Here is a 72,089-nt window from a genome sequence, read left to right on the forward strand (position 1 = left end):
AAAGGTATATAACACATACGGAGAGTTTAAGAAAGTCCAAAAGAATTTTTATGCAAAGTCAACTTTATCAAACTGGTTTTTAAATCGTCTTTTGCAAATTTGGTGAAAGCATTCTTTTCTGTTTTATTTGCAAAGTTTATTTCAAAAGCCGTGAGTTTTGGATTGTTCTTGAGTACACAAGTTCTTATATTCATAAGGATAGTTTGTTCTCCATTGTTCCAATTGTTGAACCATATAAGGAGACAATTTGTGTTGTAATTTTCACTTTTTGTGAGAGAGTGTTTTTGGGGTACGGGGTTGTACTCGAGTCGCACGATCGGAGTTGATCGTGGGGGTTTTCTTTGTAATCGAGTTTGGTTATAAAGGACATAATAATAAGAGAGAGGGTGGACGTAGACCTTTAGACAGTAGGTCGAACCACGTTAAAAATAGTGTGTCTCTTGCTTTCATTTATTTCGTTTGCCTTTGATTTTATTTGTTTTTCCTTTTTGATTCACGTATTCACACGAACGAACAATACAGCACAATTCTGATTGTTTGAACAGTCATCGAGACTATTCAATTAGCCTGTGTAATGTTTCAGAAGAAAATTCATGAACGACCTAGTGTGGGGTAATATCCGTATAAAACCCATAAATTTTAGGACTATAACGTAAATTTAACATGCGATATATGGTCATAAACGAAAAACAATAGAGAAACGATAAAGAACAAGAATCAACCTCGGGTCCTTTGAAATGCGGCCTAAGAACAGAAATCAAAGTAGATTTCCTCCTAATCTTCGCACCCAAGACCGTCTGAGACTATGCCCCTTGTGCTAGAAATACTCTCTAATTGACTTGCAATATTGAGAGAGTTTTGTGTGAATTTTTCTAGATGTGAGATCTAGGTTTTTCAGAGAAGAATGCTCTCAAAAACCTAATTTTGTTTCAAATGAAAATGAGTTAGGGCAAAAGGAGAGAAAACTCTCCTTTTGTTCTCTTGTGTTCGGTCCGTGGGTTCTCAAGGGGAGGGAGTGGGCTTTCCACTTTCTCCTCATTTAACTCGTGGTCCGACTCGTCTCGCTAATAAGTCGTCATCGGTTATCGGTTATCGGTTATTAAAATATCAACTAGTAACATGACTTAGTCGAAATATTAATACATGTGATGTGACCATTATTTGCGCACATTTAGTCCCCTAATTGAGCCTATTTTGCATACTATTATAGCATTTCATGGCCATTTTATCCGTCAAAACCTTCCTATTTGCTTTTCTATCGCATTTCATATGTTTTGTAGAAAAGGAGATAATAAGGCGGAAATTCCCGTCTTTCATGCATATTTGGAAGCTTATTGATGATATTAGATGGACTAGTATGAAGAGGAGGCAAGAATGATGACCAAAGATGTAGGAATAAAGTGTATGTAGAAGGATCAAAGGGTTAAAAGTAAGAATGACGAGAGGGAAGGCACTTCATGAAGAAAATGGCTCGGAACGCAAACCAAGAGTTGCTCCTTTGGCTCTGAAAATATGCTAGATGGAACGGAGTCGAAAAAACAAGCGATCTAGGCTTTTGAATCACTCCAATAGGAGTCCGATGAGAAAATGACGCGTCCGTTTTACAATCCGAGGTCAAACAAAGAAGGCTGTTCAGGAATCCGCCCGTCTTCGCAGAATCCGCCCGTCTTCCCTAATCCGCCCGGATTGTCCCCAATCCGCCCGTCTTCCCCTAATCCGCCCGGATTGTCCCCAATCCGCCCGTCTTCTGGCTGGGAAAAACAAGAAATTTCACTGGAAGAGAATCCGCCCGGATTCCCTACAATCCGCTCGGATTCCCCCTCGCCAATCCGAGCGTCTTGCCCAAGGATCCGCTCGGATTCCTTAGCCCAGATCCGGCCGTCCCGACTCCCATCCGCACGGATTTCAGCACAAAGACGTTTTCATTCTTCTAGCAACGATAAGAGGAGCCCTTCTCTCGGAGAATCCCGGAGTCTCCTTGCCCAACTTAAAAAGTGTAATTACTAGTTTAGCCCTTAGTTAACCTAATGCATCCCACCTAATTTCTACTATAAATACCCCATTTGTAAATAATCAAAGGGGCATCCTTTTATGTGGTTTTTGGGTAGAAAATCCTTCCTTAGATTAGATTAGGAGTAGATTAGAATAAGATTACTCTTTAATCTTTCCACAAATTACACATTAATCTCTCCTTAATTATTATTCAAGTTTATTATTCAAGTTTATTATTGGGTAATTGAAGATTATTGGGTTATTATTGGGAGATTGACAACCTTCCATCAATCATCAAGTTTCTTCTATTATTCTTTGCATTATTATTTGGATCACCTCAAGTTGGTATAATTCCTTTACTCTTTAATCTTTATTGTTTATTTCTTCATTCTATTATCATGTTTATACTTGTTATGATGATTGACACCATTAATGACATGTTTCCCATGATAATGAGTGAGTAGTTTCTTTAGCTAGGATTAATGGGTAATTAGGGGAAACCAACATGGGATTGATTCATGCTTAATCTAATATGTTCACATGATTAAATTGCTTGCTTGTTGTGATGTCAACTTTATGCACATGTTATGTTTGATGAAATGCTAAGCCTATGAATCCTTGCATTTATTATCATCTACTATCTCTTCAACTTGACTTGTAAGACATAACCCAACTCGAGTCTTGTTAGACCATGCATAGAAGTTGATTAGGAGGAAAGTAAGTCGACTTGTAGGTGTTGTACAATCTAATCGATTCGGCTCCGGGACCCAACCCTTCCTAAGAACCGTAAGATATAACCCAACTCGGTCCCTCCACAACATTAATTGCTTGCAACCTTGTAAACATGTTTGTATGATCAACATCATGAATCCCCCATGACCCCATGATATCCTAGCACTTTTAACCATTTGTTTACATCCTTCCTTTTATTGTTTGTTTTACTATATTGCTTTTATTAGTTTAGACACAACTACAAACCCAAACAAATTGTGACACTAGCATAAATTGAGATAGATAGACTTAGAACCCAAAGCACACCGTCCCATGGATCGACCTCGACTTACCGCTAACTAGTTGTTTGTTGAGTATTATAAATTGTGTTTGATTGAGAGCCCGACGACACTCTTCATCAAAATGGCGCCGTTGTTAGGGGATGGTGCTATGTGATTAAGTTCTTACTTGTTTGTCTATTTTAATTGTGCTTTCACCTTGAGGAACTTGTTCCTCAAGGATTGTTCTTACCATTTTTGGGTAGTTTCCATTGTTTGTAGTTATCTCTTTGTCTTAAGTAATGATGACTCAAGACTTTACATATGGAGTATGTGGTGGATCTTTTGAGTATGACTATGGGTATGGGGAGTTTGAGGAGCAAGTCAACACAAACCTACCTTATTATTTGTACAATGAAAATCCTAACCACTACCCCAATTTTTCCCACCAAAATTACCACACCCAATATCAACAACAACCACCCACCCAATACCCATTTCACAATGAACTTCGATCACCACAATACAACCACTTTCACACCTACCCACAACAAGAAGATGAACCCATTGAAAATGTGATTCTCCAAATGATGGGAGATCAACAAAACTTCTTCAAACAAATGCTAGAGGAGAGCCAAAAGTGGGACAATGTTTTTCAAGGCATTGTTGCCCAATGTGAGGAGTTGGAGATTCAATTTGCCCAAGTGAAAGAATCCCAAGAAACCACCCCCCACCACTCCTTAGACATTGACCATGAGTGTGAGTTTGAAGGAGTTACCTTTGATGAGAAGTGGGAAGAGCCAACCTCTTTGGGCTCTTGTGAGTATGAAAGTGTGGTGTTTGATGAAGAAGACATGAGGTTGAGTAAGCCAAATACTCTTAGCCTTTGTGAGTATGAGAGTGTATCATTTGAAGTGGATGTTGAGGTGTTGGTGAAGAGGAGTGAAGCCCCCATTTATGATTCTTATGGAGATAGCGATGATGACGTACCTATGGATGAAGCTTATGCGGGATATGTGTCTTGCAATGAAGAAGAGGAATGGAGTTGTGAGATTGCCTTACTTGAGGAGCCCATCCTTGAGAAGTTTGAGGTATGCTTCCATGAAGAAGATGAATTCCTTTTCCCCATTTCTCATGAAGACTACTTGGCCCCTACCATGGAGCCAATGATTATTGGAGAGGATATGGTGGACCTTCTTCAAAAGGTCAAGGCATCATACAAAAGCTACTTGGTGGCAAAGCTCAAAGAGAAACTTGCACATGAAGCTACTTGTGGGAATTTGGCATCCACAATGTCAACTTCTAAGGAACTTGATCATCAAAGCCATGACAATTCTCCTTCCACCTTGGAAGGATTGAAAAATCAAAATGCTATCACCGTCACCGAAATTGAAAAAGAAGGTGGTGAGTTGAAGTCTCCGGACAAATATGAACCATACTTCATATCTAGTGTTGACGAGAATCATGGGCTTATTGGTTTGAAGCATCGGGAAAGCTCTAGTGCCAAGGACAAGGTGAAAAAAAGGATATATGACAAACTTCCTTGGCTAAATTTCATGTTCAAGTGGAGCAACCCATACATATGCTTATTTGGAGCTTGTTCACAAGCTTTTGATCTTCTACTAAGAGCCTTGAGCTCTATGGACAAGAACCTTTACAAATTGAACTAGTTTGGTGGAGTCCTATCTCAAACCACCATTTGTAAGATATGCTTTCCTTTCACTTTGCATTACATTTCCACTTGCATTTAGTTATATACATATACATTTAGCTTGCATTTTTATTATATTTCATATTGCATTTACATTAGTTAGTTCATAGTATAGTTGCATTGTAATATAATTCATGTAGATAGTTGCATATAGACTAGAATTCATGCATTGTCACTAATGGCCAAACCTATTCATTTCTACACTAGAAATAGTGTTTAAATCGGTTTGGGGAGGTTTGATCATAGGTGACCATAATTTACTAGAAATCATGCAGTATAGTTTAGATTGCATTCATTTGTTATATATGTCATATAGAATTGCATTTAGTTAGAGCATGCATTCATTCATACCATATCATTGCATTTGTACTTTATTTCATCAAAAAAAAAAAATGTATTTCTTTTTTATTCCTACTCCTACATGTACATTGAGGACAATGTCCAAAATAAAGTGGGGGATGGGAATTTATATTCCAAAATGCATAAAAATTGAAAAATTTCGAAAAATCCCAAAAATATGTCTTTTAATTTCATAAAAACAAAAGCCATAAAAATTTGAAAAATTGAAAAATCCAAAAACAAGTTCATTTCCTTTGTAGTGTAGACTTGTATATATTGTTTTGTATATATTGTGTTTGTTCATCCTTTTTCACATTGATTGACTACGCCACATCCGAGACATGAGGATATTGAAGACCGCATGGTATGATCTTTCCAATCTCCTTTTTCCTCTTTATGTTAATGACTATGTGGCTTTATTTTGATTGATGCGGTAAAAACAATGTGAACTTAGGACTTGCATTTAGTTTATATGGCATATTAGTTGGTAGAATCATTTGCATTAGGATGTGTATATGTTAGTTGCATCATGGCATGTAGTTTGCATGTTAGAAAATTTTGCGAAACCGTCTACTTGGGAAGCTTGACAAGTGTATATAGGCCCTAGTAGATGCTTTTTGTTCTTAAGACTTTGCTTGTAGAATACTTGTAAAACACCCTAGGATGTGTCATGCTAGTATCCTTTGACCCATGGTTTAAGGCCGAGTCAAGAGTACCTTGTGGTGTGATAACTCCTTGGCTACCGTTTATTCCAAGGTGACCCTTGAAACCATGCATACTTCAATCAATCATCCATGTTCTACCACATTTTTGTCATCAAAGGGAATGGGCACAAAAAGAAATCAATTTGAGTTCAAAGAAATGAAAAATGAAAGAAAGTTTGCAAAATTGCATCAAATGAAAAGAGGAGCAAAAATAGAACTCCTAAGCTTCAAATACAAGGCACCCTCGTTACTAATTGGGGTGACTTTGAAAATGTTCAAAAAGAAATGCAAAAAGTTGTCAAGTGTTGAAATTGCCAAGAATCAAAAAGAAATGGCAAAGAAAGTGTTCTCGAATGTTATATGCCACAAGAAATTGGGGGGAAAAAGAACAAAAACAAAAGCAAACTCCCAAAATGAAACTCAAATTCTATCGATCCCTTTATCCATTGTATCCATTTTTGTGCATGGTAGAGAGGGGACGACCCTTCTTCTTGTCTAGGCAAGAGGGGGAATTCCGCGATCCTCCAGTGTTTCTAACACCATAGGGAGTCTACTCTTGACAAAAGCATTTAACGATTGAGGACAAAGGTACCCTAGCTTGACACAACTTGGAGGTGATTTATTGGTATCCTTCTAGGCTTAGTAGTTTGAACAAATTGCATCTATGAAGGATTGTGTACCCTTGAATTGCTTCCCTTGTAGATAATTTCCGCCACTTAGATGAGGAAAGTGGCTATATCCTTTTGTAGATGCATCCATTACTTGATTTTGTTGTGCTTTAATGCTTGGATGTGTCGCCATTTTGGCAAGACCCACCTTGCCTTGCAAGAAGGCATCCTACCTCATGGTTGTCTTGTTGTGAGTTGAAGGGGCGGAGTGAGACCCGCTAATTGTCTCATATTGGCTATGTTATTAGGTTAGTTTAAATAAAGGTCTAGTTTTAGTCACCTCTTTACTCGGGACGAGTAAAGGTTCGGTTTGGGGATATTTGATGTGACCATTATTTGCGCACATTTAGTCCCCTAATTGAGCCTATTTTGCATACTATTATAGCATTTCATGGCCATTTTATCCGTCAAAACCTTCCTATTTGCTTTTCTATCGCATTTCATATGTTTTGTAGAAAAGGAGATAATAAGGCGGAAATTCCCGTCTTTCATGCATATTTGGAAGCTTATTGATGATATTAGATGGACTAGTATGAAGAGGAGGCAAGAATGATGACCAAAGATGTAGGAATAAAGTGTATGTAGAAGGATCAAAGGGTTAAAAGTAAGAATGACGAGAGGGAAGGCACTTCATGAAGAAAATGGCTCGGAACGCAAACCAAGAGTTGCTCCTTTGGCTCTGAAAATATGTTAGATGGAACGGCGTCGAAAAAACAAGCGATCTAGGCTTTTGAATCACTCCAATAGGAGTCCGGATGAGAAAATGACGTCCGTTTTACAATCCAAGGTCAAACAAAGAAGCTGTTCAGGAATCCGCCCGTCTTCGCAGGAATCCGCCCGTCTTCCCCTAATCCGCCCGGATTGTCCCCAATCCGCCCGTCTTCCCCTAATCCGCCCGGATTGTCCCCAATCCGCCCGTCTTCTGGCTGGGAAAAACAAGAAATTTCACTGGAAGAGAATCCGCCCGGATTCCCTACAATCCGCTCGGATTCCCCCTCGCCAATCCGAGCGTCTTGCCCAAGGATCCGCTCGGATTCCTTAGCCCAGATCCGGCCGTCCCGACTCCCATCCGCACGGATTTCAGCACAGCACGTTTTCATTCTTCTAGCAACGATAAGAGAAGCCCTTCTCTCGGAGAATCCCGGAGTCTCCTTGCCCAACTTAAAAAGTGTAATTACTAGTTTAGCCCTTAGTTAACCTAATGCATCCCACCTAATTTCTACTATAAATACCCCATTTGTAAATAATCAAAGGGGCATCCTTTTATGTGGTTTTTGGGTAGAAAATCCTTCCTTAGATTAGATTAGGAGTAGATTAGAATAAGATTACTCTTTAATCTTTCCACAAATTACACATTAATCTCTCCTTAATTATTATTCAAGTTTATTATTCAAGTTTATTATTGGGTAATTGAAGATTATTGGGTTATTATTGGGAGATTGACAACCTTCCATCAATCATCAAGTTTCTTCTATTATTCTTTGCATTATTATTTGGATCACCTCAAGTTGGTATAATTCCTTTACTCTTTAATCTTTATTGTTTATTTCTTCATTCTATTATCATGTTTATACTTGTTATGATGATTGACACCATTAATGACATGTTTCCCATGATAATGAGTGAGTAGTTTCTTTAGCTAGGATTAATGGGTAATTAGGGGAAACCAACATGGGATTGATTCATGCTTAATCTAATATGTTCACATGATTAAATTGCTTGCTTGTTGTGATGTCAACTTTATGCACATGTTATGTTTGATGAAATGCTAAGCCTATGAATCCTTGCATTTATTATCATCTACTATCTCTTCAACTTGACTTGTAAGACATAACCCAACTCGAGTCTTGTTAGACCATGCATAGAAGTTGATTAGGAGGAAAGTAAGTCGACTTGTAGGTGTTGTACAATCTAATCGATTCGGCTCCGGGACCCAACCCTTCCTAAGAACCGTAAGATATAACCCAACTCGGTCCCTCCACAACATTAATTGCTTGCAACCTTGTAAACATGTTTGTATGATCAACATCATGAATCCCCCATGACCCCATGATATCCTAGCACTTTTAACCATTTGTTTACATCCTTCCTTTTATTGTTTGTTTTACTATATTGCTTTTATTAGTTTAGACACAACTACAAACCCAAACAAATTGTGACACTAGCATAAATTGAGATAGATAGACTTAGAACCCAAAGCACACCGTCCCATGGATCGACCTCGACTTACCGCTAACTAGTTGTTTGTTGAGTATTATAAATTGTGTTTGATTGAGAGCCCCGACGACACTCTTCATCAACATGTCCGACAAAGACAATATTGTATAATTAATTCAATATACATCAATTAAATATAATCGTTTATATTTAAATTACGAATTAACCGTTTAATTCGTTTTAGCCATTATTATTTAATCCGTATTAAATAATTATCTCAACATCGCGTTTGACTAATTATTAGTCAATAACTCCGACTAACTGCTTAGTCATATTAGGCATCAACATGACTGTATTTTCATACCGTCACATCTCTCAAACGTATCCTATAGGTGTGACTTTTAGGGACCAGTTGATCACCGCCATCTGTATGACAATAACGTCAAACTTATCTAGCAAGCCAACCGTTATTGATAAACGTGGACCAACTGATAATAATACAAAAGTATACCCTTTGATCCTTTTAGAGATTTAAATGTTATTGCACTAACTGTAGAGGACACCATCCCCAACAAGCGCCCACTTGTCCGTACAAGTGTATGTGTAATAACGTTATCCGCACTAACTGGAGGACACAGCTCCAACAAACTCCCACTTGTCCGTACAAGTGTATGTGCGATAACCGATTCTCATATTCATTTAAAATTTCTCCCACTCAATGTAAAACAATTTGCAGATCCGGATCCGCAAAGGTCGTATTTTACAATCGATCTGTATCAAGAGTGGTTTCCCCGACTAGAGAGTAACTTAACTGATAAAACGAATTCGTATTCGAGCATGGCCATGCATTTCAGTTACAGCTCCTCGAGTGGCCCTGAGAAATATCGAGTACCTGATAAAGGCTGAATATTTCCTTCAACTCGACTCCTTCCGATCTAAGCACGATGAAATGACCCGAAAAAAAATCTACTTGGCCCCCTGTTACGGATGACCGTGAAAAAGAAACCAAAGTCACCCAAAATCTGCCTTAGTCTCAAGAGACAGTCGATAGTCTAAAGAATCGACTCATAGGATCACCATGGAGGTCCTATCCACGACCTGGCACCGAATGTTATAAAACATTTAGGACTCCACGTCGATGTCACAATTGTGTCCTACGAGATATCCGTATAAATCGCCTCTGTGATTGGTCAGTCAACCTTTTGACTTATGGCTCGTTGAACCCACCATCAACCAACGTCACAAAATAATTGCCAGAGTTATCAGCTCACGTGGGCAATTAAGGACCAAAAATATAATGTTTGTTCAGTTCCCTTTGTGGTGTTCAAAATTGTCGTACAAATCCACATGAAAAACACAATATATGAATATCAAAACGATGATGTCGTATAGAGTACAAAAAAGAATGAATCTAATCCATAAACGAGTACTACAACTCAGGAACACGTTTAATTCCCATGGAATTAACATGCCCTTCATGCTTATCTTGTCGTAATGATTTAGTGAGATGATCTGCTATATTATCATCTGTAGCAATCTTTTCTATCACTAATTCCTTTTGCTCCACGTAATCTCGGATTAGATGAGCTTTCCGTTGTACATGTCTAGACTTGTTGCTAGACTTTGGCTCCTTAGCTTGGAAGATGGCACCTCTATTGTCGCAATAGATGGTGATCGGGTCATTCGAACTAGGCACTACAGATAGTCCTTGTAAGAATTGACGCATCCATATCGCTTCCTTTGCGCTTCGACGCGGCATAGTACTCGGACTCAGTCGTAGAATATGCTGTAACACTTTATTTGGAACTCTTCCAGCTAACTGCAGCGCCATTAAGAGTAAAAACGAATCCAGACTGAGATTTCGAGTCATCTCGATCCGTTTGGAAGCTAGCATCTGCGTAACCGGTTGCGCATAGCTTTTGATCGCCTCCATAAGTCAATGCCCAATCTTTAGTCCTCCGTAGGTACTTAAGAATGTTCTTGACAGCCATCCAATGTGATTCACCTGGATGCTGTTGGAATCGACTTTTCATACTCAATGCATATGCCACGTCCGGACGTGTGCATATCATGTCATACATGATTGATCCTATAGCCGAGGTATAAGGAATCCGTGTCATGCGCTCTTTCTCTTCTGGTGTCTCTGGTGCCTGAGACTTGCTCAAATGCACCCCTGGAGCCATAGGAAGAAACCCCTTTTTGGAGTTAGTCATGCTGAATCTCTCTAGTGTCTTGTCTATATAAGACTCCTGACTGAGAGATAACATCCGACGTGATCTATCTCGATAGATACGGATGCCCAAAATTCTTTGTGCCTCGCCCAGATCTTTCATTTGGAAATGGTTCTTCAACCATACTTTTACCGAAGTTAAGAGAGGTATATCATTCCCAATCAGGAGTATGTCATCGACATACAATATTAGGAAGACAATCTTGCTCCCACTCGACTTGATATATAGACATGGTTCCTCGACCGATCGAGTAAATCCATTTTCTTTTATCACTTGGTCGAAACGATGATTCCAACTCCTAGAAGCTTGCTTAAGTCCATAAATGGAACGCTTAAGCTTGCATACTTTCTTAGGATGTTCAGGATCGATGAAACCTTCGGGTTGTACCATGTACAACTCTTCCTCCAAAAAACCGTTTAAGAAGGCGGTTTTCACATCCATCTGCCAAATTTCATAGTCATGAAAAGCGGCAATCGCTAAGATAATCCGAATGGAAAGCAGCATGACTACGGGTGCAAATATTTCATCGTAGTGCAAACCTGGCACTTGGGTGAAACCTTTAGCAACTAGTCGTGCTTTATAGATATCTTGTTGACCGTCCACAGAATGCTTTATCTTGTAAAGCCATTTGCATTGATGGGGACGAACCTTAGCAGGTAAGTCAACAAGATCCCATACGTTGTTCTCATACATGGAGTCCATCTCGGATTGCATGGCCTCAAGCCATAGCTTTGAGTCGGAACTAGTCATAGCACCTTTATAGGTTGCGGGTTCACTACTCGTTAAGAGTAGAATGTCATCTATGTCATGTTCCTCGACCATACCAATGTATCTGTCCGGAGGAATAGAGACTCTTCCCGACCTCCTAGGTTCCTCAGGAATATTAACCGCAGCCGGGATCGAAGGAACTGGTTCCTCCAATGGTTGCTCGGTATTTGGTTCTGGAATCTCCGACAGTTTGAAGGTTCTATTACTCTTTGCATTCTCGAGAAATTCCTTCTCTAAGAATGTCGCACTAGCCGCAACAAATACACGTCGTTCGGTTGGCGAATAAAAGTAATGACCAAGCGTTCCTTTAGGATAACCTATAAAGTATGTCTTGACCGATCGTGGGCCGAGCTTATCCTCGTGTCTCCACTTGACATAAGCCTCGCAGCCCCAAACCCGTAAAAAGGACAAGTTAGGGACCGTTCCCTTCCATAGTTCATATGGAGTCTTGTCTACAGCTTTAGACGGACTTCGGTTAAGTATTAGAGCAGCTGACAAAAGAGCACAACCCCACAATGAGTCAGGCAACACGGTGTGACTCATCATGGATCGAACCATATCAAGTAGTGTTCGATTTCTCCGTTCGGACACACCATTCAACTAAGGTGTTCCAGGTGGAGTTAACTGCAAGGCAATCCCACAGTCTTTGAGGTGTTGATCAAACTCGTGAGAAAGATACTCGCCACCACGGTCTGAGCGCAGTGTTTTAACCTTTCTACCCAGTAGGTTCTGTACCCGATTCTGGTATTCCTTGAATTTCTCAAAGGATTCACTTTTGTGCTTCATTAAGTAGACATAGCCATATCTACTTAAATCATCCGTGAAAGTGATAAAATACCTATAGCCTTCTCGTGCGGTGATTGACATAGGTCCACACACATCCGTATGTATGAGTCCTAATAGGTCAGCAGCGCGCATTCCAACACCTTTGAAGGAAATTCGAGTCATCTTACCAATGAGACATGATTCACATATGCCAAATGATTGAAAATCAAAGGCCGAGATAGCTCAATTCTTTATGAGCTGTTTTACGCGTTTCTCATTAATGTGTCCCATACGGCAGTGCCATAGATACGTTTGATCTTTGTCACCAACCTTTAACTTCTTATTCATTACGTGTAATATTTCGTTGGTCTGATCTAAAACATAAATTCCATTCATGGAGACTGCCTTGCCATAAATCATATCGTGTAATGAGAAAATGCTAGTATTATTCTCTATTACAAATGAAAAACCAAGTTTGTCAAGTGCAGAAACTGAAATAATGTTTTTAGAAAGACTGGGTACATAATAGCAGTTATATAAAAATAACTCAAATCATTTGGGAAAGCTGGATCACGTATGTTCCCCTCGAGACGGCAGCCACTCGTGCTCCATTCCCGACACGCAGGTCCACCTCACCCTTTACGAGGGGTTCGATGTTTCGGAGCCCCTGCACATGATTACACAGATGAGAACCACAACCAGTATCTAGTACCCAAGTTCCATAACTTGCGTGGTTAATCTCAATCATATGAATAAAAGTAGAAGTGGAAGAAGACATACCAACAGATTTAACGCAACCTGCTTTTATGTCCTCATGGTAAACAGGACATGTACGCCTCCAATGCCCAGTCTTGTGGCAGTGATGGCATTCCATGTTTTCGGTCTTGCTCTTTGTCGCGCCCGATGAGTTGCTCGACTCACCAGGCCCACTCTTACCTGACCACGACTTCTTGAACTTCGGTTTACCTCTGCTAGGTCTCCGCTGAGCTTTGCCCTTACCCTTGCCCTTGTTTGATACAACGAGAACATCCTGTTTCAAGCTCCCACTAAACTTCATATCCTTCTCGGTGCATGCGAGAAGGGAGTGTAGTTCATGAGGACTTTTCTTCAAATCATTCATATAGTAATTTGCTCTAAAGAGCGCAAAACCATCGTGGAGTGAATGAAGCATGCGGTCAATCACGATGTTCTCGCTGATTTTACAATCAAGCGCCTCCAGTCTCTCGACATTCTCAATCATGATGAGAATGTGTGGGCTAACCGGTTGGCCCTTCTGGAGTCTCGCATCAAAGAAGCGAGTGGTATGCTCATAGGTCACGATTCTCGGTGCTTTCGAGAATTCCTTAGTGAGCGTGGTGAAAATCTTGTTTGCACCTTGGGCTATGAAGCGTTTCTGCAAATTGGATTCCATTGCAAAAATGAGTACGTTTTTAATCCCACCCGCTTCCATGACGAAATCGTTATACTTGGCGATCTCGTTAGCTCCAGCCGTGGGGCCTGGGTTTGACGGGATGGGCTATGTCAGATATTTGAGCTTCCGTCGCGGCGGCGGCATTCCGTAATCTTTGCCTCCCGATCCGCGAAGTTTGATCCATCATTCTTCAGTCGAGTAGACTGATTCATCTGATTCATGAAGATCCGAAGCCAGGACTCACGGTACAATGTGGCACTTGGCATTGGGTCGTCAGCACGGCCAGCCATTTTGTTATTAGCAGTTTAAGTGATCGTGATCTACACTGAAAAAGAAAGGAAAAACAAAACGAAATAAGCAACTCATCGAGGTGATTTAAGTCTATTTAAAATTCATTTTAATCGTGTAGACTCATTGCACTTGCATAATTGATCTCCCTCAAGAATGATGCAGGTGATCCCAAGACTCAATTTCCGTAAATTGATAAGCCAACTGTTTAGCTAGTTCTATCGTTAGAACTCTTGGTCGATAGATTTCCGTAAATCCTATCTATAGTCCACCATAATCACAGGATCGTACGAGTGACCATAGTGTTGAGATAAAATAGGTCAATCAGTTACAACTTACCCGACGTAGAAAGGGTCATATTATGCCTACCGACGAAGAAGGGATTCATTGGAGTTTGACCTATAAAGACTATTCTCAATTTTTTGTTATACGAGGAAGATCCCATCAACTTAGTTTTAATTCATTTTAAGTGAACGAAAAACTAGCATTGCGTGAATGAATTAATTTAGGTGATGGCTTATATAAAAACGTGTGATATCTGTATATCAAAGAAAACTAACGCGTGAACTCTATATGAGTCAGTTTTCATGCAATTATTAGGTGGTTTGGTTTTAGGCGGAATACGATGCAATTTATCGTTACGATAAAATAAATAAAAGAATGCAAAACGTAAATAAAAATTCCTAGTGTGGCCTATCCTAGTAAAAAGAACATAATACAACTTTGGAATCCACCGTTGGACCCGAGAAGCTTGTCTTGATGTTTCATCTTGATCCATGCAGCGGGAGTGAGCATCCGGTCTCCATCTTTGGTCTTCTCAAAATTACAATTAAAATTTACAAAATATAAACTTATTTACATTCTAAATAAAAACTGTAATTACAAGGAAAAAAAACAAAACGGAGATACAAGATCTCAAAATACAACCAAGACCGTGTTCCATCATTACGGTAACACGTTCTACTAAGGCCACACTAAGTTACAACCGTTTGTAAAAATTAAATACGTAATTTAAACATTCAAGGCATTCAACAGTAACGATAAATAAAAATGCATCAACTAAAATAAAATTTATTCGTGACATAATTCCGTAATTATGTTAAATTTATCCAAACCACCTTTAATGATTAAAATTATGTGACAAAACCGCTTTAATCAACTTAATTTTAATCCATGATAATCCGTTACTTTAAATCGCTTTAAAATAACTAAATGGTACGTGAGTGAACCGTTTCACTATCAAGCGAATGCACAAAATCCGTATTATGCATAAATCATGGCCGAAAAAAATAAAACCGAATTTTTTTTTTTTCCTTCACGGCAGAACCGTGAACAGTACAGCAAAACAAAAAAAAAAAAAAATTCCAACAGCTCAAAACCGTGAGCCTCAACAAACCAAAACAAAATCGATTTGTTAAAAACCAATTGCAATTTAACCTAATCCGTATAGAATTGAAACTACAATTGATAATACTTCAACATATTGCTATGATTATCGTTTAAAATAACAATATGCAAAGAACAAATTGAAAACAAAACATCGTCTGATCAGCATAAAGCCGTGTGGCACGATTACCAATGCAAAAAGTGTCACGGTTTGCTCAAAAAAAAAAAACAAAACAGCCGAGACAAAAAAAAAAATCTGCCGCACGGAATTTTATGCAAAAAAATATCGATTCAATTCGTTTAATGAAAATCACAAAGAAAAATTTACGTGCCCTCGCTCAGATACCACTTGTGGGGTAATATCCGTATAAAACCCTTAAATTTTAGGACTATAACGTAAATTTAACATGCGATATATGGTCATAAACGAAAAACAATAGAGAAACGATAAAGAATAAGAATCAACCTCGGGTCCTTTGAAATGCGGCCTAAGAACAGAAATCAAAGTAGATTTCCCCCTAATCGTTGCACCCAAGACCGTCTGAGACTATGCCCCTTGTGCTAGAAATACTCTCTAATTGACTTGCAATATTGACAGAGTTTGGTGTGAATTTTGCTAGATGTGATATCTAGGTTTTTCAGAGAAGAATGCTCTCAAAAACCTAATTTTGTTTCAAATGAAAATGAGTTAGGGCAAAAGGAGAGAAAACTGTCCTTTTGTTCTCTTCTGTTCGGTCCGTGGGTTCTCAAGGGGAGGGAGTGGGCTTTCCACTTTCTCCTCATTTAACTCGTGATCCGACTCGTCTCGCTAATATGTATACGACGGGTTTTTAATTATAAATCGTCATCGGTTATCGGTTACTAAAATATCAACTAGTAACATGACTTAGTCGAAATATTAATACATGTCCGACAAAGACAATATTGTATAATTAATTCAATATACATCAATTAAATATAATCGTTTATATTTAAATTACGAATTAACCGTTTAATTCGTTTTAGCCATTATTACTTAATCCGTATTAAATAATTATCTCAACATCGCGTTTGACTAATTATTAGTCAATAACTCCGACTAACTGCTTAGTCATATTAGGCATCAACATGACTGTATTTTCATACCGTCACATCTCTTAAACGTATCCTATAGGTGTGACTTTTAGGGACCAGTTGATCACCGCCATCAGTATGACAATAACGTCAAACTTATCTAGCAAGCCAACCGTTATTGATAAACGTGGACCAACTGATAATAATACAAAAGTATACCCTTTGATCCTTTTAGAGATTTAAATGTTATTGCACTAACTGTAGAGGACACCAGCCCCAACAAGCTCCCACTTGTCCGTAAAAGTGTATGTGTAATAACGTTATCCGCACTAACTGGAGGACACAGCTCCAACACCTAGTGCTTTAATTTCGCTTTAATTTTTAAAAGGGTACTTAATTCACCCCCTCCCCCTCTTAAGTACCGGATCGTTAAACTCAACAATTGGTATCAGAGCCTCGTGCTCTTGATTGCCTTATCGCAAATTGTTTGATCCTTCTGATTTTATTAGTTTTTTTTCCCAATGAATTCCAAATCTGTCAGATGTCCTGTCTTCGATGGCATGGACTATGGCTGGTGGAAAAATCGTATGATGCATTTATACAAGGAACAGATTACAAATTTTGGGTAATCATCGAAAATGGTCCCCTGACTATCACTACCACCGATGCCAATGGTGCGTCTAGTGTAAAAGAGCCGAAGGACTACACATCTGATGATTACAAAAAAGCGGAGAAGAATGCTAGGGCTATATCACTCCTGCAGTCCGGAATTGGTGAATCAGAAACAAGTCGAATTGCAGGATGTAAAACGGCTAAAAAAATTTGGGACAGTTTATCACTAGCCTATGAGGGGACCGTGCAAGTAAAGAAACAACGTATTGATCTCTTAATGCAACAATATAAAAACTTTAAAATGCACGAGGTTGAACCCATAAAAAGCATGTCTTCAGGTTTTTCAAGTATAACTAACGAACTTTCAAATCTTGGTAGACAATTTGAGACTGAAGACATTGTCCATAAAATTTTATGAAGTCTTACCAGGAAATGGCGACAAAAAGTCACGGCCATTGAAGAGTGTAGAGATTTAGCCACTCTTACCTATGAAGCTTTAATGGGATCTCTTATAGCACACGAAATAACACTTGAAAATGATGCCGAACAGAAACCCATAGCTAAGGGTCTGGCCTTGAATGCCATCTCAAGTGATAATGAAAGTGATCTTGAGGAGGAAGTTGCCTTGCTGTCTAAAAGAATTGCCAAAATAATTAGAAAACAAAATCAAGGAAAGTTCGAAAGTTATAAACCAAAGAAATTTGTTTCTTCGTCTTCCTCATCTCGTTCTATATCTAGAATGGGATGTTTGAAATGCGGTGAACGGGATCATCAGATTCGAAATTGCCCTAAATGGGAAGAAGAAAAAGCTAAGGATAAATGTGGAAAGTCTAAGCAGGAGTACAAACGTGCAATGATAGCTGCTGTATGGGGTGAGTCCGATTCAGAGGACGAGGAACCTTCTGAAAATGAGAAAGATGAGAAATTCTGCCTACGGTCTACCTACAACTCTAGATCTCAACGAAAAAGAAATGACGACTCTCTAAGGTGTCTCATGGCTTACTCTGATGCATCGGATAGCAAATCCGAAGACGAGGTAAATCTCTCAAATCTCAAAATTAAGATTAGATTTTTTTCTAAAGAAAACTTGTAAGACTGCTTGATGAGACCTTGGATACTAGTTTCGAACAAAACAAGCGTCTTGAGGCTATGCAATCTGAAATTGAAAGTATTGCGGAGGAGAATATAGAGTTAAGACGAAATCTGAAGCACATACAGAAACAAACAGCCGGCCAGAATGTTCAATCTGAACTCACTGCTGAAAACGAGTCTCTTGTTAATAAAATCCACGTCTTAACAAATGAACTAGATGAGATTAAAAAATTGTATCTTACTAGTTCAACCTCTTATTCTGAAATTTGTTCCAAGTTTGATAGACTTAATAATGACTATAATTCTCTCCTTGCTAAGAATAAAAAGTTGCTCGTAGTAGTCAACAATCTTGAAACTGATTTAAGTAATGCGAGAAATGTAGTTGCTAAATGGGAAGGTAGTACTACAGTCCTTGATTTTCTAGTCAATCAATCTAAGAACAATAATAAACTTGGATTAGGCTATGACTCACGTTCTGATTTCAGGCAAAACGGTTCTCAGTATCGTACTCTCTGGATCCCTGAACTGAAAGTAAACACCCCTCCCGACTGTTCAATTCAGACTGACGCCAGTACTGTCGAGATTAAAAGACCTAAACCCATTGAGAGAGATTTTCGCAAGCATAAGTTCGTGGGTCTACCTGAATACATTCTTTGAAAATTTTGTGCATACATGCCACGTATTTAATGCTTATAAAAAACGCTTAGGTCATTTGGAACGTAACATAAGAGTTGTTAAGAAAATGTGGATTAGAAAAGATGTTTTAGATACCGTTCGTCATAAGAAGGGACCCAAAATTGTTTGGGTTCCTAAATCATCTAACTAATTCTCTTTTACGGGGCCATATGAGAGGAGGCAGCCGTTGGTATCTTGATAGCGAATGTTCACAACACATGACAGGTAATAGAAACCAATTCCTCTCATTATCGGCCTACGATGGTGGAAATGTGACATTTGGAGACAACAAAAAAGGGGAAGTAATTGGTATTGGCAAAGTCGGTAAGTCTCTTTCACATTCCATTGATGATGTGCTGCTTGTAAAGGGTCTCAAACACAATTTGATTAGTATTTCTCGAATATGTGACAAAGGAAATAAAGTCGAGTTTCATGAAATCTTTGTTATGTAATCAAAGAAAGTACTAATGAAATTGTTCTTCAAGGTAAGAGAGTTAATAACATCTATGTGGCTGACTTAGGAAGCATTCCTAGGGAAACCATTAAATGTTTATCCGTTATACAAAACGATCCTAATCTATGGCATAAGAGGTTTGGACATGTTGGATTTTCATATCTAAACAAACTTTACAAACTCGATTTAGTGGAAGGCCTACCTTCTATGAAGTTTGAAATTGACGGAGTTTGTGATGTTTGTGCTCGATGCAAACATGTCCGAAGTTCTTTTAAATCTAAAAGGTCCGTTAGCACCACCAAGCTTCTAGAACTCATTCACATGGATTTGTGTGGACCGATGAGGATTAGAAGCCGAGGTGGAAGTCTTTATGTATGTGGTCTAGTGGACGATTATTCACGGTTTTTTTGGACTTTATTTTTACATTCTAAAAGTGAAACCTTTGAAGAATTCCACGTTTTGATTAAGAAACTCCAAAACAAACTTGGTCACAAATTGATCTCCATTAGAACCGACCATGGAAGAGAATTTGAGAATGATTCGTTTATATCCTTTTGCAGGGAACATGTTATTGATCATAACTTTTCTGCTCCTAGGACACCACAACAAAATGGTGTAGTGGAAAGAATGAATAGAACTTTGGAGGACATGACCAGATCCATGTTAGTTTGTAGCGAGTTACCTAGAAACTTTTGGGCCGAAGCTGTGAACACAGCTTGTTATATTCGTAACCGTGTTGCTATTAGATCTATCCATAAGAAAACGCATTATGAGCTTCTATATGGGCGAAAGCCAAACATTTCACATTTCCGCTGCTTTGGTCAAAATGCTATGTTCATAACAATGGCAAAAATAATTTGGGAAAATTTGATCCAAGAAGCGATGAGGCCGTTTTCATTGGATATTCAAACAAAAGCAAGGCCTATAAAGTTTACAACAAAAGAACTATGTGTTTTGAGGAAAGTGTACATGTAATTTTCGATGAAACTAATGTGCTTAACGCTGAATTGCAGGATGATGATGACTTTGAGATTGGATTTGTAAGAGATGATCCACCTGAATTAGAGGAGGAGCATTCATCGTTGGAAGGAACAGGTGCAGAACAGTCCACGAATTCAGGGGAAATGAATAGAACACAGAACTGTCTAGTCGTGAAAAATCACCAAGTTCAGGCATCTCTGAACAGACAGCTGCACCATCTAATGAGACAAATCAGGCCTCCAGTAGCTCAGATACGTCGAGAAAGACGAATACAGATGTTAAGCAGAATTAAACAGAATCCAGTGATGTTCAGTTTACAGATGCGTATGTCGAGCAGAATTCAGTACTGTTCAATCTACACCAGAAACAGAAACATTTGTTCCTCGACGTTGGAAGCATCAAAGTTCACATCCAATGGATAACATTCTGACTGACATCCATGAGGGAGTCAAAACTAGATCATCATTAAGAAATTTTTGTGCTCATTATTCATTCTTATCAGAATTAGAACCTTCTAATATTAATGATGCTATATCTAATCCTAATTGGGTTATTGCTATGCAGGAGGAGTTTAATCAATTATAACGAAGCAAGGTGTGGCAATTGGAACCACGTCCAAGAGATCGTTCCGTCATAGGAACGAAATGGGTATTTTGAAACAAATTGGATGATGCAGGTGTGATTGTGAGAAACAAGGCTAGACTTGTAGTGAAAGGATACAATCAACAGGAAGGGATCGATTACGATGAAACCTTTGCACCAGTGGCAAGACTAGAAGCCATTCGTCTCCTTATTGCTTTTGCCGCTCATATAGGTTTCAAACTCTTTCAAATGGATGTTAAGACCGCGTTTTTTAATGGCTATTTGCAAGAGGAAGTATATGTTGAACAACCTCCCGGTTTTTTAGATAGTAATTTTCCTAATCATGTTTATAAATTAGATAAGGCACTTTATGGTCTTCAACAATCACCTAGGTCTTGGTATGATAGACTATCAAAGTTCCTTATTAACAAACCAATTAAGAAAAATTGTCCTAACAAAACACAGCGGAAGATTAAAGACTATGATATGTGATGACTCCATTCCCAGCTAGATCCCGCGCGTACTCCAAAGAAATACTTGCTAATCAACTGCTCACCATCCCCGAATGGATCACCACAGTTTTTAAAACATTTAAATGGGGTCAGTTAATGCATAAAAAAAATAAGAAATCAACGACAACAAATGACAAAATCACATTCCTCCAACTCCATCTCATCACCAATCCTCTGACTACACACTAAAGTGTGTAGCCCACCCAAAATACCCATCGCAACAAATATTCCTCGCCGCCGGTGGGGACCACAACCGTATAACCTAAGCCCCGCTCAACACCATACAGCAAATATCTCATGTTCATTATTGTGCACATCCCTCTTGTGATGGGAACCACAAGGGGCGAATCAAGCGCGTGAAGCCACTCCCGCAAGTGACTCCACTCAGCGGAGGGCGCACCTCGTAAACCATAGACAAACAAACAACCAATCCACAATACCAATGTAAACATGCCTATTCCAATTAACGATAACAATAATCATGCCAATCAAACAGTCATGCCATCCTATATTATTTACACAGTCAATTGAGTCGGGAAAACCAACCTGAGACGAAATCACTAATAATCAACGTAGCAGATCAAAAACCTTCCTCTACGAAATCACCTCCTATAATCAAAATCACAAAATCACAAATCTATCACATAATACTCCCAAAAAACCCAAATCATCCAATTAGGGTTTAAATAATTTTAACTATAAGACATACAACAATATAGAAATCTTACCCACAATACGATGATCACAAAGGTATGACGATCTCAGAAATCCGACAACCCTAGCCTTGATTTGATAGCAAAGAGAGAAGAGGATTGAAGGCCGCTTTGTTTTTCTTTTGTAAAAGGTTTAGAAAATAAGAGTAAAAGTAAAAGAAATTGGCGAAATCACTTCAAATACCTCTTCATGCATTACTATCAAACCCGACATAAAAACCATAAAACATGACTTACTCGATCGAGTAACTAACGTACTCGAACGAGTAGGGGCAACTCGATCGAGTACGTTAGTTACTCGATCGAGTAACTACGAAACAGAATGCACTCCAGAATGCTTTAAAGACTTACTCGACAGAGTAAGGCCTACTCGACAGAGTACCCAACCGCTCGAATATCTGAGGTATTATAGTCTTCCCTCCTTAAAAACGAACTTCGTCCCCGAAGTTCAAACCCAACCTATAAAACATATACACCTAACACTAACTCCACCAACTATGCCTACCCCCACAAGGCGGCTCACGATATCGTATCAACTATAGCATAGTCTCTAGACACTAACTACATAATACTACCTCCACAACTGCCGCTAACTCCATCTCACTAACATATTATCCACTAGCAAATCCTATATTAAGATAATCCACTAAGCGAGATCAACCACCGAACGGAATGTTATATTCTACCACCATTAAAATGAACTTCGTCCTCAAAGTTGACTAACACTCATAAACATCATACTACTGCAAGCACTGCCATGACCTTTAATAATATCAACCACAACATAAATCCATCCTTTATTCTACACTAAAGCTCAAACTTCCAAATATACCGCAACATGTACAACCATCAAACTCTCTTTGTCGCATCCTACTCCTCTTAAGATAAATGTTACGTCCTCGTAACCCACTAATACTAGATCCTTTGCTATACTTCCCATAATCTTCATCACCACCGCATGTCAACGATAACCGACTATAACCTCAACACCTACAACCATTTCTATATCCAGGGTTCTCTTTCTCTAACAGTTCTCATATCTAAAATAATTCTGCACTCCATCTAACCTATACCATGAAATCCTCAGCATAACCACTACTCCAACTCTTCAACATTACGGCAAAATGACATACTTCTTCATATATGCACTTATCTCCATGATCATAACTCACGATCCACAATTGTTACACACACTCACATTAGCTTCTCAAGTTCTTTTCTTTTATTATCGCAAATCTCACCCATAACTTAACATTAAACTTAGTCCCAACACTCCGTACTTAGAGTCCCAAAAAAAAGGTTATAAACTACCTGTAGTTTCCAGTCCAGCACAACACATGTTTCAACAAATCACTTGTCATTACTATGTCAACGAATGCCTCCTCTAAAACAAAATCAAAAGTACTCCAACAACCTCTCACAACTGTGTCCCATCAACAGAACATCATTATACTACGACAACAATGAACACAAGAGCAACTCTTTTACACATCATACTCTACCCTCACTCCCAAGTCGAAACTAGTTAGAAACATCAATAAACAAACAACAAACTACATGTCCAAACCGAAACTCACAGACAACATTAGTAAACAAAACAACAATCTATATAACTCGTATATACTTTCGAAAGTTCATCATATAAGTGTCCCACCTACTTCACCACAACCGATGACGGTATCACAACACCACCACCAACAGCCGCACCGCAGCGCGAAAGTACCCGCATCACACCATGAAGTACCGTGCCCAGATCGCCACCCGAGGCACAGAAACCACATCGATAGTCATCGCAACTTATACAATCCCATAAACACTGAGTCAGTATAACTTGCTTGACAATAAAACTTCCTTAAAACCGCTTACTAGATCACAATGCAATGTATTACACGGAATAAACAGATAACAACTTTATGACTATCACACTATACCACTACTCGTAAGGTCAGAACCTCCCACAAACACTTACACATATCATAGACCTGTAATGGCATATAACTAGTCAATCCTGATCACGTAAGTTACCACTTGATAAAGGTATCTCTCGCCTAAGCTTAACTCGAATGCCCTTCATAGCATATTCTCCCATTCGCATAACTATCACCTCCCGACAAAAGTACCAATATCATTAATACTACTTACTAGCAAAAGCCTCTTATATCCTAATCTTATTCTCCCTTACAACCATACATACCAATCTGGCCTCCACAAAATCCACCTCTATAGGACGGCTATCTTCTCTATTTAACGTCATCCTTAACTACTAGTGATAACATCACGACACCACCATCTCTCGTATAACAAATCTCTTACGCTCACCTCTAAACATAACAATTCATTTCTATTTCGGTTAACATCCTAATTAACAAACAACAAATCCGTCAACAAAATTTACCTCAGCGTTCATTCCAATTCTGTCATTAATTGTATCGTCACCTAACTCACCACCAAAATCTCATATCGTGGAAATACACTACCAACTTTTTACTCTCCCTTAATTCCTCGAAATTCATGATTAGCCTGTCGTCCTGAAATTTCTATATAACCATTAACTCACACCCTCATGATAGTATCATACATCTCGACGATTCCTTACTTCCATATCGCATTACGCCGATCAACATTCTCTTAGTTTACTCCCCTCATTCTTTTCCCATTACACTCTACAAAATCAATAAACAATTCAACTCCTTATTCCTAATACCTAACTCTTTCGTGCTCCGGCTACTTTCTCATTGATCCAAAACTAAAATTCCATTAATTCATATCAGTACCTTCTCACTCTTTCTTACCATGGATTCTCTCTCATCATGCTACTCACTCACACTTGCCACCAATCATGCCACACAATAAACGTTTACTCTTCAATTAATTGCATCACCATTTTATATCTCTAGGAACAAAAATTCATTTCATACCGTTAATTGCCTAAGGAAATTAGACACTAGGCTCACCTCTTGATAATCCAAATTCCCAAACTCGACCACTATATACACATCGCGGCATAACTCGATCTAAACTCAGTATACACCATTCATTTCCATACCTCTATAACGACCTTCCATCACATATATCCTTAACCAACCCAGTTATCACTATCTACCTCCATAAATCCTTAAACATCCCAAGTTACCACCATTCGCATCCCTCATTTAAATATTTTTATTCTCACGTTCCTTAAGCTTACATCACCCCTTGCCCAGATACACTTACCTTTACATTACTCAAACTCGTGATTATATAACTCACCATATCTCATAAAGCAAACTCCCTATCTCGATAAGCTCATCAATCTTCCCTTTCCTTTTTCTACTATCCATCACAACTACATATAACCCATCTCCTCCCCACCAAAATCATACTCATCATATGGTATTACTCCTTACAGCATAAGATTTGTAAACTTATGCATTAGGACCAACACATATGTAATACAATGTATACAAAAGCAAAAGAACAAATTAGAAATAAATATGATATGTGACGAGGTCAAAAGATAAATATATGACCAAATTAGGGGTTACAAGATCGAGTACAGCCTACTCGATCGAGTAGGTGAAGATTAGAAGCACGCATAATATATTATCAGGGCTACTCGATCGAGTACGGGGTACTTGGTCGAGTACAAAGAGGTGTACTCGATCGAGTACCCTACGCAGTTCTCAGCACTATCCAATTTTCGTAAAGTTGTTGTATCTCACTCGTTTCTTGGTCGTTTTGGGCGTGTGACCTATCGATAGAATCTTAAAAGAACAAGATATCACCTCTAAGTAGAATCACATCAATATCATGTATGCATCTCAAGTTATAACAGTTTAAAGACAACTTCTCTTTAATCGGACAACATAACTACTTGATGTTTTCTTTCAAACAACTTAAACAACAACAAAGGAAACAAAAGAAACTCGATACTCATAAAATCAGTATCCCTAGCCACATGTTACTATTTACAAAAGCCAAACAATATCATCCATCATGCTTATATAATATTCAACTTATCAATCATGTACTATCCGCATGCTTGCTTAGTATAACTTCAACACATATTAACATATATATACATACCATCATATCCTTCTGACATCACAAGCTACTAATATAACAAACATTACTTACTTCTTCTTTTCCAACCAATTCATCCATTTCAACCACACACTTCATTCAACATATGCATATGAAACAACAATAAACAAGTAGCGACCCATGACACCCCATAGTGACCGGCTCAAAGTTGCAAGAGCAAGTTCACGACTTTAGGGCGTCCCCCAAGCCTTTTCATTAGCTCCTAACAACTTCTACCCGAGTTTATTATAATTAGACTCTCTAGGTTCATTAAGTTCATTGGTTAGATCTTCCAAAATTGTCGCTCTGATAGCACTTTGTAACACCCCCATACACCAAAGTGCCTTACTAAGACCACCCTAGCACATGGAGATGCTACCATCTCGGTTACCCGAGGCATAGTAATCAAAAGAGACCATAAAGAAACGTATTTTAAGTATAAAGTTTAATGTGCGTACATGAAGACCAAAACTGAATTAAGAAATACAACTTTTCTCAAAAGTGCATACCAATTAAGAAAAATTGTCTTGACAAAACACAGTGGAAGACTAAAGACTCTGATAAGTGATGACTCCATTCCTAGCTAGATCCTGCGCGTACTCCAAAGAAATACCTATTAATCAACTGCTCACCATCCCCGAATGGATCACCATAGTTTTTAAAACATTTAGACAGGGTTAGTTACTGCATAAACAAAATAAGAAATCAACGACAACCAATTACACAATCACATTCCTCCAACTCCATCTCATCACCAATCATCTGACTACACACTAAAGTGTGTAGCCCTGCCAGAATACCCATCGCAACAGATATTCCTCGCCGTCAGTGGGGGACCGCAGCCGTACCACCTAAACCCCGCTCAACACCATAGAGCGAATAACCCATGTTCATTAATGTGCACATCCCCCTTGTGACAGGAACCACATGGGGCGAATCAAGGGCGTGAAGCCACTCCCGCAAGTAACTCCACTCAGCCGAGGGCGCACCTCCCAAACGACAGACAAACAAACAACCAGTCCACCATATCAATGTAAACATGCCAATTCCAATTAACGATAAAAATAATCATGCCAATCATGCCACCTTATATTATTTACGCAGTCAACTGAGTAGGGAAACCCTGCCTGAGACGGAGTCACCAACAATCAACGCAGTAGATCAAAAACCTCCCTCTACGAAATCACCTCCTATAATTAAAATCACATAATAACAAATCTATCACATAATACTCCCAAAACCCTAAAATCACCCAATTAGATTTTAACCAACTTTAACTATAAAAGATAACAACAATATAGAAATCTTACCCACAATATGATGATCCCAAAGGTATGACGATCTCAGAAATCTGAAAACCCTAGCCTTGATTTGATAGCAAAGAGAAAAGAGGATTGAAGATCGCTTTGTTTTTCTTTTGTAAAAGGTTTTGAATATTTGAGCAAATGTAAAAAAAAATGTTGAAATCACTTTAAATACCTCTTCACGCTTTACTATCAAAACCGGCCGAAAAACCGTAAAACACGACTTACTCGATCGAGTAACCAATGTACTCGATCGAGCACCAGCTACTCGATCGAGTTGCCCCTACTCGATCGAGTAACTACGAAACAGAACGCACTCCAGAATGCGTTAAAGACTTACTCGACAGAGTAAGGCCTACTCGATAGAGTACCCAACAACTCAAATATCTGAGGTATTACACCAATATTGGCGAAACACCTCAAATTAATAAATAAAGCTAATTAACATTACCCTAACTAAAAGGATAAACTTTTAAGATAGTAAGAATTTGAGTCTACCTATATATGTTACATTAATCATAAGAAGTCGTTGAAATTCTCAATATACAATGTGAAGATAAGATATATCTATCCTTGAGAGTTGTATTTGAGTTGGGAAGGGATTGTTGGTGCCAACTATAAAAAGTAGTTCTGGTCAATACTATAGAGATTCTCAATTCCTATACTTCGTTTTTATTATGTAGTTGCCTCTAGCTATTTTAACAACTTTTTCCCTTTTATTTCTTATGATACAGTTTGATCGTATGCATGCTAGTTTTTTTTTTATTAAACGCTTAATGGTATAATATTTACTAATGATGACTTCCGTTATTTTTCAGGTCAAGAATACCTGATGCGCAACATTATGAAAGATTGTCACTTGCCTTTGACAAAACGTATGTGATATCGAGACCATCATCACATGCGTTTGATACCATGTAAGTGATTTTGAGTTTTTTTCCTATGCATGATGAATTTACCTAAACAATGAAAATATAGTCCGAATTCGTTAAAGTTGGCTGTTTTGATCATGCTCCCGTATTGTGCAATGTCTAAAAATTAAATGATTTCCGAAATTGGAGAGGTTGTATATATAGGTTTAATTAGAGTTATAAACTACGATTATTATTGTTGCACCTATTTTATTGATGATGACAAGTCCTTCACTTTTGTGTATCCCTCTAAATTAATGGTGTGACTAGACGTGTGTATGACAGGTCCAAAAGCATTCCATATTTGCTCGGAAAAAAAGACGGATAAAGCTTGGACCGAGTCTTAATTCGTGTCTAGAAAAATTGTAAGAATATATATCTTGTGCTTATTCTTATTCGATCCAATATATAATCACGGCTTATCTTTTGGACATTTTCCAAGATAAAATATTTTTGCTAAATAATTGTTTTAAAAAAAAACTCATTCCATTGGAACTTCCAAAATCTGCTCTAAATAATATTATAACTTTTTTGAGGAGTTTGTGTCTTTGAAGGCAACTAAATTATCAAGAGTCTAAGATTTCGTATAAAGTTGGTTGCTTGATTGAAAAGATTTAATTTGGTCAATATTTGAAAATATATAAGACGAACAAATCTTTGTTGCAAAGATATACAACACATACGGAGAGTTTAATAAAGTCCAAAAGAATTTTTATGCAAAGTCAACTTTATCAAACTGGTTTTTAAATCGTCTTTTGCAAATTTGGTGAAAGCATTCCTTTCTGTTTTTTTTGTAAAGTTTATTTCAAAAGCCGTGAGTTTTGGATTGTTCTTGAGTACACAAGTTCTTATATTCATAAGGATAGTTTGTTCTCCATTGTTCCAATTGTTGAACCATATAAGGAGACAATTTGTGTTGTAGTTTTCACTTTTTGTGTGATAGAGTTTTTGGGGTACGGGGTTGTACTCGAGTCGCACGATCGGGGTTGATCGTGGGGGTTTTCTTTGTAATTGAGTTTGGTTATAAAGGAAATAATAATAAGAGAGAGGGTGGACGTAGACCTTTAGAGAGTAGGCCGAACCACATTAAAAATTGTTGTGTCTCTTGCTTTCTTTTATTTCGTTTGCCTTTGATTTTATTTGTTTTTCCTTTTTGATTCACGTATTCACTCGAACGAACAATACAGCACAACTCTGATTGTTTGAACAGTCACCGAGGCTGTTCAATTAGCCTGTGTATTGTTTCAGAAGGAAATTCGTGAACGACCTAGTGCTTTAATTTCGCTTTAATTTTTAAAAGGGTTCTTAATTCACCCCCTCCCCCTCTTAAGTACCGAATCGATAAACTCAACAATAGGCATCAGAGCCTCGTGCTCTTGATTGCCTTATCGCAAAGAGTTTGATCCTTCTGAGTTTATCAGTTTTTCTTTTTTTTTCCCAATGAATTCCAAATCTGTCAAATGCCCTGTCTTTGATGGCACGGACAATGGCTGGTGGAAAAATCGTATGATGCATTTCATACAAGGAACAGATTACGAATATTGGGTAATCATCGAAAATGGTCCCCTGGCTATCACTACCACCGATGCCAATGGTGCGTCTAGTGTAAAAGAGCCCAAGGACTACACATCTGATGATTACAAAAAAGCAGAGAAGAATGCTAGGGCTATATCACTCCTGCAATCCGGAATTGGTGAATCAGAAATAAGTCGAATTGCAGGATGTAAAACGGCTAAAAAAATTTGGGACAGTTTATCACTAGCCTAGGAGGGGACCGTGCAATTAAAGAAACAACGTATTGATCTCTTAATGCAACAATATGAAAACTTTAAAATGCACGAGGATGAACCCATAAAAAGCATGTCTTCACGTTTTTCAAGTATAACTAACGAATTTTCAAATCTTGGTAGACAATTTGAAACTGAGGACATTGTCCACAAAATTTTAAGAAGTCTTACCAGGAAATGGCGACAAAAAGTCACGGCCATTGAAGAGTGTAGAGATTTAGCCACTCTTACCTATGAAGCTTTAATGGGATCTCTTATGGCACATGAAATAACACTTGAAAATGATGCCAAACAGAAACCCAAAGCTAAGGGTCTGGCCTTGAATGCCATCTTAAGTGATAATGAAGTGATCTTGAGGAGGAAGTTGCCTTGCTGTCTAAAAGAATTGCCAAAATAATTAGAAAGCAAAATCAAGGAAAGTTCAAAAGTTATAAACCAAAGAAATTTGTTTCTTCGTCTTCCTCATCTCATTCTATATCTAGAATGGGATGTTTCAAATGCGGTGAACGGGATCATCAGATTCGAAATTGCCCTCAATGGGAAGAAGAACAAGCTAAGGATAAACGTGAAAAGTCTAAGCAGGAGTACAAACGTGCAATGATAGCTGCTGTATGGGGTGAGTCCGATTCAGAGGGCGAGGAACCTTCTAAAAATGAGAAAGATGAGAAATTCTGCCTACGGTCTACCTACAAGCCTAGATCTCAACGAAAAAGGGATGACGACTCTCTAAGGTGTCTCATGGCTTACTCTGATGCATCGGATAGCAAATCCGAAGACGAGGTAAATCTCTCAAATCTCAAAATTAAGATTAGATTTTTTTCTAAAGAAAACTTGTAAGACTGCTTGATGAGACCTTGGATACTAGTTACGAACAAAACAAGCGTCTTGAGGCTATGCAATCTGAAATTGAAAGTATTGCGGAGGAGAATATAGAGTTAAGACGAAATCTGAAGCACATACAGAAACAAACAGCCGGCCAGAATGTTCAATCTGAACTCACTGCTGAAAACGAGTCTCTTGTTAATAAAATCCACGTCTTAACAAATGAACTAGATGAGATTAAAAAATTGCATCTTACTAGTTCAACCTCTTATTCTGAAATTTGTTCCAAGTTTGATAGACTTAATAACGATTATAATTCACTCCTTGCTAAGAATAAAAAGTTGCTCGTAGTAGTCAACAATCTTAAAACTGATTTAAGTAATGTGAGAAATGTAGTTGCTAAATGGGAAGGTAGTACAATAGTCCTTGATTTTCTAGTCAATAAATCTAAGAACAACAATAAACTTGGATTAGGCTATGACTCACGTTCTGATTTCAGGCAGAGCGGTTCTTTGTATCGTACTCTTTGGATCCCTGAACAGAAAGTAAACATACCTCCCGACTGTTCAATTCAGACTGACGCCAGTACTGTCGAGATTAATAGACCTAAACCCATTGAGAGAGATTTTCGCACGCATAAGTACGTGGGTCTACCTGAATACATTCTTTGCAAATTTTGTGGACATACAGGCCACGTATTTAATGCTTGTAAAAAACGCTTAGGTCATTTGGAACGTAACATAAGAGTTGTTAAGAAAATGTGGATTAGAAAAGATGTTTTAGATACCGTTCGTCATAAGAAGGGACCCAAGCTTGTTTGGGTTCCTAAATCATCTAACTAATTCTCTTTTGCGGGGCCATATGAGAGGAGGCAGTCGTTGGTATCTTGATAACGGATGTTCACGACACATGACAGGTAATAGAAATTAATTCCTCTCATTATCGGCCTACGATGGTGGAAATGTGACATTTGGAGACAACAAAAAAAGGTGAAGTAATTGGTATTGGCAAAGTCGGTAAGTCTCTTTCACATTCCATTGATGATGTGCTACTTGTAAAGGGTCTCAAAAACAATTTTATTAGTATTTCTTAAATTATGTGACAAAGGAAATAAAGTCGAGTTTCATGCAAATCTTTGTTATGTAATCAAAGAAAGTACTAATAAATTGTTCTTCAAGGTAAGAGAGTTAATAACATCTATGTGGCTGACTTAGGAAGCATGTTGGAGCTAGTGTCCTCCACAGTTAGTGTGATAACGTGTATAAATCTCTTATAGGTTCACAGGGTATACTTAGTATTTTATCAGTTGATTAACGTGTACTAATAACGGCTGGCTTGCTAGAAGTTTGACGTTATTATCATACTGATGGCGGTGATCAACTGGTCCCTAAAAGTCACACCTTAGGATGTGTTTGAGAGATGTGATTATATGAAAATATAATCACATTGATGCCTTATATGACTAAATGGTTAGTCCATGTATTTGACTAAAAGGTTAGTCAATGTGATGATGAGTCGATTATTTAATACAATTAAATAATATCAGCTCAGGCGAATTAATTGTTAATTCATAAATTGAATATAAACTGTTATATTTAATTAATGTATATAATGTTAGCTTAAACGAATTAAGATGTTAATTCGTAATTAAACATAAACGGTTATATTTAATTAGCAAATTATAAATATGTTATATTTATAGTTAATATATATATTATACGAAATTGTCATAATAAATGTTGACAGGCCGGTATTAATAAATTGACTACAAACTGCTGTGTGTGAACTTATTATTAAATGACGACATAAATGACAATTGATAAATATACACATTTTATACAAATTGATAACAACCTAAAATAAGAAGATTTTCTCCTTATTTTTGGTTGTGGGTCACACGATTTAAGGAAGAAAAAAAGGAGAAAAATATCTTCCTAATTCTCTCCTTTTTGGACGGTTAAAAGAGGGAGATGGGAATCATTTTTCTCTCTTAATTTTTAACCTAATACTCTCATCAAAACCCTAAAAAAAACCTACTCTAAAATTATTAGAAATTAGGGTTTTCTTTCTAGCAAGAAAGAGGCATTTCTCGGAGCATCTTGGGTGCAACGATTAGGAGAATATCGATCTCGATATTTGTTCTTAGGCCAAATTGCTAGGACCTAAGGTTAATTTTAATCTCTATTGTTTTGTTTATGCAATTTCGTTTATGACTCGCAATTTCATATTTCATAATTTCGTTATAATCCGAATTTTCTTGATAAGATATACCGATATTTCACACAAGTGGTATCAGAGCATAGGCCACGAAATTATTTTATATGATTTTCATAAATGAAACAAACAAAAAAACAAACAATTTTGGCCGCACCTTTTTTTGCTGCCGAGATGATTTTTTTTTTTTTGATGCTTTGTTTCCATTTTGATTTTTTGATATTGTTGTTTTAATATGTTAAGATGATAATATGATAAATTTGTAGATGTTTTGATTTGATAAAAATTAAATTGAAATGTAAATGGAAATTGTTTTGATTGTTGATGTTCATTTGTTTTGCTATATAGTTTTGCCATACATGATGTTAAATTGTTGTTTAAGAATCATGATTCATTAAATTTAATAATGTTCAAATCAATTGTGATGAATCAAATATTCAGATAATCGATTTAATCATAATTTAGATATTCATTTTAAGAGGTTAAATTGAATCATCTAGTTTGAATTTATGTTTAAATTAAAAGATGATGATTATGCCAATCTTGTTATAGTAGAAACATTAAACAAATTGTTCACATAAAAATGTTTTTTTTTTTTTGAGATAAGGAAAAAAAAAACATGTTTTCGTTTTTAGGGAACAATGCCGAGAGCATTTATAAAAAAAAAAAAGAAAAAGAAAAAAAAATGTTTTTTTTTTGTTTTTGAGGTATGCCGAGAGCAATAAAAAAACTATTTTTTTGTGTTTTGGCCAATAATTATTATACATTAAATCTATAATGTATGATTGTTAGTTGTGAAAAAGTTCACAAATTTTTAGATACCCAATTATTTTAAAGTGGTTTAAAATAATGTTGGATTAATTCATATTACAAGTTAATGTGTATTAAAATTGGAATTATTGTGAGTAATTGAGGAATTGTCACATAATTTTGATTATTTTAAAATAGGTGGTTTGGATAAATTACTCTACATAATTAAGGAATTATGTCTTGAATGATTAATTTATAGTTGATGCATTTTATTTAAGTTGTATGAATTGTTGAATGGTTTATTTACGTATTTTTGCAATCGGTTGTAATTTTGTATTACCTAGTGTGGCCTTAGTTGATTATGTTTTCGTAATGATGGAAACATAATCTTGATGTAATTTTGAGATCTCGAATCTCCTTTGGTTTTCTTTAGTATTATATTTTTTAAATTAGAATGTAAATAAATTTATTTTGTAATTTATTATTTGTAATTTTGAGAAGACTAAAGATGGAGATTGGATTGCTCACTCCCGCTACATGGACCAAGATGTAACATCAAGACAAGCTTCTTGGGTCCTAGGAAGGATTCCAAAATTGTATTTATGTTCATTTTGGTAGATAGGCCACACTAGGACTTTATTATTGTTTTACGTTTTTCCATTCTTGTTGCTTTTCTTCACATGATAGTTAGTGCATCATATTCCGCCTAAACCAAACCACCTACTTATATGCATGAAAATTGACTCATATAGTTTGGATGTTAGTTATCATGGACATAAACATGTCACACAATTTTAGCCATCATCTTAGTTTATTCGTTCTCGCATGCTAGATATTAGTTCACTTAAAATGAATTAAAATAAAGTTGATGGGATCTTCCTCAAAAACTAAAATTGAGACTAGTCTTTATAGGCCAAACAACTATGAATCCCTTCTTCGTCGGTAGGCATATAGGACCTTACTCTCCATGTGCCCCTTCTACGTTGGGTAAGTAGTTTTTGTTGACTTATTTTACCTCAACATTATAATCCGAAGAGTTTCTCGTGATTATGATGGACTATAGATAGAATTTACAGAAATTTATCAACCATGAATTCTAAAAGTAGAATTAGCCAAGAGGTTGGCTTATCAATTTACAGATAATTGAGTCTTGGGATCATTTATATAATTTTTGAGGGAGGTCAATTGTATAAATGCTTGAGTCTTCGCATTATAAAAGTTTTTGCATTAGACTTAAATCATAACGATGAGTATGCTTATTATATTTTTCTTCTTCTTTTCGCAGTGTAGAATTCGTTTTATATTGATAATACTGCTTACAACAAATGACTGGAAACAATGATATCCATATGTCAAGTGCCACACTTGCACGCGAGTCCTGGCTCAAAACTTTCATGGACCACATGAATCAGTCCACACGACTGAAAAATGACGGGTCCAACTTTGCGGACTGGGAGGCATTATTACGGAATGTTGCCATTGCTGACGGTAAGTTCAAGTACTTAACTGAGCCAATACCGCCAAACCCAGGCCCCAATGCAAGAGCTAACGAGTCACTTGCTTATAGTGACTTCGTCATGGAAGCGGGTGCGATAAAGAACGTACTCATTTTTGCAATGGAAACCAATTTGCAAAGACGCTTCATTGCCCAAGGTGCAAACAATATTTTCACCACGCTCACTAATGGGTTCTCAAAAGCACCGAGAATCGTTACTTATGAGCATACTTGTCGCTTCTTTGATGCGAAACTCCAGAAGGGCCAATCGGTTAGCCCACACATTCTTAACATTATTAAGAATGTCGAGAAACTAGAGGCACTTGATTGCAAAATCAGTGAGAGGATAGTCATTGACCGTATGCTTCATTCACTTCATGATGGTTTTGCGCTCTTCAGGGCAAATTACTACATGAATGACATGAAGAAAAGTCCTCATGAGCTACACTCACTTCTCGTACAGACCGAGAAAGATATGAAATGGAGTGGGAGCATGAAGCAAGATGTTCTCATGATTTCCAACAAGAATAAGGGTAAGGGCAAAGCTCACGGCAACCTAACTGTAGGAAAGCCAAAGTTTAAGAAGTCGGGAAACGGTAAGAGTGGGCCTGGTGAGACTAGTGGCTCACAAGGCAATGAAAAGAGCAAGGGCGGTAACGTTGAGTGCCACCATTGTCACAAGACTGGGCATTGGAGGAGGAACTGTCCCGTGTACCGTGAGGACATAAAAGCAGGCCGCGTCACTCATGTTGGTATGTCATCTTATATTTATATGATTGAGATTAACCATGCAAGTTTCGGAACTTGGGTACTTGATACCGGTTGTGGTTCTCATATGTGTAATCATTTGCAGGGCCTAAAAAACATCACACCCCTCGCGATGTGGACCTGCGAGTCGGGAATGGAGCAAGAGTTGCTGCAGTCTCAAAGGGAACATACGTAATCCAGCTCCCAAGTGGTTTTGAGTTATATTTATATAACTTTTACTATGTACCCAGTTTATCTAAGAATATTATTTCTGTTTCCGTATTTGATAAAGACGGTTTTTCATTTTCAATAAAGAAAAATAGTTGTATTTTCTCTTTTAATGAAATGGTTTATGGCAAAGTAGTTTCCATGAATGGAATTTATATCTTAGATCAAACCACAAAGATATTACATGTGAATAATAAGAAATTAAAGGTTGGTGACAAAGATCAAACTTATCTATGGCATTGTCGAATGGGACACATAAATGAAAAACGTGTAAAGAAACTCATTGAGAGTGGGACTATCTCCACATTTGATTTCTCATCATTTGGCACGTGTGAATCATGTCTTATCGGCAAAATGACTCGAATTTCCTTCAAAGGTGTTGGAATGCGCGCTAATGACCTATTAGGACTCATACATACTGATGTATGTGGACCTATGTCAATCACCGCAAGAGACGGCTATAGATATTTTATCACTTTCACGGATGATTTGAGTAGATACGGATATGTCTACTTAATGAAGCATAAAAGTGAGTCTTTTGAAAAATTCAAAGAATACCAGAATAAGGTTGAGAACCAATTGGGAAGAAAGGTTAAAGCACTCCATTCAGATCATGGTGGTGAATATCTTTCAAATGAGTTTGATCAACACCGTAAAGACTGTGGAATAGTTTTACAGTTAACTCCACCTGGAACACCTCAATTAAATGGTGTGTCCGAACGGAGAAATTGAACACTACTTGATATGGTTCGATCCATGATGAGTCACACGGTAGTACCTGATTCATTATGGGATTTTGTACTTTTGTCAGCTGCTCTTATACTTAACCGAAGTCCGTCTAAAGCTGTCGACAAGACTCTGTATGAAATATGGAAGGGAACGGTCCATAACTTGTCCTTTATTCGGGTTTGGGGCTGCGAGGCTTATGACAAGTGGAGACACGAGGATAAGCTCGGACCACGATCGGTCAAGACATACTTTATTGGTTATCCAAAAGGAATGTTTGGTCATTACTTCTATTCGCTTACCGAACATCGAGTTTTTGTTGCGGCTAGTGCAAAGTTCATAGAGAAAGAATTTCTCGAGAACAAGTAAAGTAATAGAACCTTCGAGCTGTCGGAGATTCAAGAACCAACAACCGAGGAACAGATGGAGGAAAATGTTCCTTCAACTAATGATACGGTTAACATTCCTCAGGAACCTAGGAGGTCGGGTAGAGTCTCTAATCCTCCAGACATATACATTGGTATGGTCGAGGAAAATGACGTTTTGCTCCTAGAGAGTAATGAACCCACTACCTATAAAGGTGCCATGACCTGTTCCGACTCTAAGCTATGGCTTGGAGCCATGCGATCCGAGATGGACTCCATGTATGAGAATGACGTATGGGATCTTGTTGATTTACCTAACAAGGTACGACCTCTTCAGTGCAAATGGCTTTACAAAATAAAGCATTCTGTAGAAGGGAAACCAGATACCTATAAAGCACGACTAGTGGCAAAAGGTTTCACTCAAGTGCACGGATTGCATTATGATGAAATCTTTGCACCCGTAGTTATGCTGCATTCCATTCGGATAATCTTAGCGATTGCCGTTTTTCATGACTATGAAATTTGGCAGATGGATGTGAAAACCTCCTTCTTAAACGGTTATTTGGAGGAGGAATTGTACATGGTACAACCCGAAGGTTTCATAGATCCTGAAAATCCTAAGAAAGTGTGCAAACTTAAACGTTCCATTTATGGACTTAAGCAAGCTTCTCAGATTTGAAATCATCGTTTCGACCAGGTGATAAAAGAGTATGGTTTCACTTGATCGGTCGAGGAACCATGCTTATATGTCATGTCGAGTGGGAGCAAGATTGTTTTCTTGATATTGTATGTCGATGACATACTCTTGATTGGGAATGACATTCCTCTCTTATCTTCGGTAAAAGGATGGTTGAAGAACCATTTCCAGATGAAAGATCTGGGTGAGGCACAACGCATATTGGGAATCCGTATCTATCGAAATAGATCACGACGGATGTTATCACTGAGTCAGGAGTCTTATTTAGATAAGTTTCTTGAAAGGTTCAGCATGACCAAAACCAAGAAGGGGAGACTTCCAATGACTTCTGGGATGCATTTGAGCAAGTCTCAGTCACCCAAGACACCTGAAGGGGTCGAACGCATGAGTCGTGTTCCTTATGCATCAGCCATAGGATCAATCATGTATGCCATGATATGCACACGTCCAGACGTGGCATATGCATTGAGTATGACGAGTCGGTACCAAGGAAATCCAGGTGAAACACACTGGATGGTTGTTAAAAACATCCTTAAGTACCTACGGAGAACTTATGGAGGAGATACTAAGCTATGTGCAATCGGTTACGCAGATGCTAGCTTCCAAACAGGTCGAGATGATTCGAAATCTCAGTCTGGATTCGTCTTTACTCTTAATGGTGTTGCGGTCAGCTGTAAGGGTTCAAAACAGGAAGTTGTAGCAGATTCTACTATCAACTGAAAAGTACTATCGCTTTAGAAGCGAGAAAGGAAGCTATATGGATGCGTCAATTCTTACAAGGACTAACCATAGTTCCTAGTTCGAATGACCCAATCACCATCTATTATGACAATAGAGGTGCCATCTTCCAGGCCAAGGAGCCTAAGTCTAGCAACAAGTCTAGACATGTACATCGGAAGGCTCACCTGGTCCGTGATTACGTGGAGTAAGAGGAGATAGTGATTGACAAGATTGCTTCGGATGACAACATCGTGGATCCTCTCACTAAACCATTGAAATATGATAAGCATGAAGGGCACGTTATTTCCATGGGAATTAAACGTGTTCCTGAGTTGTACTAGTTGCTTATGGATTCGATACTTTTTCATTTTCATATGCTATTTATATCTTCATCGTATTATTTCATATTTTATTTTTCATGTGGATTGTACGACAACATTGAACGCCACAAAGTGAACTGAATTACATTATATTTGTTTTGGTCCGTAATCGCCTACATGAGCTGATAACTCTGGCTATTATATTGTGAAGTTGATTGATGGTGGGTTCAACGAGTCATAAGTCAAACGGTTGGCTGATCGATCACATATGCGAGTTATAACGATACCTCGTAGGACATTGTGACAATGTAATGGAGTCCTAAATGTTTAAAAACATTCGGAGCCAGTTCGTGGATTGGACTTCCATTGTGTTCCTAGAGTCTATTCTTTTGACTATCGACTGTCTCTTGAGATTAAGGCAGTTTTTGGGCGACTTTGGTTTCTTTCTCAAGGTCGACCGTAACAGGAGGCTAAGCAGATTTTTACTGGGTCATTTCATACTGTGCTTATATCTGCAGGATTCGAGTTGAAAAAAATATCCAACCTTTATCAGGTTTAGTCATTTCTCAGGGCCACTCGAGGAGTTGTAACTCAAAATTCATGGCCATGCTCGAATGATGATTCGTTTATCAGTTAAGTTATCTCTAGTCGGGAAAACCACTCTTGATATTGATCACTTGTGAAATACGACCTTTGTGAATAAGGATTTTGCAAATTGTTTTACATTGAGTGGGAGAAATTAAGGATATGAGAATCGGTTATCGCACATACACTGGTGAGGACAAGTGGGAGATTGTTGGAGCTAGTGTCCTCCACAGTTAGTGTGATAACGTGTATAAATCTCTTATAGGTTCACATAGTATACTTAGTATTTTATCAGTTGATTAACGTTTACTAATAACGGTTGGCTTGCAAGAAGTTTGACGTTATTATCATACTGATGGCGGTGATCAACTGGTCCCTAAATGTCACACCTAAAGGATGTGTTTGAGAGATGTGATTATATGAAAATATAATCACATTGATGCCTTATATGACTAAAAGGTTAGTCCATGTATTTGACTAAAAGGTTAGTTAATGTGATGATGAGTCGATTATTTAATACAATTAAATAATATCAGCTGAGACGAATTAATTGTTAATTCGTAAATTGAATATAAACTGTTATATTTAATTAATGTATATAATGTTAGCTTAAACGAATTAAGATGTTAATTCGTAATTAAACATAACGGTTATATTTAATTAACAAATTATAAATATGTTATATTTATAGTTAATGTATATATTATACGAAATTGTCATAATAAATGTTGACAGACCGGTATTAATAAATCGACTACAAACTGTTGTGTGTGGACTTATTAATACATGACGACATAAATGACAATTGATAAATATACACATTTTATACAAATTTATGACAACCTAAAATAAGAATATTTTCTCCTTATTTTTGGTTGTGGGTCACACGATTTAAGGAAGAAAAAAAGGAGAAAAATATCTTCCTAATTCTCTCCTTTTTGGACGGTTAAAAGAGGGAGATGGGAATCATTTTTCTCTCTTAATTTTTAACCTAATACTCTCATCAAAACCCTAAAAAAAACCTACTCTAAAATTATTAGAAATTAGGGTTTTCTTTCTAGCAAGAAAGAGGCATTTCTCGGAGCATCTTGGGTGCAACGATTAGGAGAATATCGATCTCGATATTTGTTCTTAGGCCAAATTTCTAGGACCGAAGGTTAAATTTAATCTCTATTCTTTTGTTTATGCAATTTCGTTTACGACTCGCAATTTCATATTTCATAATTCGTTATAATCCGAATTTTCTTGATGAGATATACCGATATTTCCCACAAAGCATTCCTAGGGAAAGCATTAAATGTTTATCCGTAATGCAAAACGATCCTAATCTATGGCATAAGAGGTTTGGACATGTTAGATTTTCATCTCTAAACAAACTTTACAAACTCGATTTAGTGGAAGGCCTACCTTCTATGAAGTTTGAAATTGACGGAGTTTGTGATGTTTGTGCTCGATGCAAACATGTCCGAAGTTCTTTTATATCTAAAAGGTTCGTTAGCACCACCAAGCCTCTAAAACTCATTCACATGGATTTGTGTGGACCGATGAGGATTAGAAGCCGAGGTGGAAGTCTTTATGTATGTGTTCTAGTGGACGATTATTCACGGTTTGTTTGGACTTTATTTTTACATGCTAAAAGTGAAACCTTTGAAGAATTCCACGTTTTGATTAAGAAACTCCAAAACAAACTTGGTCACAAATTGATCTCCATTAGAACCGACAATGGAAGAGAATTTGAGAGTGATTCGTTTATATCCTTTTGCAGGGAACATGGTATTGATCATAACTTTTCTGCTCCTAGGACACCGTAAAAAAATGGTGTAGTGGAAAGAATGAATAGAACTTTGGAGGACATGACCAGATCCATGTTAGTTTGCAGCGAGTTACCTAGAAACTTTTGGGCCGAAGCTGTGAACACAGCTTGTTATATTCGTAACCGTGTTCCTATTAGATCTATCCATAAGAAAACGCCTTATGAGCTTCTATATGGGCGAAAGCCAAATATTTCACATTTCTGCTGCTTTGGATCAAAATGCTATGTTCATAACAATGGCTAAAATAATTTGGGAAAATTTGATCCAAGAAGCGATGAGGCGGTTTTCATTGGATATTCAAACGAAAGCAAGGCCTATAAAGTTTACAACAAAAAGAACTATGTGTTTTGAGGAAAGTGTACATGTAATTTTCGATGAAACTAATGTGCTTAACGCTGAATTGCAGGATGATGATGACTTTGATGTTGGATTTGTAAGAGATGATCCACCTAAACTAGAGGAGCCTTCTTCGTTGGAAGGAACAGGTGCAGAATAGTCCACGAATTCAGGGGGAAATGAACAGAACACAGAGCTGTTCTGTCGTGAAACATCACCAAGTTCAGGCATCTCTGAACATACAGCTGCACCGTCTAATGAGACAAATCAGGCCTCCAGTAGCTCAGATACGTCGAGAAAGATGAATACAGATGTTGAGCAGAATCAAACAGAATCCATTGATGTTCAGTTTACAAATACGTATGTCGAGCAGAATCGAACAGAATTCAGTACTGTTCAATCTACACCAGAAACAGAAACATTTTTTCCTCGACGTTGGAAGCATCAAAGTTCACATCCAATGGATAACATTCTGACTGACATCCATGAGGGAGTCAAAACTAAATCTTTATTAAGAAATTTTTGTGCTCATTATTCATTCTTAACAGAATTAGAACCTTCTAGTATTAATGAAGCTTTAACTGATCCTGATTGGGTTATTGCTATGCAGGAGGAGCTTAATCAATTTGACTGAAGCAAGGTGTGGCACTTGGAACCACGTCCAAGAGATCGTTCCGTCATAGGAACGAAATGTGTATTTCGAAATAAATTGGATGATGCAGGTGTGAATGTGAGAAACAAGGCTAGACTTGTAGTGCAAGGATACAATCTACAGGAAGGGATCGATTACGGTGAAACCTTTGCACCAGTGGCAAGACTAGAAGCCATTCGTCTCCTTATTGCTTTTGCCGCTCATATGGGTATCAAAATCTTTCAAATGGATGTTAAGACCGTGTTTCATAATGGCTATTTGCAAGAGGAAGTATATGTTGTACAACCTCCCGGTTTTTTAGATAGTAATTTTCCTAATCATGTTTATAAATTAGATAAGGCACTTTATGGTCTTAAACAAGCACCTAGGTCTTGGTATGATAGACTATCAAAGTTCCTTATTGAAAATGGTTTTCAAAGAGGTTCAGTTGACAAAACACTATTTCTAAAACCGGTGAAAGAGGACTTATTAGTTATTCAAATTTATGTAGATGATATCATTTTTGGAGCAACTAATGATGTTTTATGTGCATATTTTTCCAATCTTATGCAATCGGAGTTCGAGATAAGCATGATAGGCGAGCTAGGATTCTTTTTGGGCCTTCAGATAAAGCAAACTACACATGGCATAATGATCCATCAAAGAAAATATATCAAGGAGATGCTAAAGAAATTGGGTATGACTACAGCTAATCCATTTCCTACACCCATGTGTTCTACACTCAAGCTTGACAAAGATGAAAAAGGTAAAAGTGTAGATGAAAAGGTGTATCGAGGTATGATAGGTTCACCTTTATATCTCACGGGGTATTCAGATGCAGATTATGCAGGTTGCTCAGTTGAAAGAAAAAGTACATCTGGTATTGCCACCTTTGTTGGACCGTGTCTTATCTCTTGGGCTTCCAAGAAACAAAATACGGTTGCTCTATCTACTGCTGAGAGTGAATATGTCGCTGCTGCTCAATGTTGTGCTCAAATCCTATGGGTAAGACAACAGCTGCGGGATTACGGTATGATCATTAATTGTGTTCCCATTCTTTGTGATAACACTAGCGCAATTAATATTTCTAAAAATCCCGTTCAGCATTCCAGGACAAAACACATTGACATTCGTCATCATTTTCTCCGTGATAACGTAGAAAAAGGGAACATAAGCTTAAAATTTTGTAAAACAGAAGATAAGTTGTGCGATATTTTTTACTAAACCATTGGCTCGAGAACAATTTGTGAAAATCCGATTAGAATTAGGTCTTTTGAATAGCAACTCGTAGTATCTTTGGTCCTAAAAATTAATACCTCAATGATTGACTAGATTGAAGATGTCGTGATTATGTATCAATAATATTTCTTATGAGATTTTAAGTTGACGTGCATTCTGCTTACTCTAGTCGGTTTCTTTCATATAAACTAGTCATAAGTTGTCTCTCTATGAATTGGTACTGTTTTATGTAATTATGCATTTTGGTTTTGGCAAAAGATAAATAAAGCCTTACCCAACAAGCCCATATGAAAATCATAAATACCCACCTAACTCCCCTCACCCGTCCACAACACACACTCTAAACCCAACCAAAATTCCCTATCCATCTCTCAACCCTAAAACTTCCAAAACACCCCACTTCTTCCGCGGCAGCCATGTCGAAGAAGAAATCCAAAGCCGCTACCAAAAACTCTAAACTTCCTACCTTCATCATACCCGAGAACCCTGTCTCACCGGAATCCACACCCGTTACCTCAACCCAGCCGGAAACAACCACTATACCCACAAAAACTCCACCGAAATCAAAAGCCCCAACAACTCAACCACTCAATCCCTCTGCCACCATATCCACTCATTCTAAAATGATGCATGCAATTGATTTCGCACCGCCAGCTACGGAATTCGAGGAGTCACCATCCCTATCTGAAGAGCCTAAAGCTCCAAATCGTCCCACAAGGCTTAGAAAAGGGGTCCGGATAACTGAACCCGAGGATGGTAATCGGGTTGTTCCCGCGTGTGTGTCCGGGAAAGTTAAAGGGAAGATGGTTTATGGGGATGACGACGGATCTGGGGATGAAGAGTGGACTACTAATCTTTATAAGAGTTTGAAACCTTTGGAGTTGTTGAAAAAGGGAAAAGGGCGGTCTCTTAAAAGAAAGTGCCCGGATTCTCCGGTGTCTGCCGATGATGCTACGGCAGATGGTGCTCCCGTCCAAAAAGCTACACTGCTGTCTGCCATAGATAATGATAAAGTTCTTGACTTTCTTCGGTCTGTGGATATGACTGACACGAATTTCAGTTTGTGTCAAAGATTACTTGCTCATTCTATTCTCCCAAGCCGCTACTACCCGCTTCCATGGTTAGAATCTAAACCTGCCTTTTCTTTTTTTCTTGATCTTCTTAATGCCCAACAGTGGACCTCGATGTTTACCGCACATTCCGTGGTATTTATCCCGTAAATTCTTCAATTTTATCAGTCGGTTGCGGTGAACAACCAGGGTACTCTACTATCAGCTAAAATTAATGGCAGGACCTTTGTCTTAAGAGCCGCTGAGCTTGCCCACTTGTTTAAAATACCTTTTGTTGGCTTTGATATTCTTGCTCAAAATAGCTAGCCGGGGTTGGTTGACTTGGATCCTCTCATGGTGCTTCAATATTTTGACCCTAATGCTACTATCGATGGTCACATTAGCCCTAGTATTCTTGATGCTCCTCATCAATTTCTGTATAATGTTATTCACCGAACCGTCACTCCCCGTCCTCATTCTCGTGGTTATTGCCATATCTCTGATCTGTTGCTTATGGATCATCTTATGATGAAGAAACCCGTCAATCTGGATGTTATTATGTTTCATTATATCTGTGAGGTTGCATCCGAGGTTCAGAAAACAAACAGCAAGAAGGCACGGGAATTGCCCTATGGGATGTGGTTGAGTCATGTGTTTTGGCGGTTGAAACTTCTGTCAGATGATAGTTTCTATGTTGCTTTGGATGATCGTATGGGAGATGGGCTGATGGGCAAATGCGCATTCGGGTTGTTGATGATCAGCTACATGGGTTGCGCAGTAAGGCTTCGAGTTCTGCTGGGTCTAGTATAGGTGGTTTTGGTGCTCTTGGATTGAATATGGATGATCTCTGGGATACCATGGCTGGTGGCTTGGGAATGCTTTTAGACGAATTGGTGGCCATCAGAGAACTCCTTGAGCTCACCGTTATTCCTGACCTCCTCAAACAACTCTTAGTCTGCCTTCCCAAATAGACCTCCCTTGCCCCACCCTTCTTTTGCTTAATTCTTATTGCTGATTATGTATTATTCGTACTTTTCTTAGTGGCCTGTACTTATATCGATGATGTCTTTTGACTGTGTCCGGTAGGTGCACTGACACTTCACTGACCATGAGGCGATGCGTTGACACATTTTGACCGTCCTTCTCCTTTTGATGATGTCAAGAGGGGGAAAGATTTAGGGACCCTAGTGTACATAGCAGCTGCTGATAATATTAGACCTATGCCTATGATGATAATCTCGTTTATGTTCCATGAACCTTGGTTTAGTTATGTCACTGATCGTATTGTTTTCTATCTTTACTGTTATTGTTGTCTTGGTTTTTCTTGAATATTTTTGCAGGAGTATTCCAATATTGAGGGGGAACTTTTTTAGGGACTTGCCATCATCAAAGGGGGAATTTGTTGCACCTATTTTATTGATGATGACAAGTCCTTCACTTTTGTGTATCCCTCTAAATTAATGGTGTGTCTAGAGGTGTGTATGACAGGTCCAAAAGCAATTCATATTTGCTCGGAAAAGAAGACGGATGAAGCTTGGACCGAGTCTTAATTCGTGTCTAGAAAAATTGTAAGAATATATATCTTGTGCTTATTCTTATTCGGTTCAATATATAATCACGGCTTATATTTTGGACAAATTAATTTCGAAGATCAAATATTTTTGCTAAATAACTGTTTTAAAAAAAAAAACTCATTCCGTTGGAACTTCCAAAATCTGCTCTAAATAATATCTTTACTTTTTTGAGGAGTTTGTGTCTTTGAAGGTAACTAAATTATCAAGAGTCAAAGATTTCGTATAAAGTTGGTTGCATGATTGAAAAGATTTGATTTGGTCAATATTTGAAAATATATAAGACGAATAAATCTTTGTTGCAAAGATATACAACACATACGGAGAGTTTAAGAAAGTCCAGAAGAATTTTTATGCAAAGTCAACTTTGTCAAACTGGTTTTTAAATCGTCTTTTGCAAATTTGGTGAAAGCATTCCTTTCTGTTTTATTTGCAAAGTTTATTTCAAAAGCCGTGAGTTTTGGATTGTTCTTGAGTACACAAGTTCTTATATTCATAAGGATAGTTTGTTCTCCATTGTTCCAATTGTTGAACCATATAAGGAGACAATTTGTGTTGTAATTTTCACTTTTTGTGAGAGAGTGTTTTTGGGGTACGGGGTTGTACTCGAGTCGCACGATCGGGGTTGATCGTGGGGGTTTTCTTCGTAATCGAGTTTGGTTATAAAGGAGATAATAATAAGAGAGAGGGTGGACGTAGACCTTTAGAGAGTAGGTCGAACCACGTTAAAAATCATGTGTCTCTTGCTTTCTTTAATTTCGTTTGCCTTTGATTTTTTTTTGTTTTTCCTTTTTGATTCACGTATTCACTCGAACAAACAATACAGCACAACTCTGATTATTTGGACAGTCACCGAGACTTTCAATTAGCATGTGTATTGTTTCAGAAGGAAATTCATGAACGACCTAGTGCTTTAATTTCGCTTTAATTTGTAAAAGGGTACTTAATTCACCCTCTCCCCCTCTTAAATACCGGATCGATAAACTCAACAATTATTTAGTAAAAAAACAACTTCAAATTAAATAATTCACATCATCCTATTATTTTTTGTTTTATTTTTTTAGCTGGATAATAAAAAATGAAGGGTTTATCAAAGTAGTTTGGATTGACGATCATGGAAGTAAAATTTCGACCAATCGTAAAGGTTATGATGGCTAATGGTTCGAACAAGGAATCTTAATTGTCAACTAAGCCGTTTTTTATTCAATGCGATGTCAAAAATAGAATAGTTTAGCTAAAGTTTAGGTTTATCATTTTATAGCTTTTGCTACAAATATATAATTTCAATAATAAGAGATCACATGTATGAGATATGACTACATGTATTTAGAACATATGCCAACATAAGTTTTATATTGGCCCTGTTTGGTAATCAGCAAATTGATATTAGCAGAAGTAGATTGGTCAAGCAGATTATAAATAACAGATTGGATTAACATGTTTGACTAGTATATTTCAATAAGCAGATTTAGTAGAAGTGTTTGGTAATTAGCAAATTTTGGTTAATAGATTGTTGTATCTATGTGTAGATTGTTGACGGATTCATATTTCACAATCTACTAATGTGAATATGCTGGGTAGAGCAGCATATTGGAAAACAGTAGATTGAGCTCCAATATACTCTTTCAATATGCCATTTACCAAAACACTCAAAATAATAGATTGGTGAGTCAAACATGCTAAAAGCCTTGAATATGCTGAAAATTTCTCAATCCGCCATTTACCAAACACCTTAACTTCATTCTATGGGTTACTTAGACTAGCTTGCATTTATTAGTAAGTACTCTGTATCTCATCATAGTATTTGATTTTTCGATTTTTCTAACGTGTGTTCCTAAGAGCACACATTAATAAGTTAATTAGAGAAGATTGTTGTTGACAACAACTCAACATAGATTATCTTACAGTTGCTTATGTCTTATAAAACACTTTTTTCATGACATCTCTTTAATGTCATATATATCATCTCTATACACACAAACGGTATTTAATTATTGCGTGAGACGGTTATTGAATCAATACATTGTTGGAATAAGCGTCCTCCGCAATAATGCGATAACAATTGTCGATCATGATGGTCACATGTTTAAATCTCATTTTAAGAATACATGTGGGATGTAATATTTTACAGTCAACTGGTCGACACATATCGGTAATGATTGGCTGTCTAGAGTTTGACATTACTGTCGTGCGACGGTGGTGATCAGTTGATCCCCTTAGGTCATACCTATAGGGAAATACTCTTAATTGATTATTTAATTAATCGTATGCCGATACGGGTTAATTAAATTACTTAAAAATTGACGGATGATTTTGTGAATAAAATTAACGTGTTTTATTGTAATTCGATTATATTAGATACGGTCTAAGTAATTGAATTGTTTTATTACTTAGATAAAATTATTTTTTACGAAACAATTTGGAATTGAAATTGAATGAATAATTTATTATAAATACAAGATGTTGTAATTTATAATTTGGTAAACCGTTTTGGCACAAGTAATTACGAATTACTAGTCGATTTTGTAAATGACATATTTTATGAGTATGTTGATTTTTAATATGATAAAAATACATTACAATTTCACATGACAAGTAACATGTCACATTTGTCACAATTGACAAATGACAAAAAATAAAATGGACCATCCATTTTATGAAAGTGCCGAAATATGGAGGGAGGTTAAGGTATATATTGTGTTTTTATTTTAAGTGGAAAACACTATGATTACTACCTCACATAGCCTTGCATACCTATGTTTTTCTTGGGTAGAAAAACTAGCCCATGCATTGGGCTCTCCTTCCCCTCCAACCGGTTTCCACATAGAAAAGACAAAGGGGGCTTTTCTTTTATTATTCACTTTCTCTTCACATAATTTTCTAGTGTAAAAAATTATGTCTCTCTACATCTTATGAAATTTTTTAGAGAAATAAAACCACAAAATCTCCTCCTCTTGGACCGAAATTTTTCAAGAGAACAAATAAATATTTTGTGTCAAATTTTAAGCAAAGACTTTTATTATTACTAGAACATAATAATGTTAGTTATTAAGAGTTTTTCCTTGGGTATTCACTTTTGGGAGAGATTCTATACTTGAATCTTTGTTCATCCATTATTTAGAATGCTCAAGAACTAACAAGAAGGAGATCTTGTTGGTGCCCATAAAACCGAAATCACATTGTACGGGTTGATGATTTCTTCTCTTTTAATTTAAGTTTGCATGCATAAGATTTGTAATTTATTTTATGACTAAATAAAATTTGAACATATATGAATATGTTGATTATTATGAGACATAGATTTCTAACAAGTGGTATCAGAGCCTTAGGTTGTTTGCATGCAAATCGGTTATAGATTTTCCGAGTTATACAATTAACATATAAAACTTATAAATTTGTGTTTATTATGATATATCACGAAATCAATTTTGCATATTAACGTTTCTGATCCTAAAATGAATTTAGGATATTTTGGTTAATTTATGGATTTTTATTGCTCATTTTATATTATAATGGCATTAAAAATGTGATTTTATGATAAAAATGTCATTTTCGGACTAAAATTAGCTAAACTTCGAATTTTTCAGTGGTTTTTGGATATGTTTTCACATATATTATTTTTAGATGACCTGCAAATTGTCATAATTTTTGGAGTTTTATGCTCGAAATTTGGATTTTTCATGATAAAAATCGAATTTAAATGAAAAATAGGTTAATATGAGATAAATTTCGAATATGGTCATAGAAATTTAGTATGTTGTCACGTGCAATTTTACAAGATTTTTGTAAAATAAAAGGCTATAATGAAGTCTTTATGCATGATTTATGGATTTTTGATGAAAAATAGCATAAATAGTGACTTTAATTAGTGAATAATTGCTAAAACATACTTCATGACTAAGGAAAAATGTCACATGTTCCATTTTATTACCTATTTCAGATCTAAAATTGAAAATTTGATAAATATAATTTTTCTCATGTTTTTATGATTATAGTTGATAAATCCGATAAACCGCAACAATGTTTTTCCCGATAAATTTTCGAAATTTTAACCTAAGTTTTTGGACATTATGAGTGTCATGCTATTTTTCCAGAATGTTCATGAGTTTAAATTTCAAAATTTTGAATTTATTTGAAATTTTTGTGATGTATTTGAAGTTTATAGTATTTTATTGTAATTTTGAGTCCATTAATGAACAATTTTAAGAAATATAAGTTAATTATAGTCAAAAAGTTAGTGGAGACTAATTTTGAGTCCTAAGTTGGTTAGGGTAATTAACTTGTGCATAAATATGAATTTATGTAATTATTGTGATTTTAAAAGGTTGAATCACGCAAATCCGTAAAAACCGTTTAATATACGATATTGGCTCCTTGAAGGCGATTTAGCATTAAATTGGGCATGTTCATACATATTATAAAGCTGCATTTTATTTATGATTGTCATAATTTTATTTTATGTAATTTTGAATTATGTATTTTTTACTTAGCATGGCCTTAGTTTTTAATTGGTATTACCCGAAATGTATGGGAATATCGATTCGGTTGTAATTTATTGTGATCTCGTATCACCGTTTTGTAATTTAATAGATTTATTTTATTTTAACTACAAATGTATAATAGGAAATTATGTAATTTATTTATTTCGGAGTTCCTTGAAGACGGTGTCACTCAAAGAAGGCGATACATAAAGACGGTGTTACCTCGAGATGCGTGCCAAAACCGAAGTTCAAGAGACCAATGGAGTTGGTTTCCAAATATGTAATAGTTAATTAGATTTTCTATTTTAGGAAGGCCATACTAGGATTTTATTTTATGCTTTGCATTTTATTTATATGTTGCATGCATTGCTAAATCGCCACAACTAAAACATGCATCATCATTTATCGAGTTTATCGACCGTGTCAATTACAATTATCGTAGTTCACCGCTTTAGATCACTTAAAACGTGATAGATGATAAATTGACATGACCTCTCGCTAAAATATAAACAATTGAGACTTAGCCTTACAAAAAAGTAGAAACCATGAAAACCTATTTCGTGAGGGAGTGCACTCGGCCACACCGGGGTACAAACCTTGTTACGTAGGGGAAGTGGGTGATAAATGTCTATCCACCGAATTCATGTTGATGAGGGTTTCATCGGCCACACCGTACCCAAGTTAATGTGGTTTGGATCATGGACACATTTATTCGAAATTTGGATTGAACTCAACAAAAGTTTTTGATAAGGGTTTCATCGGCCACACCATGCCCTTGTCGGATGTGTTTTGGGCTAAAGATAAATGTTAATGTAATTTTATCGACCAAGAGTTCTAAAAGTAGAATCGATTAAAGAGGTAATCCACCGAGTTATATTGATAAGGGATTCATCGGCCACACCGTGCCCAAGTTAATATGAATTTGGATCTTGGAATCATTTATCATAGTTGGGTAGAGGTCACTATGTAAATGCGTTACTTGTCATTTACAAGTATTAATAAAACGATAAATGTTAAGTTTTCCACTATTCTATTATTATATTGTTCTATTTCTTTACCACAATTCATATACGATATCATTTCGATTTTAATTCAAATCTCCATTAAATCATCGTAACTAAAGACAAATATGAATTTTCTTCTAAAACCTTATATGAACCATTGATAAGGATCTCTTGTGAAGAGTATAGATAAAAGCTATTCATTATCAAACAGGTTTTTGATTCTTAACTAACACATCTACTTACAATGGATTGTTTTTGATATACTTAATTGAATTAAGTACCTTGAAGCGATAAATTGTTTTGGTAATTAGATTTGTCGGAAATCGTAATAGACCAAAATACCGCAACCACTTCAATGATAGTTTTAAGACTAAACAAACGAATGAAGAGTAGTCTTCATGAATATAATTTTGCTTCTCAAAGCAAAGACTCAGTGAAATGAGTGGGAGCATTCTGTTAAACCGTTAGGAAAAGGATAAGGTTTTAAAGAAGTAAAATTAGAATGGAATTGATACAAGGTAATGTTAAAAGTAACGTTATTGAGAATAACAATACTAAACCTATCAATCCCGACCGATAAAGTTTCCATTGTCTTAATTGTTGGACGCTAGAAAGGAAACTACCCCATATTATTGAAGAATAAACAAGTTAGTTGTGGGACATCTAATGGGACCTTCTTCTTTAAATGTTTATTTAATTGACATAAATTTTGCTAGTACTACTTCGTCAATATTAAATACTGGTGGTGGTTTTCATCATTGTACTTGATACATAGGATGATTAGAATATGACGACTAGCAACAATGATGTTGAGAGGTAGAGTCATTGTGTACTCAATCTAGTTTTGGGTTTAAAGTTGTACTTAATTGTGACTATTAAGTGCATAAACTCTAAATAAGAATATAAACCTGTTAAGATACAAAAGAGGTTTCACTTTTGTGACCCTATACACCACGATTTGATGTATGGCTAGCCCATTATCAAGGTGAATATATTCTAAACCAAACTAGAATGATATATCATGTAGGTGATGCAAGACTCAAATTGGTAACCCAAGATTAAACCTTAGATTCTGGAATGATGAACGCAAAGAGTTATCGAGTACTCTTGAAACCATTAGATCTTATGGTATATGCGTATCTTGTATTCAAAGCAAGATGTCTCATGCCTTTTGGTTGAAAAGGAGATCGAGGTTGTAAATCATTGATCCAAAATAGGTTGATCATTTTCTTTTACCAACGATTTAAGTTGACGCTAATGTGTTCACTTAATAAGTTAAATAGAGAAATCTTTGAAGAAGTTCAAAGAGTTTGAGGAATCACGATTTAGTCGTGATGGGATTATCAAAGTGAAGACTTTGATATAAGCCAAAGGAAATGTGATATAGTATCACAAAATTAATCTCTCTCAGCACACATTATGGAATAATGTGTGGTTGGATAAGAAATCAAACGCTATTCAATATTGTTTGGACTTCAATCAAGTTTACTTTGAGTTACTTGATCCTTTTCGGGATTTTATCATTTTGTCTAAATTATTTTTCCACTAAATCTAAAACGAATCATATGAGATATGAAATGGTAGGGTACCATGTTTGTAAGCTTACACAAGAAACAAATGCTCATTTTTCCCTTTCAATTATCACGAGTACAACGGGTTTGTGGCTCGTGAAGCTGTCTTCCTAAAATACAAGCTTATTTCTAGAAGACAGAGTGGGAGAAAATATTCAAGAGCCACAAATTGTATTGTGCCAAAGAATGTTATGTCGCAAGAAACTGGTCTTTCTTGGCTACATAAGACGTTTTGTGTAAAACGTTGTTTCTTCAAAACCTAGGAGGTTAAAATCATCACTTGTTGAAGATGATGAATTAGTGTTACTTTTAAGAAAGTAAAGAGCTTACAACATACAATGAAATTATTTGATTCAAGTTGATTACTTCTGGAAAGTAATGAACATAGACTTACATGAGAGTGTTTAAGTCACAACTCAATACAAGGCTTAGAGCCATGAAAATCCGAAATAAAAGGCTTGATTGGTTGCAAAGGGTTTTGCACTAGTTGAAATGCTTAAGTCTATTTGGATTTTCTTAGGAACTGTGTTTCATTTAAGATATATATAGCGAGTGAATCTAAAACCCACTTCTTCATAGAAGGAATGTATTCGATACATGTTAGGAGTTTTATAGATTCTTACAATCCTAAGATAATGTGAAACTTAAGAGAGGGTCTTAAGTAGGACATCAATGAGTTAGAATCAATGTTATAATCATGTTATAAAACCTTTCTCGATAAGTCGAGAAGTTGTGTTTATACATGAGGTTTAGTGGGAGTTACGGAAATTTTAATTAGTCTTATATGTGGATGACATATTGATCATTGGGAATGATTTAAAACTTTTGGAGTATTATAATACATCTTAATATACGGATTTATGGAGATAAATCCACATAATATTAGCGTCAAATAAGAAGTCTTATGTTGATAAGATTCATGACTAGTTCAATCAAGTTGAACACATTTGACTGATTCCATTTGCTTCCGCTGCCGAATCAATTAAATAGGAAATGATGTATAACACTTCATATACTTTGAGTATGATGAATTGTTTCAAATCGAATTTAAGTAATAGTTACCAAGTAAGCCATAAAGATTACCCTTAAGTGCTTGCAGAAGCATTAAGGATGTAATACAAAGTGTTTTTGATGCAAAATTTTGTGTAAGGGTGTTACATAAGTGACAATTGACAATTGAGATTGCGCATGGTTTCTGACAAAACCATAATCAAAACACATTAGGATGGTTAAGATACCATTGTGGCTATATTATTTAAGGAATATATTATTCTAGAATTGTTCTAGGCAATAAAGAACAATGAGAAATGTTTACAACGGAAATTGAGTACACTTGCAATCATGGGATGTGCAAGAGGGATGAGTCCCGCACACTGTGAAAACAGTGGGAGCTATTTTAAGGCATGAAAGCCTATGTCTTGATTGGATCTCGACACATACTCAGAAAGTTTTGTAATGCAAATGTATACATTACAAAGGAAAACGAGTATGTAGTAAGGTTGAGTAAGGTACAAGAGGTTGATAAAACCTACTAACCAAAGCCTTCTCATAGGCTTAACATGATGAGTCATGTCATTTCAATTGAATTGAGATGAACAACTACATTCAAGATCAAACTGGATTATAGAATATGAAGTAGTAATCAAGTATTGACTACTCATATGATAATCATATTTATCGTTCGAGTTTTTAAAATCTGAAAACTCCTTTTATACCTTGTTATATCCAAACGGGTTGTAGAGATAATATTGAACCCCGTTAAAGTGAACCCGGATTAACATGGTATTTGCCCATGGTCACTTGTATGAGGTGACATCTCGAAGTGACTAGAGTGTGATGCGATTGATGGCAAGTTCAAGTGCCATGGAGTCATATGAGAATGACTAGTCGATCACATAGGCAGACTGTTAAGAACACTTTGTCGGGCCTTATGACCGCTTATAGAGTTCTGGCAAATTTATATAGCCTGGTCGTGGCGAGAGCTACTATAGTATTCTAATGAGTCGATTCTTTTGACTAAAGACAGTTCGCCTAAGATGGCACAGTTTCAGATTAACTTTGATTTGTGTTACTACGACCTTCGTAAATGGGGTCAAATGGGCATATTTTGGGTTATGATGGCTGTGGCTAGTCGAAGGGAATAAGTGTGATAGGAATTGTCCACCCCTAGTCAGGGTTATAACAATATCTCAGGGCCACTCGAGGAGTAATGAACTGGAAATGCGTGGCCACGCTCGGAACATATCTATGGTAGATAAATCCAGTCAATCAGTTATTCTCCGCATCGAGGAAACCACTCTCGATATGATCACTTGCAAGTACGACCTGAAAGACATCTTGCATTGTGTGGGAGATAGTAATAGGACAAGAGAATTGGTGACGCACACTTGTCGAGGACAAGTGGGAGATTGTTGGAATAAGTGTCCACCGACAATAATGCGATCACAATTGTCGATCATGATGGTCACATGTTTAAATCTCATTTTAAGAATACATGTGGGATGTAATATTTTACAGTCAACTGGTCCACGCATATCGGTATTGATTGGCTGTTTAGAGTTTGACATTACTGTCGTGCGACGGTGGTGATCAGTTGATCCCCTTAGGTCATACCTATAGAGAAATACCCTTAATTGATTATTTAATTAATCGTATGCCGATACGGGTTAATTAAATTACTTAAAAATTGACGGATGATTTTGTGATTAAAATTAACGTGTCTTATTGTAATTCGATTATATTATATACGGTCTAAGTAATTGAATTGTTTTATTACTTAGATAAAATTATTGTTTACGAAACAATTTGGAAATTAAATTGAATGAATAATTTATTATAAATACAAGACGTTGTAATTTATAATTTGGTAAACCGTTTTGGCACAAGTAATTACGAATTACTAGTCGATTTTGTAAATGACATATTTTATGTGTATGTTGATTTTTAATATGATAAAAATACATTACAATTTCACATGACAAGTAATATGTCACATTTGTCACAATTGACAAATGACAAAAAATAAAATGGACCATCCATTTTATGAAAGTGCCGAAATATGGAGGGAGGTTAAGGTATATATTGTGTTTTTATTTTAAGTGGAAAACACTATGATTACTACCTCACATAGTCTTGCATACCTATGTTTTTCTTGGGTAGAAAAACTAGCCCATGCTTTGGGCTCTCCTTCCCCTCCAACCGGTTTCCACATAGAAAAGACAAAGGGGGATTTTCTTTTATTATTCACTTCCTCTTCACATAATTTTCTAGTGTAAAAAATTATGTCTCTCTACATCTTATGAAATTTTTTAGAGAAATAAAAACCACAAAATCTCGTCCTCTTGGACCGAAATTTTTCAAGAGAACAAATAAATATTTTGTGTCAAATTTTAAGCAAAGACTTTTATTATTACTAGAACGTAATAATGTTAGTTATTAAAAGTTTTTCCTTGGGTATTCACTTTTGGGAGAGATTCTGTACTTGAATCTTTGTTCATCCATTATTTGGAATGCTCAAGAACTAACAAGAAGGAGATCTTGTTGGTGCCCATAAAACCGAAATCACATTGTAAGGGTTGATGATTTCTTCTCTTTTAATTTAAGTTTGCATGCATAAGATTTGTAATTTATTTTATGACTAAATAAAATTTGAACATATATGAATATGTTGAGTATTATGAGATATAGATTACTAACATATATATAACTAAAGGAGGCTTTTTTTTCTAATTATACTATTAGCATTAGAATTAGGAGATAATTAATTATTTACAATTTTCCTATTAGAAATAGGAAATAAATTACAATTTATTAAGGCTTTTTTTATAAATTTTTTTTGGTGAAATGTGAAATATATTATAGATCATAATTAATATAATTCGTTACAAATAATCACACCAATCTCCTAATTACAAATCATCAGATTCTAAAACATGGTAGACCTCTAATCATACTTAGGTCCCCAGGCAAACTTGAGAGCTTTCGCAGTCCATATTCGATACCTACACCTCCTGGAGACGTCCAATTTAACCTTCATTATGAGTGCAGCAGGAGTGATCAGCATGGCATCCACTCTACAGACATTCCTGGCATTCCAATTGTGATACCAGAATGCCACAATGGCAGCATACACAATCTGTTTCTTCATAAGAGACTTACATCTCCATTTTAAACACCAATCAATAAGTCCAGCAGATGTTAGGTCCAGCTCAAGCCATCTACACAGCAGAGCCCAACACAGCTGACTATACTAGCATTCATATAGTAAGTGTTGATGAGTCTCTAAATGTGAGAGACAAAAGAAACAGGAACCATCAGTGATGATGCCAAACTTAAGTAGCCTTTCTCTTGTCATGAGTCTCTCTTGGACAATCAACCAACCGATGAAGGAATGCTTTGGTATGCTGGTTTGATTCCAAATGAGGGGGCACCACTTCACCTTAGTTTGCTGACCACTTAACCACTTATAGCCACTAGCCACAGAATATATACCCTTGTTGTCATTCCAGTGTCCATTCTGAAAACCAGACTTCAGGATGTCTCTGACCTGGCAAATTTTACGCCAAGTCTAGCTAGAATTAGCATTAGGGATGTACTCTTGCCAGTCCTTGCCCTTCATATAAACATGATCAACCCAACGAATCCACATATGATCTGATTTAGCTGCCAACCACCAAGTATATTTACCAATGACAGCCTGATTCCAAACCCTAGCATTCACAATGTTCAGACCCCCATACCTCTTCTCATTGCAAACCTTATCCCATGAGACAGCAGGGGACTTCAGATACTGATCAGAACCAGACCAGAGATACTTCCTACAGACCCCCTCAATCCTGTCTATAATAGTGAGAGGAATCATAAAGACTCTAGCCCAAAATGAATGCAGCTGAGTCAAAACAGCCCTAATGAGGACAAGCCTGCCTGTATAACTTAGTTTTTTGCCCCCCCATCCCCTGATTCTTCCAACCACCTTCTCCACAAGTCTGGTGCCGTCACCTACTACCATCCTCTTATAAGAAATAGGAATACCCAGATACCGAAAAGGGAAGGTACCAATCTTAAAACCAGAAAGCTGTAAAATATGGTCCACCTCAGCAGGGGCCATACCATTAAAATAAATCTCAGATTTCTCATTGTTCATAGCTAAACCTGAAGCAGCAGAGAATGTGGCAAAGCTTTTAAGGATAATAGTAATTGAACCTCTATCACCTCTGCAGAACATCAGCAGATCATCTGCAAAGGATAAATGAGTCAGCTGCAAAGGCCTGCATAATGGATGGTAATTAAAATCTATTCTGCTGGTGATATCAGTGAGGATCCTACTCAAATACTCCATTCCAATAGTAAATAAGAGGGGTGACATAGGTTCACCTTGTCTAATCCTCTTTTTTCCTTGAAAGTACCCAAAAGTAGACCCATTAAGTGAAATGGTGAACCATGGAGTAGATAAACACTCCATAATCCACTTAACCATCTTGTCTGGGAACTTCAAAGCTCTCAACATCTGCTCAATAAACCTCTACTCCACAGAATCATACGCCTTTTCCAAATCCACTTTCATGATGCATCTAGGGGAACAAGTTTTCCTCTTGTAAAGTCTCACCAGGTCATGGCAAATTAGAATGTTATCCACAATGTCCTTTCCCTTAATGAACGCACTCTGAGTTTCAAAAATGACAGTAGGTAACACAGCAGCAATTCTGTTGCATATTACTTTGAAAATAATCTTGTAGACCACATTGCAGCAAGCAATGGGTCTAAAATCAGCAACAGTCTCGGGTCTAGCTTTCTTTGGGATGAGAATAAGAGTAGTGGTGTTGATCTGCTTCAACAACTTACCAGAAACAAAAAATTCTTTCACAGCATCAACCACATCATTATCAATGATATCCTTAGCATCTTTGAAAAATTGTGAAGTGTACCCATTAGGTCCAGGTGCCTTATTAGCAGGTATAGCTTGCAAAGCATCATGAATCTCCTGGGTAGTAACCTCCTTAGTCATATCCACACATTGATCCTCAGTGACCACACTGCCTTTATGAACAGTAGGAAAATGAACAGCTTTGACAGGCTTACTAGTACCCAACAACTCTTTATAGTAGCTGATGAATGCATTCTTAATATCCACAGTTTGATGACAATGCTGTCCATTCATATTTGTAATACTCAAAAATTTTATTCTGCAGTCTCCTAGCCTTGATAATACTATGAAAATAAGTAGTATTATCATCACCTTCAGTCATCCATTGAACTTTTGCTTTCTGACTTAGAAAACTCCTTCTAGCCTCCTGTAGCAATTTGAAACTCTCACAGACAGCATTCTCCTCGGCTTGAACCTCTAGGTTTAAAGGATCATCATGGAGTTTTCTTTGCATAGAGAACATATGCATTTGAGCCACTTGAGCAGATGTCTCAATATTGGCAAATGCACTCCCATTGAGCCTTTTCAGAGGCAATTTTAACCATTTTAGCTTCTTGACAAGCGGAAACATCTTATAACCCTCCACTTCAGAGTCTCAGATCTCCTGGACAGTATGGAAGAAATCAGGGTCCTTACCCCACATGTTGAAATATTTGAAATTACCTTTCCTTCTGATATCCTGAGGAGCCAACAAAATAGTGCATGGGCAATGATCAAATAGGCCCTCAGGATGGAACATAATGTTGACATCAGGAAACTGCAAAAGCCACTCATCATTACTCATCACCCTATCAATTCTACTGAACACCATACTACCTGGATCATGCTTGTTATTCCATGTGAAATAGGCCCCCTTGCAGGAACATCCACTAGACCACACTCAGCCACACATTTCTGGAAATCCTTGATCTCATAATTAGTAACCTCAGACCCAATTCTTTCATTGAGAGCTAGCAAATTATTAAAATCCCCCATGACCACCCAAAGACCATTAACCAACGTATTCATTAAAGACAAGGAAGTCCATAATGACAATCTCTCATGTACCCTGTTAAAACCATACACCATAGAGAGCCACCAGAGAATGCCAGTCTGTAATGAAGTAACTTTGGAATGAATGGCCTGAGGTTCAATAGCAAGGATATCAACATTAAAGATAGCAGGATCCCAAATTACCCAAATCCTACCACCATCATGAACAGAATTATTATGGATAACCTTCCAAGTATTTCCAAGCCCTTCATGGACCTTATTGATAGAACCAGTTTTAACTCTACTTACTAACAAGCCACATAAACCTACTTTATTAGTATGCAGGAACCATTTGATATCAGCCTGCTTATTCATACTATTCATACCCCTAACATTCCAGAATCCTATACTACCCATTTTCAATAGCTATAGGTGGATCCTCCATTCCCCCACTCAGGACTTTCGTGTAATGAATAAATTGTTCCAATACCTCCATGTATGTTTTGCTCCCACTACCACTCACACCCCCTTGCCTAGTCATTTTAGTAATAATTCTGGCAGGGGTAAAGGAATTAAAGACAGTAGGCATGGGAGTAATCAGGCCCTCAAAGCCCCCACTAAAAATCCTAGTTGAACCAGTCCTAGGCTGACCAGTATCTTGACTCACTGGTGCCACCACAGCCTCCTCCACTGGTTCAGCTAACACAGTAGGCACCACCACCACAGGGTTAGTAACTGTAGGAACCTGATTAGAAGTGTCTGGTTTCTTAGGTACCCAGACCTTCTTAGCAGGCCTCTTAGTCTGATTCCTCCTGCAATCCCTGGCATAGTGACCCAGAGCCTTGCAATCAGTGCACACAATAGGTCTCCATTCATAGTGGACTATCTGCCTCTGCGGTTCACCCATCTCATCAAGGAATTCAATAACATCAGGCAAGGCATTCCCAACCTTCACCTCAACCATGACCCTAGCATGCCCCAAGAAAGTTTTGAGAGTTGTATTGCTATCACACCCCATGTGTTTGCCAACCAGAGCTGCAATTTTCAGCAATGCATTACCCCAAAACTTCAGAGGCAACCCATAAAATCGAATCCAAATTGGCATAGTATCAACAGACTCTTTAATCATTTTACAATCCGGAGTCCATTCCTTCCAATCACAGGCTTATTGTCAAAGAATATAGGCCCAGATTGTAAAACACGCAATTTCATTTATTCTGTCTTAAAACGAACCAGGAAGGTACCATTCGAATTAAAGGATAACTGATCATAGTCAGTGTAACCCCATACTCTCTTAACAAAGCCATCAATGACCTTAAAAGGGGGGTTAGCACCTAACATGTAACAGTACACCGCCGTTGACCAAAACTTCAATTCAGACTCAACATCACTATTAGAAAGATGAAGTTGACTCACCCTCGAAGACTCGGAATTAGACGACTTACTTCTTCGTGATACTTCCTCCCAATTCTCATCATCTTCACTAACTTAGGAGATGGATTCCATTCCTGCACTTAAATTGTACGGTCGGATAACAGAAAATTGCTCACCAGTGATCCCATCTAGAGAATTGTCCAGAAAAGCATCATCAGATGATCCAATAGGCTGAAATCTCGATCCCGAAGCATTATTATTTGGAGTATTAGTACTATTTTGTGATTTTTGAGTGTTTTTTTGTGCTATTAAACGTATTAATCTACTAGATTTAGGAGCATTCTTCTTATTCCTAGCCATTGTAAGATATGAACAATAAACCCTAAATCGCGTTTTCTCTATCTACTTTCTCTCTCATCGCATCAAGTAATTTCATGGTTTTTTTTTATAATTATACTATTAGAATTAGGAGATAATAATTATTTAAAATTTTCCTATTAGAAATAGGAAATAAATTACAATTTATTAAGGCTTTTTTTCTAATTATACTATTAGAATTAGGAGATAATAGTTATTTAAAAATTTTCTATTATAATTAGGAATATGATTTTCCTATTAGAAATGAGAATTAATTAATTATTTTACAATTTTATTATTAGAAACAGGAAATAAATTAATTATCTATAATTTATTAATATTGAAAAATTATGTGTTAGTATTTGTTCACTTTTTATTAAATTAGAAGGGAAAAAAACCTTTGATATATTTATAATATCAAATTTTATAACAACTTCCGATTAAAAAAATGAAGTATTATGAGGCTAAAAGGCCCTAGGCCGAACTGGGTTGTGACAAACGTGCGTGCATTATACGTACTACATGGAATTTACTCATGTAAAGAGTACTACATGGAATTTACTCATGTAAAGAGTAAAATGAATGCTGCAATATGCCCTTACGTCTTTTGTTATTGCTAATGTCATATTTAATTCTACATAATAAGAAGTTTATTTTTCCAATGTCATGTATTTCTCCTACTAATTTTAAAGTTATTTCCCTCACAATACACTTCAAAATCTATTGATAATTTATTATATATTATTTACATTCATTTGTCATTCTATAAAAGTATATTAATCAAAATTTAAATAAGATATTCACAAATTATTGATAAGTACAAAGTTTGATATCTATTTTTCAAGAAGTATTAAAAGATAAAGAAAGTTGCTGCTAATTTGCGAATCAAAATATCATATTATGACAAATGAGTAAATGTTTTGAAAAACTTTATTGTGCGATTGTTTTACAATTTAAAGTAAAAATGGTACCACGAGTAATAAAATAGATTTGAATGAGGCTTGAAGGTAAATTAGATACACTTATTATAGAAATATGTATAAGTTTAAGATTCAATTCAAGCAACGATCAACATTAAAAAAAAGTCATGAAAAACACATAAAAGGGTAAGCGTAGTCTTTCCCTTAACATAGTGAAGACCGACTCTTCAAGCTTTTCTTTTGACAAATTTACATGCATAAAAAACGGTGTTATTCAATTATATGGAGCAAACTAATTATTGTTGATGCTATTTTTTTTGTCTGTGTAAATTGATCACATAATCACTATAATTTAGGGAGAGGTACGAATTAGGGAAGAGTGAGACATATTCGTCATGCATAATACGATGCTTTAACCACCTTTAGGCAAAAATATAAAAATAAATGAAAAAATTTAAACCTAAAAGGAGGTCACGTACTTGCCAACTATTCTATAGTTCTCTACCGCATTAATATTCTCATGAAGTTTATGACATTTATTTTATATTAGATTATACTACTTCGTACAATTTGTAATTTATAACTTTTAGCAAACATATTTGAACTTGCTTAAAATTATATATTTTAAGTGAAGAATATTAATTATAAATATGATAAATATAATGTTTGATCTTTAATTTCCTCAGAGATAAAAAAAATCTCAATTTTTATTTTCTTATAATATACTAATTAAAGGTCATAATGTAAAATAGGAAATTATCCCACAATCTACTATTTCAATATGTCGATGATCAACACTCAAAATAGTACATTTGTTATTTAAATAGTGTAAAAACTCTCAAAATGCTAAAAAAAATGTTCAATCTGTCGTTATCAAACAAAACCTACGTTTCTGCATTTTTTTGTCATGTTCAACTTAATCTTTACGAGATGTAAAAATGATGAAGTTCAGAAAGTAGCAGTTAGTTTTCTGTTAGATAGGTGGACTTTTCAAGAGAGAGATGAAAGCTTTGCATTTTAGACTGTTTTATGTGTGAACCGAAGGGATTAAGTAGTGGGCTAAAGGTTGTTTCAAGTGGGAATGAGGTTGATTGCGACCAGTTGGTTGACTAAAGTTTTTCCTTACTAGATCTAAAAAGGGGATAATAATTGTAAGATAATAAAATTTGAAGAAAAAATGACAATAAAAATGAGATAGAGGTAGTAAGATTTATTTATGCAAAATGAAATAAATAGCAAAGTTCGTGTATATATATATATATATATATATATATATATATATATATATATATATATATATATATATATATATATATATATATATATATATATATATATATATATATATATATATATATTTATATAGGGCGGGTTGAGGTGCGATTTGAGTTATCGTACGAACTAGCTTAATAAGGCAGTTTTTTTTTTTTTTTTTTTTTTTCCAGATACATTTTGTCTTCTTACCAGATAAACCTCTTATTCATATATATTTTATAACCTACACTTTTTCCACACCAAAATTCTAGATGCATTTTACACATTTTTTTTTTTTTTGGAGTTTTAAGACTAACTCCGAGATACATTTTATACTATTTGCGGATACATTTTATATTATTAGCAGGTACACTTTGTGGAAATTGTTACAAATTTTCATACTAACTCTTGAATACGTTTTATATTTTTTACGGATACATTTTTTTTTCGCGGATACACATGACATTAAAGCCAGATACACATTATAATACTTCGGGATACACAAATTCATACTTCCGGATACACATCGGATTAATACCAGATACACATGGTTATACTGCCGGATACACATGTATCCAGTATTAATACCAAGTGTATCCCGTATTAATAACATGTGTATCTGGGGTGGTATTTTGTGTATCCACTTCCCTCACCACCACCGCTGCCACCACCAATGCCCTCACCACCGCTGCCACCACCGCTGCCCGCCACCACTGCCGCCACCACCATTACCAAGCTGAACTAACTAACACCACAACACCACCACCACCGCCGCCGCCACCACCACCACTTGAACCAGCCAGCACAACACTAACCACAGTTATTACCACCAAAATAACACCACACTAGTCACCTACTCACCTCCATTTCCAACCACTCCGCCCCACAATGGTGACCCAACGATCAGATGTCGCCGCCGACGTCCACCACCGACCAAAATCTGATCACCGCAATCGCCATCACCACACCAGTAGACCATCGCCAATGAACACGACCACATCACCGCCCCTACGACCATGACAACACCAGACCCGATCATATCAACATCACGACGACCCCACAACACGACCCTTACACAACCAGCCCCTCGCTGAAACTTACCTCTGACCCCTTTCCTCTCGCCATCATCACCATATCACCACGCAGCCCACCACACCACCTACCGTACTGACAAACGACAACTATAATCCAACCCTATGCCGGAATCAATCACGATTCAGTTTTACATAACTCGATTTAATTGTTAGAACTACAAAAAACAAAGTAATATTTCAACAAAGTAACTATTGCAGCGACATACTCCGCAATTATGGAGCCGAAAAATGTTTTTATTCAATGTTACTGTTGCCGGCAACAAGCGAAAACAAGCGATGGCGATTAAATCTGCGGGAAAAGAGAGAGGGACGAAGACGGGATGGAAAGAAGCACCGTCAACGAGCGAGATCTGATGGAGGAGCGACGGTGGTGTACTCTAAACTCAGCATCTAAATTATAGATCTGAAAAAGTTGAACTAAGATCTCAGCGGTGGTTGATGTCCGGAATTCGAGGAGAGAGAAAGGGGGGCGACGTCAATGAAATATGGCATGGGTCTGCTTAGTCGGCGGTGGCAGGTTAAGATCGGTACGGGGGAGATTAATGAACACACGACAGCGTCAAAGGTGCGTGGGTAGTCAGCGTTGGGGTGGATCGGGGTGGATTGTGGTGGCCGGGGTTAGGATAGCCGCCGTCATAGTGGCCGATTTCTGGAGAGTGGTGGCTGGTGAAGGTGGAGGAAAGGTAATGCATGATTGGGTTGGTATTACGTAGAAATGTTGGTTTGGTGTTTGATGATAATGTTTCAAAAATGCGTGGGCCTTATCTGATTGGGCTATAGTATAAAATCTACCCTTTAGATACAAGTTCGTACGGTTCGCACAATAATTTGGTTCGTACGGGATCCTGATTCTATATATATATATATATATATATATACATATATATATATATATATATATATATATACATACATATACATATATATATATATATAATATTCAAATTTATTCAGTTTACAAACATAGTACCCAAACACTTTATTTGAGTATCTGGAATGGAGGTAGGGGAGGGGACGAGAAAAAGACTAGGAAGGGAAAGGGAGAGAGATAAAAGGGAAGATTGTTTCTTAAACTTTTCTTTATTGAAGGAAAAATAAGTTCTCTTCGATAAGGGAGACGAGGATCCATATCATCTGGAGTAAAGATTGGTGTTTTATGGAGGTAAATGTGATTTATGATTTCTTAGATGTAAAACGTGGCAGAAAGGTAGTGATAGTGGTATTAGATTGGAGGTTGTTTCAAGTAGTAAGAACTAATCACAGTGGCTGATGTTTTATTTTGTGGGTAAATTAGTGGGGTGGAGGGTGATGAGTTTAATGAGGATAGTGATAATAAGTAAGGTTATTTATCAGCAAAATATCGCTTGCATTAAAACATATAAGTAACATGAATAATAACAAGAAACCTCAAAAGATCATACTGATAAACTTAATCTTAACCCCATCAATCCAAATTAAAGTAAAATCTTAATTCTAACAACATTGTCGAGAGCAAGGGTTAGTTTCTATTGGATTGTAATTTTTTCTAGAAGTAGGGCTTTAGTTTTTCACTTTATTGGATAAATTTGAGATAAGTTTTGAAGACAAGGATCGATATTTCATGGGATGAGATTGTTTTAGATCATGTGTGTGAATAGGGAAGAAAAATAAGGGTCTGCATGAAAGATTTGGTTTCAAATGAGCAGATGGGGGTCATGATTATTGCTATAAAGAGAGATAGATAGATAGAGAGAGAGAGAGAGAGAGAGAGAGAGAGAGAGAGAGAGAGAGAGAGAGAGAGAGAGAGAGAGAGAGAGAGAGAGAGAGAGAGAGAGAGAGAGAGAGAGAATGGGGGGTCGTCATAAGCAGCCCTAGCCATGTAGTATTGCGTCGGAATTTGGTTCACATTTAAACGTACTTTTATAGTTTGACCGGGAGATATAACATTCTAACTACCACTAAATGTTTTTACATAATTACAATTTGATCCACCAATGATTAAATTATGGTTGTTATTCGAAGGAAGGAGATTTGTTGCATCATTGAGTTCATTATGTAGAGTAGATATTATTGTTTTCCTTGACGAATTGAAAAACAAATAGCCATTAATGAACAAATTCTAAAAACTATCAGTCCAAGTATCATATATATAAACTTCATATTGGTTTTATTTTCCTGAAAACAAGTATTTTTATTAATCAAACACTCTTTTATTATTATGTCAATATTATGTTAACGAGAATTATTTGTTGGTCATGCGGCATACATAAAATCTTAGACATGAACGATATACTATATGTCTATATTCCATTTTATTGTGAAATTTATCACACATTATTTTAATATCCGTGCAACGCACGGGCAAGAAAACTAGTAAATAAATATACAATTCAATTATCAACAATAAATGAACAGTTTTAACAAAATTGGACCGTTTTACATTGTAAAACTGTCTTATTCTATAGCTTGTGATTAACTAAAGAATAAACATGGAGTTTTGAGTTACTACCACCATGTACGTATGTTTGAAAAGTCACATGGTTGTAATAAAATAATATTACATTCAACCATATATAAAATCTATAATTAGTCACAAATGAGATTTTGTGAAATTTTGTGTAAAATCTATATAGCTTAAGAATTGTTGATTGAATAAAACTGCCATACACTTTCTGAATCACTTAAAGTTAAATTCTATCTAAATTCTATCAAAACTACGGATTAGAGAGAGTTGGCAGGAGGGCAATACACTTGACAAATTCATACTTCATGCACCGTTGGATATAAATATAATACGCCTTCTTTAACCCCATTATGAAATATATACAAATCCAAATCCATTTTAGTTTTTAATGACGGACTTAATATTTATGTACATGATAAACAAAGACTAATAATAGTAGCTCATAAAAAATACCGAAGATGTCTTAGTCTAGTGGTTAAGACGGAGGTATTGTGGACAATAGGTCCCAGGTTCGAATCCCCCTCCCCTCTATTGTAATGCGACAAAGTGCGCGTTTCGATTGAAAAAAAAAAAATAGAGCCTTTAGTTATTGATGGTAATAAAAGACTCCGTATGTTATTTTCTAAATTAAAAGAAAACGCTATCTCACAGCTTAATACCGTCATATTTTATAATTTGTTAAATCAAGATAGTTTTAAAAGGACAACTTTTTTGCACTACCTTAATGTTATGATGGAGAATTCACAAGCTAAACTCTACCACTTTACAAAATAACCATAAGATAAAATTTTGATTATTGAATGAATTATAGTTTAGATTTTCATAAGCACGACTAAATGAGTAAATGTCCGTATTTACATTTACTAATTTTCAGAAAAATAAGAAAGATACAATTACTTCTTATAGTACGTAAGTAAACGAGTAATCCCAAGGCCAAGTTAAATTAGTAATTTTAAAGTCTTTGTGCCATGTATCTGAGAATAGTGAGAACTTTTTTTTTTTTTTTTTTGAAAAATGTGGCAATATCAACGAAGAGAGGTGAGAATGAGTTTAATTAGGAAAACATTAAAAAAAAAAAAAAAAAAAAGCTTTTCACAAAAAGTTTAGATAATACACCTTAATATTTAACAAATTATGGAGTACTCCGCCATACACGATAGCATATTACAAATAGGTCCTTGCATCGCACCAGCATTAAATCTAGTATATATAATAAGAGGAATTTCTCGAGCGATATCATTTACTTTAACTTTTGAATACTATCTAAAGAAATAAAATAATGAAAAAATAGAATTACAAAGAGTCCCAGTTTTGTAAATTACTTAATTTTTAAATTGTAAAATATTTAAAATAAAATACCCCCTCTATTTTTCTATAAATGACTTTTTCTCATTTCGAGATACACACTTCTCTCTTCAATATCTCTCAAATTGTATGCTTAAATATAGTAATATCTATACTCATATGAAAGATTTTTTCATAAGTAATTTAATGATATAATTTTTATAATTTTTTACCAAATATTTTTTGTAAATATTAAAATCAAATGCTTGTCTCGAAAAAGCAAAACGTCATATATTAAAAAGTGGATGGAGTAATTAATTAGGATAATAATTATTAAGAAAATCTTAATATTATATTGCAAGTTGTTTTGGTCGTGATAACTGTGTATGGATTTCATTAGGAGTAAGACACTTCTTAATCTTATGTATGTTCCATACTAATATTATATAAATAACACTTTCTTCTGTCTGACAAATTGAACCTTTTTGATTTCATATTCTTAGAATCTGCATTCAGACACCAACAGTATTGCTAAGCACAACTTCAACTTGATTTATGTCTTTGTAGTTTTGTTTAAAATTGTAGTATAGCTGATGTTTGTAGAATACTTTATTTGTTGTTTATTTGTTTGTTTGACAAACGTTTTTCCCCTTAAAGCAGGTGAAAGGAGATGCAATACAAATAATATAACAATTTGTTCGTATATTTCATCGAATATAAAGGTAGATGTTTTTTAAGGCATTTGACAAACGTTTTTTTCCCTTGAAACAGGTGGATGGATATACAATATAACTATACAAGTGTATATAACAATTGTTCGTATATTTCCTCAAATATAAAGGTGGTTTTTTTTTTTTGTCACAACGATTAGGTAGGTTTTTTTAAGGTAGATATCATACTGAAATTTTGGACTTCATCTTTCCGGTACTACTAGTTTATAGTTATTCCTTTTTGAACGATTTCTTAAAATAATGCCAAAAAATAAAATATTTATTATTTTGGGTTGCTTTTGAAACTGTTTGTTAAAAAATGGTGTCCATGTACGCTTGAGTTTTCAAAACCTAAATCACGGAGTAAACACACCATTGTAGTGGCGTGTTTAGTGCAACTTCAAAATTGGGAAGGAATAATTTTTTTAAGTAAACACGCCACTCTAAATGGCATGTCTATTCTAATAGACATGCCATTAGTATTGACTTGTCTTTAGCACAATAAATTTGGAAGCAAACCAAGTCACAGCATCCCACTAATAGAGGCTTACTTTTACTCGTTTTTCCCCTTATATTTCATCTCAAACAAAGTCTAATTGCTCTTCACCTTCAATTCAATCGCCATTCTCGCACCTCCATTACTTCCACCTCATGCCCCTGAATCACTATTGATTAATGTCTCATCATCGTAAACCGCCATGAGCACACCATTAACATCTTAGCTCAATAATTAACTTCACTATATTCACACGTATAAACCAAATATCTCTCTCTCTCTCTCTCTCTCTCTCTCTCTCTCTCTCTCTCTCTCTCTCTCTCTCTCTCTTATTTTTAATCTCCCTACCTGCAGTGATTACACATTAATATAGTTAAAGATAGTGACCGTAACTAAGACAGGAGGAAGAACAATGCCGTCGCCATCGTTCTTGGTTAGTTTGGCTTCGTTTTCGGTGATAGGGCACAAACGTAGTGCTAGTGGCATATGTTCGGATCAGGGATGGACCTTATGTTGTGAGGGTACAGTGGAGGGTGAGGTGACAATGTGGTAGGTGGGTGCGGTGCGGTGCAGTGGTCTGGTGCTTGTTTGCTGGATATGGTGATTAGGAACACAATTTCTTTTTAATCTGCTTAGTTTTTTTCCAGATTTTTGAAATTTTAGTGAAAAGGGAAGAACTTGATATAGGAATAAAGGAAAGAGAGTTCCAGGAATAAAGGAGAGAGAAAGAGTAGGGATAAAAGAAACAGAATTGGCTACAAATTGTCAAAGGTGAATTATATGCAAGAGTTGTAGCCTTGCAGGAAGCCAGGAAAAAGCAAAGAGAATGGGTTGGGAAAGACACACGCGACTGATAACGGCGTGTCTATCCCATGTCCATCCCGTGTTCCAGGTTCAAATTTTTTGAGCCTGCATAGTGATGAACGTGTCGTTGTACGCTCTCAAACACATTTATACCCAACTACTAGCATAGCAAGCAAGTCGGGGTCGAACCCAAAGGACGGGGATACTCAAATTGTTCAATCTAATTATAGTTGCACTAGGTTGTCACGATTTAGTTTGAGTTGATAATTCTAAACTAATAAAAGCAATAAAAACAAGGATGAGATCAAAAGATAAACAATACTAGGGAATCATAGGTTCATAGGGGATTCATGGTGGTGATCATACAAACATGTTAACATAGTTGCAAGCAAATTATTGTTGTAGTGGGATCGAGTTCGTTTATGTCTTACGATTCTTAGGAAGATTTGGGTCCCGGAGCCGAGCCGGTCAAGACTGTATAACACTTACAAGTCGACATACTTTATTCCTATTCACTTCTATGCATGGTCTAACAAGACTCGAGTTAGTTTATATCTTACAAGTCTCGTTGAATAGATAAGAGATGTATAAATGCAAGGTTTCATAGTCAAGCATTTTATCAAACATAACATGTGCATAGGTTAACACTACAACAAGCAAGCAATCTTATGATAACATATTAGATTAAGTATGAATCTACCCCCATGTTATAGTTCCCCTAATCCCCTATTAACCCTAGCTAGAAGACTACTCACTCATTATCATGGAAAACATGCGTGGATCGTGAGCCATCATGGTCTCTTCTTCTTTGACTGCCTCAAGATCCGTGGGGATTGTTGAGGGGTCGGGCGTCCTGGGTCTTAGGTCGGGCAACTCTCTGCTCAGGTCGGCCGACTTTCTGCTCAGCTTGTCTATTTGAGCTCGGATTGTAAAATAGACGTCATTT

General features: G+C 36.5%; 2 protein-coding genes across 2 annotated transcripts; both read left to right on the top strand.

Moving 5' to 3' along the window:
* Nucleotides 1-17,003: 17,003 nt before the first annotated feature.
* LOC141628353 (uncharacterized) lies at nucleotides 17,004-17,492 on the top strand. The gene has a single exon (XM_074441509.1). The coding sequence runs from the start codon at nucleotides 17,004-17,006 to the stop codon at nucleotides 17,490-17,492; it is 489 nt and encodes a 162-aa protein (XP_074297610.1).
* Nucleotides 17,493-17,573: 81 nt separating this feature from the next.
* On the top strand, nucleotides 17,574-30,544 carry LOC141628354 (uncharacterized). The gene is made up of 8 exons (XM_074441510.1): nucleotides 17,574-18,110; nucleotides 18,212-18,737; nucleotides 19,067-19,289; nucleotides 19,856-20,141; nucleotides 20,309-20,600; nucleotides 20,953-21,256; nucleotides 28,268-28,366; nucleotides 30,271-30,544. Exons 1-8 carry the CDS (start codon nucleotides 17,574-17,576, stop codon nucleotides 30,542-30,544), a joined length of 2,541 nt encoding a protein of 846 aa, XP_074297611.1.
* Nucleotides 30,545-72,089: the final 41,545 nt, after the last annotated feature.

This window comes from Silene latifolia, chromosome Y (genome assembly GCF_048544455.1).
Source record: "Silene latifolia isolate original U9 population chromosome Y, ASM4854445v1, whole genome shotgun sequence".
Taxonomy (NCBI): domain Eukaryota; kingdom Viridiplantae; phylum Streptophyta; class Magnoliopsida; order Caryophyllales; family Caryophyllaceae; genus Silene; species Silene latifolia.

Coding starts and splice junctions, on each gene's coding strand:
- LOC141628353 (XM_074441509.1), top strand. CDS start 17,004: ATGTCCTGTCTTCGATGGCATGGACTATGGCTGGTGGAAAAATCGTAT.
- LOC141628354 (XM_074441510.1), top strand. CDS start 17,574: ATGGGATCTCTTATAGCACACGAAATAACACTTGAAAATGATGCCGAA. Junction 19,290..19,855: donor TTTCATGAAATCTTTGTTAT/GTAATCAAAGAA, acceptor ATCCTTTTGCAG/GGAACATGTTATTGATCATA. Junction 28,367..30,270: donor TCACATGCGTTTGATACCAT/GTAAGTGATTTT, acceptor AAATCTTGGTAG/ACAATTTGAAACTGAGGACA.